The 72089-nt window shown below is 40.3% G+C and overlaps 1 protein-coding gene and 1 pseudogene across 1 annotated transcript; one reads left to right on the top strand and one right to left on the bottom strand.

The window, feature by feature from the left end:
* The first annotated feature begins 21364 nt into the window (after window positions 1-21364).
* On the top strand, window positions 21365-43434 carry LECT2 (leukocyte cell derived chemotaxin 2). The gene is made up of 5 exons (XM_028103574.2): window positions 21365-21428; window positions 35371-35475; window positions 36973-37069; window positions 38372-38517; window positions 43064-43434. Exons 2-5 carry the CDS (start codon window positions 35430-35432, stop codon window positions 43228-43230), a joined length of 456 nt encoding a protein of 151 aa, XP_027959375.1. The 5' UTR covers window positions 21365-21428; window positions 35371-35429; the 3' UTR covers window positions 43231-43434.
* A 4613-nt stretch (window positions 43435-48047) lies between these two features.
* On the bottom strand, window positions 48048-56108 carry LOC114209403 (F-box/LRR-repeat protein 21-like; annotated as a pseudogene).
* Between the last annotated feature and the right edge of the window lie 15981 nt (window positions 56109-72089).

The following is a 72089-nucleotide window of genomic DNA, read 5'->3' as shown; positions in this document are numbered from 1 at the left end:
CACATACTAACCCTCGGTCGTGGGATTGTCACTAGTTTTTGCTTCTTTCTCCTTTTCTGGGTTTTCTGCACTGAAGACAGACTGCAGTTACATGTTAAAACACACATACAATAAACACCGCTTTTGAAGGCGGTTACCAGGAGTCTTAAGGAAACAGCTGAAACCCATCTTTCTAGGAAGAAAAGAAAGAAGAAATGGCCAGATGAGGGGGAACCACCCTCACATTCTAGGAAACGAGCGCCGAGCCTCTGGGGCCATGGGGCGGAGGAGGGCCGCTCCCCAGCCTGCCAGGCAGCAGGCCCGGGGTCACCGCGGCGACGGAGCCGGGTGCACGTTGCACACTGGCCCTTTGTCTTTCCAGGGCTGCACCACGGGCAATGGGAAGCAGATGGTCCAGACGCCGCGCGCATGCTGTGCTTTCCCTCCCACACACCTCCAATGCAGGGCCTGCGTGGAGCCCCCGGCAAGGCAATCTGCTTTTCATTTTATAGGCAGAGAAAAGCTGCCGAGGAAGGAGGGCGGGAGGCCATAGTTTTCAAAGTGTCAGGGGAGTTGATGTAACAATAATTCAATTGTCTCCTATTCTGAAAGGCAAGGTTGTCCAACCTCGCTGGGCGCCTGCACCGGCCCAGCTGCAAACTCAAGGCCATCTCGCCCTACCTCAGGCGGAAGCAAGTCAACCCCTCAACCTGTGGCCTGGACCCTGAGGCTCCGAGCTCTTAGGACCAGCAGGGGTAAGAATCCAAACTGGGGCTTCTTCAGTTTGCATTGTGTAGAGGAGCCAGGAAGGAAAGTTGAGGGGCCGGGGAGCAGCAGGCCTCACCCCCTGCAGCCGAGGGAATCATTATCAACACTGGCAACCAGCAGGTAGCCATCCTGCCCGTGGGGCTCCTCCTTCCCCGGGCCTCCAGGCACTCTGCTTTCCTGGATAGGGGCCTGGGCTCTGGAACCAGCGGTCCTGTCCAGGATGTCATCTCAGCTCTCCCCTTACCTGCTGTGTTACCTTAGACCGGCTACATAAACTCTCTGAGCCTCTATTTCCTCACCAGACAGATGGGCATGGGACTTCTGTTATTTCAGAGAAGATAAGATGACTGCAGGAGACAATGCACAGGAGGGGCCCATGGAGTACTCGGCCTATAAGTGCCCGTGAGGGTCTGCTATTATCATTGTTATAATGGTCAGATTCTCTCTGTGTCTTATTTCCCTCCTCTTTACACCATGGCGTAATTTACACCCTGGCAGGCTTTGGGGCCTTCTATCTTCTCACAGCAACAACTGTATTCAGTCTTTGCTGGAGGGGGTGGTCCCTGCCTCTGTACCCCACGTGGGTCTCCACCTGCAGTCACCCATGATTTGCGTTGTCTTTGGGATGAGTCCAGATCATCATATGTGATCCCTGTGTAACCACCCAACACAGCCCCGGGTTTTCCCCCATCAGGCAGTTGTGTAGCAGGGACAATAGTCTTGAGAGCCAGAGAGTGGCTTGTAGGTAGTCCCAGTAGAAGGGTGTCCCCTGAAGCCCTAAAATATGGGAGAGCAGGAGAAGAAAGCCAGGATCAGAGGGTTGCAGAGGCAGGTCTAGGAAGAAAAGGGAGAAATGGTCCCCAGAGGAAGGGGAGCACACAGGAAGCATTTGGGAAGACAAATGCAATCTGAGAAGCCATCAGAGAAGGCACAGAGTTCCAAAACGTTTAGAAAGGAGAGACAGTTCAGTGGCCTTTTGGAGGTGGTGGCAGAAAAGAGAGACCTAAGAGAGAGACATCATCAATATGAAAGTCTGTAAAAAAAAAAAAGAATCGTAAAGATGCCAACATGATGGACAAACAAATCACAGGCACAGGCAAAGAAAAGAGCGAGGGTCTATGTAGATTGCATGGCAACTGAGACTTCCAGAAAGAGATGGCAAGTAAACTGCACTGAGCATGTCCGAATCAGGTGAGGGTGCGTCTGACTGGCAGCTTTCCCTGGGTGTGCTAATTACACTTATTTGTTCTCAAACAAAAATAACTTATTTGTCATGAGGGCTGAGGTCCCAGAGTGTGAGAGAGCATCTTCTTTCAGTGAGCAGGTGTGTAGTTCTGTTTGAATGATGGAAAAAAACCCACAATTATATAGTATTATAGTCACTTTCCATGCAGATTTTTGGGTTGGGTCCTACAGCTATACCTCACAGAAATAAATGGATCAGGGGCCTGGCTAAGATGAGAAGTCCCAGAGAAAATAACTTAAATGTCCATCGACAGATGAACGAATAAGGAAAATGTGGTATATCCAGATACAATGGACTATTACTCAGCCATAAAAAGGAATGATATTTGGAACAACATGGATGAACCCTGAGGGTACTACACAAAATGAAATGAGTCACGCAGAGAAAGACAAATACCATATGATTGCTCTTACCTGTGGAATCTTAAGAGAAACAAAAAAACAAAAACAAGTTCATAGATACACAAAACAGACTGGTGGTTGCCAGAGGCGAGGGGTGGGGGGCAGTGGGCAAAATGGGTAAAAGTGCATCAAAAGGTACAAACTCCCAGTTATAAAATAAATAAATCACGGGGATGTAATATACAGCATGGCAACTAGAGTTAACAATATCGCATTGCATATTTGAAAGTGGCTAAGAGAGTCGATCTTAAAAGTTCTTATCACAAGAAAAAAAGCTCTCATCACAAGAAAAAAATTGGTAACCATGTATGGCGACAAATGTTAAGTAGACTTACTGTGATCATAATTCTACAATATATGCAAATAGTGAATCATTATGTTGTAATGAAACTAATATAATATTGTATGTTAATTATGCTTCAATTAAAAAAGAGAGAAGGTGGCAGCAAGATTAAAAGTCAAACTGTCCTTTCTATCAGCCAGGGATAGGCTAGGTTATGCTGCAGTAACAAACAACCCCAACTCTCAGGGTGTGTTATTTTTTTTTAAGATTGATTGATTGATTGATTGATTGATTTGACAGAGAGAGACAGCACAAGCAGGGGGAGCAGCAGAGGGAGAGGGAGAAGCAGGCTCCCTGGGAGCCCAATGTGGGGCTTGATCCCAGGACCCTGAGATCATGACCTGAGCCGAAAGCAGACACTTAACCGACTGAGCCACCTAGGTGCCCCTCAGGGTCTTTAAACAACAAAGGTTTATTTTTCATTTATGCCACAGTCCAGTGTGGGGTGGCTGGGACTTTGCTCTGCATACCCTCACTTAGGGACCAAGGCTGATGGGGCAGCCACTATCTCAAATCGTGTTAGTCCCCATGGCAGAGGAAAAAAAGAATGAGACAAAACACACACACTGGCTCTTAGAGCTTCTGCTCAGAATGATATACGTCACAACTGCTCACATTCCATTGGCCAAAGTCAGTCACATGGCCACGGGGACTCCCAAAGGGGTTGGGAGGTACAGTCCTTCCATTTGCTGCTCAGAAGGAGAGGAAAGGGAGTATGTGTGGACAGCCCTAACAACTCCACCAACCACCCATTCCACGGCATACCCACAGTCAACTGGCTGTCCCTTCCTTCAGCACACACCCCTCTCGATGACTATCAGCCATCTTTGCCCAGCAGGTCACCACAGTCTTTAAGTCACATTTTGGAGGCCGTGATTGGTAACAATGCTTCCACCTTGACCCTATTATCATGCAATAAGGAAAAACACAGAGCAGAACCTCTGAGAGGACCTGGCCCAGAATTCCTCTCTTTAGAGGTGGGGAAACAGGCAGTCAAAGAGAAACCAAACCATGTGTGGTAGGTTGAATTCTAAGATGGCTCCAAGCTGCACACTCCCTGGTGTACATACTGTCTGATCTCCTCCCTTTGAGCATGAGTGGGACCTATAAATATGAGGAGATATCACTCCGATGATTATGTTACTTTATATGGCAAAAGGGATTCTGCAGATATAATTAAGGTCCCTGGAGTCAACTGAAAGGGAGGTTATCCTGGGTGGGCGTGACTTAATCTGGAGTGCCCTTAAAAGAGATGAAGCAGCAGCAGGCTCTCTCCTGCTGATCTGGAAGAAAGCAAACAGCCACGTTGTCATGACCTATGGAGGGAGCCCCATGGCTAGAACCAGAGCGCAGTCTCTAGGTCAGCAAAGAAATGGGGACCTCAGCCCTACAAGTGCAGGACTTGAATGGTGCCAACACCCTGAAGGAGCTTAGAAGAGGATCTTGAGCTGCAAATGAGGACACAGCCTCAGCCAACACTTTGATTTCATGGGTGAGCCCGTGAGCTGAGAACCCAACTAACATATGTCCCAACTCCGGACTCAAAAGAAACTGTGAGATTTTTTTAAAAATGTGTTGTCTGAATCTGAATCTGAAGTCATTGCCATGCAGCAACAGAAAACGAATCCACCATGACCGTGGTATGTTCTGCGACTTCCAGCCCCCATACATCTCTGCTCCACCCTATCACCAGGCATTCTTCTGCAGCTGGGGAAGCCACCTTTGAAGCTGGCAAGAAAACAAGCTCAAATAAACACCTACTGTTTGTTATCTCTTTCCTTGCTTTCTTTGCTCTATTCAAGCCAACTTGCACACCAATGATGGGAATCTTGCACAACACAGCATTTGCCCATGCTCTTTCCTGCTCAAATACTTACAACAACTCCATTGTTTGTTTGTTTGTTTGGGACATCAATTCTGAGCTTCTAATCCCAGTATCTAAGGCCTTCCCGCCGTTTCTCCCCTTCTCACTGGACACAAGTTCTCTATTCCAGGTCCGACGGTAACAGCATGGTCCTTCCCATCTGCCAGGATCACTCCCATCTGTATTCTGCTCCAGACTGCTTCCAGAGGCATGTCCCCCTGCCCCTGCCCCCGGGTCCCCTCTCATCAGACGGGGCTTTAACATGCCACCCCCCAATCAAAGAACCCCCTCATAGCGCCTCCTGCCCACTGTACTCTGGCACCCTCTAACTGTTCCATCACCCTGGGCACAACTGTTAAGCATTCCTGCAGTTGATTACAACCAATAATAAACCACCACGAGTATCACATCATTTAAACCTCTTCCCCACAGATTCCAAGCTCTCTCAGGGCAATAACCCTGGTCATTCCAGAATCAGAAGAGGCATTTGAAGTCATAATAGCCCCAAACTGGAAACACAGATGTTTTCCATCAGGTGAAGAGAACACACTGGGGGACTTCCATACAACAGAATACTGCTCAGCTAAAACAAGGATAAGTTACTAATAATACGTGACCACACGGGTGGACCTCAAAGACATTATCCCGAGCCTAAGACAGGAAACTGTAGATACTGTAAGATTTTTATATATAAAAATCTACAAAAAGCAAAAACTAATCTATGACAGGAAGTCGATAAGTGGTTGCGGGGGCTGGGGGCCAGGGGCATCACTGGCAAGGGGCACAAGGAATGATTTGGGGTGATGGAAATGTTCTGTATTTGATTGTGGTGCTGGCTACATGGAAGTATACATTTGTCAAAACTCATCAAATTGTCTAGTTAAAATGGATGCATTTTACGATATGTAAATCATGCCTCAAGGTTGACTTAAAATGAAAAATATCTTTGTATATTGAGTCAACTAAGACTTTGTCGGAAATGTCACAGGCCCTTCCTTTTTGAAAGTGAGATGTGCACAGGATTTGTAAAGGGTAGAGCCCAGGGAAAATGCGTGCAGACTCATGTTCGGGTGGCCAGCCCCTAGAACACCAGGACAGCATCTCTCCCAGACAGATGAGCTCCTGGGCTGAGACCAGAGACGTGGCTTACAAAGTGATTCAACAGAAGCCCAGAAAAAGGAGCGAGAGGAATGCAAAGATGGGCCATGTGTTCTGGAAGAGAGGTCCAAAAATGGTCTGGCCACCCACAAGCTCTTCCCGTGCTGTGCGGTGGGGTGGGGCTCCTGCGGAGGCTCAGCATGGCCCAGAGGAAGAGCATTCGGGCCACAGCATGTTGTTCTGAATCCACATGTCCCAGCCACCAGCCTGGTTATCACCTGAACAGGGGGCATGGGGCTTCCCACCAATGAAAGGCACCCTCATCTGGATCAAGCGCCAGAGGGCCATGGCCCAGGTCATGCTGCCTTGTGTGGCCTGCGGCTAGCCAGCCACTACCCCACTTCCCACCGTCACTCAGGACACTGCCCCCCCATGAGAGCAGGCTCAGCGAGGGCAGTGACTGGAAAGCAAGGAGAAAGCAGCAGGGTTCCAGGCATGGAAAAAGCCAGATAAAAAGAAAACATTCCCGTCTTTGCAAGAAAAGAGCTCATACCTGAGCAACTAGCACCCCTGACTGTAAAGAGGCAGCAACCAAGTCCTGAGGTTGGAAATGAAAGAGTATGCACGTGGGCCGGTGCCTTGTAAGAAGCAGGGAGCCTTGGGAGCTTGTGAGCCCTGGGGCAGGAAGAGGAAGGAGGAGGCCGGGTGCGCAGCTGTGGTTAGGAGCAGCAGAGACTAAAAGGGGAAGAGCGGGTGCTGATGAGGAAAGGCAAGTGGAGAGCAGCTCTGTGGTCTAGTGGGGACACAGGGCCTGTGTATACAAATGGCTGCCAGATGGCCCCTCCACCTGACCAAACCCAGAATGCTCCATGCTCCTCTTCTCCCCCTGAACTCCTGAACACGATCAATAGCACCACCTTGCATCGGGGTCCCCAGCCCCACACTTGTCAGCCTGGCCCTCACCCACCCGCCCCATAACCCAGCAGTCTGGACTCTGCCCACCCCGCCCGGGGGAGACTGCTGGGGCCACCCCACTTGCTGATCCGCACCAACAGGTGCTCAGTCACAGAGGGGAACCAACACATATGAAGAATTTAATATCCTAGACATTTTAATTACAATTCTCCTAACAACCCTGTGAGGAAAGCAGTCCTAGCTCCACTTTGCTGACAAAGAACCTGGGGCTCAGAGGGTTCGGTTAATTTGCCCAAATCTAAAAGCTGGTGAGGGCCCCCTGCCACGATTCAAACCTCTTCCCTCTCTTCTCGCCCACTCTGAGGTAGACATAAATACAAATCCATTAAGTTCATTTTCCTGATTGAAATCCTTTGGTGATTCCCCATTGCCTACTGCAGTTTTTCAGTATTTTCTGTGGTTAGAGACTGTTTTCTCCAAAAGCTGTTTACACAGAACACTAACCTATCACACGGACAGGAGCAGGTGCGAGACGGGGTGGGGCCCGAGCCCGGCCTGCTTTCCCAGTGGCCTCTACGCCTGAAGCCACAACCTCACGTCAGTCTGTTAAAGACTGAACTCTTGATCGGACCCCGGGCCTCTTCCTGAACTTCCCATCTTAATAAATGGTCAGACCATCCACTCAGGAACCTGAGCACCACCCTTCTCACTACCTTCTTGTTCCCTCACCTTCCGTACGTAATCAGTAAGTCCACTTGATTGGCCTTCCACGTCGCTCTAGAACTAGCCTCCTGCTCTTGGTTCATAGGGTGAACACCCAAGCCCCCGAGGCCAGGTCATTATGGTCCCTCACCTGGAGTAGTGGTACAGCCTCTCCATTTCCCCCTTGCACCCTGCAAGCACAGTCCACTCCCCACCCAGCAGCAAGAGGAAGTAACACAAAATTCCCAGCCAAAGGTGGGGGGGGCACTTTGACACAGGAACTTGCTGACATTTGAGGGGTACGGTCATTCCCCTTCATCAAATGTGGCCATCTATTTCATCTTACTTTTATTTAAAATACTTTTATAACCATGAGAGACTATCAACCAAAAAGTAAGCTGAGAGTCAAAAGAATGGGGTGCTGGTTACTTGATGTGTTGTGTGACCATCAAGTTTCACCAGCCATAGAGCAGAGTTGATAGAATCTGTTCCTTCTCTCGGCTGCCGTTGTCATGGAAATAACTTATGTAAAATATTCAGAATTAATTACAAGGAACATATACATCTACAGCCCTCTTACGTTCCCCTGACATGAAATGATAAATGTGGTTGACAATATGTTACAAGATATAAAACAAATTTGATGATGTAATTAAGTACCTATCTTTCCACTTTTACTCATGTTTAGAACAAGATCCCTCTCAGATTCTATCTATATTTATACATGGGTTTGGCCACATGGTCATATAAATCATGTGAAGATGAGGAGCAGATGTTATTGGGTAGCTGGAATTCTGTTAGGACTGCATTTTAATGGAAAAACGACACAGAGCAGACATCCTACATGCTTCACAGATAGAGTAATATAGCTACTTGAAAGGAATATTTATATTCTAGATAGGCCTAATTGTAATCAATGAACGTGATTGCTTATTGTCTGCTCTTGGATGAGTCAGACAGCGGAGTGTGTAGGCATTTCCAGGCAGAGGGGATGAGGGCCACTGGGGAGAAATCTTCCAGTATCTTCTCAGTTGGTGTGGTCTCATGCCCTTTCTCCTCTTGCTGGCTGACGGAATGCTCTCCCAGGGCATGGTCACGGCAGGCCTCCATGAGCTTGCAGCTTGAGAGGGAAGTGGTAAATGTAAGCTAAAGCCGAAACCCCACCAACGACAGAAAAGAGCTCTTTGGCTATGTGCATTTCAAAGATTTTTGAAATCATCTGTTTTGTGGGTGTTGACTCCTTTGAGCCTGTTTCATCTGGTCTTTGTTTGGAATGGTTCTCTAGAAATGATTTTCTAGGGAGGCAGAATGTCCTTCTGGAGACCGCTGTGCTTCTAAGACAAAGTAGGTGATGTTCTGCTTCATGTGGACCCTGGCTTTCCGTGTTTTTATTCCTCCCTTTCAAGTTACTGAGTGGAGCATCACAGAGCCATAATCCATATCATCATCATCTTCTTCTTCTCCTTCTTCTTTTTTCTCTCTCATAACATGGAAGATGAAGAAGTAAAGCTACAACATTCAACGTGGGAGGTCTGGTGGATAAATGGATTGGACAATGACTTAATCCAAACAATGACTCAGTTAGATTTTCTGAGAAAGAATAAGGTTGCTTAACTCTGCTGATCTCACCTTAGGTTAGGTGTTTGAATAACTTAGCGCACCATCGTCAGTTGGGTGGTTATCTGTGACTTCAGGGGAGAGTTGGGGTGGGTAGGCAAAAGAAGCAGGACTATACCAAGGGCTCCCTGAGTGCACGCTGGACTTGGTGGATGGGGGGATGCTGACATGCTTCCCTCCCTTCACTGAGCACCTGGATATAGAGGCCCCACAGTCAGTGTTCTTCCACGGGAAGACTCTGGGGTTGGAAAGGCAGCCCCAGCACCTGGCTTGTGTCATGCCAGAGTAGCCTGGGTTCAGTCTGGCAGACTGAATGACAGACAAAAAAGAATGACAAGAATGCCATAAATCTGAAAATCACTTTTCCGGCTGAGGTAATTACAAGGATCACCGAAAACAGAGTAGATGATATCAACCTGTTTTATAGAGAGAACTGTGCATGCCTATTAAAACTCAGTGCCAAAGCTAGACCACACTGCCCTTGTCATTTTATTGTTTCAAAAATGTACTGAATGCTTACTATGTATTAAGCCTTGTACAAAGCTCAGCAATCACGTGGCATCCCAACGAAACAGATTTCCAGGTTTTCATCAGCATAGGGTATTATTCATAATATATTGATAGTTTTAAAAAAAGTAGTTTGAATCACAAAAAGACACAGGCTGTAAGAACATATGACAAAATATTAGCTATGGCTCTTAGGGTAATTGGATAATGTTAATTTTTTTGGCTTATACAACATTTAAATATATATATATATGTATATATATATATATATATATATATATATATATATAAACTACCTAGGATACGTCTAACTCAGGCTACCAGGAAAAAGTCCTCTCAACAGTGACTCATCTACAATTAGCAAGGGTAGCATGATATTTGTTGTACACAAATTGTTCCTGACTGGTCACATACTGCATTTGCCAATGGAAGCTGGTTGATCTAAGTTTCTACTTCTTAGAAAGCCCCCAAATTTAGATCCTCTTAGGCCTTTGCATACCTTTGCAGTACATAGTTCCTTGGTGGATGAGTTTGATTCAAGTCCCAGAGAACCCCTAGACCAATGCCTAATTTGTTTTGGCATATTTTATGTGCAAGAAAACAGAATTTATGTCAATTTCAAAGCCAACACAAAAACCAGACCTTCCGTGTTCCTCCAGAAAACCACATCACGCTACTGCCTTTCATCTTTTCTCTTGGGCCAAGTTTAACCGACTGAGCCACCCAGGCGTCCCTTCTTGGGCCAAGTTTAGACAAGACATAAACTCTAGGTAATTCGGAATGCACTGAGGTACGCAGAGACACCTGCTGCCGGAACACGGAGGACTTCAATGAGTAGCCGTGGGGACACACGCACTGGTGAATAATGGCCAAGGATTTTACTCCTTATAAATACTGATTGCATTGAGTAAGCCTTTTTGGATTTCATGTAAATGTTTCTACCTCAACATACTTGCAGAATCTATAAGAAAACAAGAACAAAAATGAAATCTCTGGTGGAACAGAGATGACCAAAGAGCATGCTGCAGGGAAAAGGTATGTGGACTGGTCCTAAATGAAATTTGATGCTGTGGTGAGTCCTGGATACACCCCAAAGTCACATGACACTTTGACAATTATCCATAGTCAGAGAAAGCCTGCCTCACTATTGCTATAAATTTCAAGGCACAAACTGTATGAAAATTATTTTTGCTTTGTAGTCAACCAGTGGAAAATACCAGTTTTGAATCTGGACCTGCCAAAGCGTACCTCTAAGTTATGCTTTGATTCTCTCAGCACAAATTCTCTTAATATGTTTGCTAAACAGGGTAACATTGCCATGGATACTTTCCGCTGCCCTACAACTTCCCTTACACATTCTGGCACCTTCCCTCAAAGCTACCACATATGATACCAACTGAACACATTAGCATGTCATTTGTTCTCCCTGTGGATGGGAAATCCAGAGAAAAAGCTGCCTAGAAATATGACGAAGAGAGAGGAAACATAAAATGGAAGAGAATGAGTGGGGCAGAGATGGGCAATTTGACTCAGGACATGTATTGGGCTGACTTAACCCTTTCTGGGCTCATGCAGCCGCCATGTTTAGGCCAATGAAAACCCACTCCTGTGTGAAGGAACAGATGGAGCCAGCTGACAACAGGGGATGAGGGGGATGGGGCACTGTAGCCCACAGAGAAGATGGGAGAAAGCTTTCTCTCTCTACTGGCTGCAGTGGGAGCTAAGAACCAGCAGCCCCTAATTCCCCAGGGTGCCCCATGCAGAGGACCTGTGCCCACCTTTCAGCTTCACACACCTGAGCCATGTCCGATGGAAATGTCCTCGCTGCAGTCGCTCTGGACGGCATGTGGGGGAACTGACCCTTCTGAATGATGCGTTGGCTGAATCCAGGAGGCTGACGGTACCACAGATAGTCACCCGGGTGCTTTCTGCTGGGCAGTGACAGACACTGCAGTGAGCACAGCACAGCACGTGAGGGTTTCTGTTATTTTGTTGCCTCTGTTCCCTCCTGCGTGTCTCCAAACTCTGTCTGCTTCTCTCCACCTCCACTGCCAGTGAAGGCCCAGCCTCTAATACCACAATGTCCTCCCCAACACCCTTTCTCCGGCTCTCTCTTTTCTCCGATCCATTTCCCTCACTGCAGCCAGAGTCCTCTTCTCAAACACAAATTTAATCATGACTTTTACTCTGCTTAAACACCTTCAGGGGTTTCCGTTTTATTTTGAGACAGAATCCAAGGTGTCTCATGTGGTCTATGAAGTCTATGGGGTGCGCATCTCCACTCCTGCCCCCACCCCCCACCTACGGGCTCCTCCTTGTGAACCACAATGTGAACCACATTCCCCTCTGGCCCCCTTCAGGACACAGGTCATCTTCATGCTGGGCACTGGCATGAGCTATGCCCTGTGCCGGGGTGCCCTCCTCTTCCCTGCCTGTTGGCACTTCCCCAGCCCCAGCCCCCTCTCATCCCCTGCCCTTCATGCAGATCTTGGCTCAGGCCATTACTTCCTCAGAGAAGCCTTCCCTGAGCCTCAGGCTAGGCCAGGCTCCCTTATTATTCAGTCTACAAGAGCCATGTTCTTGTCCTTCATGGTACTTACTAAAGTTTGGAATGAGACATTAAACAAGATGTTGCAAGAGAGGGAAGTGCATACATCCCAAAGGCTGGCTCCTTCTCTGTGGCTTTCCCTGACTTGGCTGCCTGAAGGGCTTGCACCCAACGGAAAGATCGTGGCCTTCTCTTTGTTTCCGCAGCTGAATCACAGCATTTTTCATACTGTCTCATGTTTGTCCATGGGTCAGTCTGTCCATCAGTCTGTGCTCCTGCAGGTTGAGAACCGTATGCACTTCTCACCTCAGACGGAGCCTATGCAGAGTGCGTGCTCAGCAGTGACTGGCTAAGCTGAATAAATAAATCAGCTCCAGACTTCGCTAAGGAGCTGAGAGGACAACATTCCTAGGAAGACAAGGTGTGCCTGTCCACCCAACCAGCCTGTGTGCATTCAGTTTCTGTAACTGATTCATATTTACTGAGCATCTACTATGTGCCAGGTAGATCCCGAGGATATAGCAGTGAACAAGACAAATAAGATTCCTGCCCACAAGGGGTTTAACTATAACGAGGAGACAGATAATAAACAATCAACAAAACAAATCAAATAGCAGCAGTAGTTAAAGGAATGAAAATAGGATGACAGAGAGTGCTAGGGGTCAGGGAAGATCTGTGTCCTTTAAAGTAAGATCTGGGGTGCCTGGGTGGCTCAGTTGGTTAAGCGACTGCCTTCGGCTCAGGTCATGATCCTGGAGTCCCGGGATCGAGTCCCACATCGGGCTCCCTGCTCAGCGGGGAGTCTGCTTCTCCCTCTGACCCTCCCCCCTCTCATGTTCTCTCTCTCTCATTCTCTCTCTCAAATAAATAAATAAATAAAAATCTTTAAAAAAATAAAATAAAGTAAGATCTGAAGACAAAGAGAAGTAAGGCAGAGGAAAGAGCATTCCAGATGGATGAGACAGCTAGTGCAAAGGCCCTGAGGCAGAACTAAACTGGGCATGTTAAAGAAACAGGAAGAAGGGGTGCCTGGGTGGCTCAGTCGTTAAGCGTCTGCCTTCGGCTCAGGTCATGATCCCAGGGTCCTGGGATCGAGCCCCACATCAGGCTCCCTGCTCGGCGGGAAGCCTGCTTCTCCCTCTCCCACTCCTGCTGCTTGTGTTCCTGTTTTCCCTGTGTCTCTCTGTGAAATAAATAAATAAAATCTTAAAAAAAAAAAAGAAAGAAAGAAACAGGAAGAAGTCCAGATGGCTGAGGAGTGCAGTGTGGAAGTGGGGAGTGGGTGGCGTGGGATTAAAGAAATGAGTGGGCTGGGGCCAGATGGCACGGATCAGTCTGCATGCATTGTGAAGCCACTAGGTGCTTGGAGCTGGGAGGAGGAGGGTGGCACAAATCTGTTCATGGAGGTATTTTGAGAACACCTCGTGATAACACCTGCATCAAAACCATCCACAGTTTGTGGGAAACGCTGTGACTCAAAAACCTCTGGGGATGGGCCCCAGACATAAGCATGTTCAACAACCTCACCAAGGATTCTCGTGTGCACTGACATTTGAGAATCACATAACTGGACTTAATATTCTGCCTTGAAAGTTCACATCTTTTCCAATTTTATTCTTCAACCTGAATTTGGTGCTTTTTTAGGATAGGGAGAAAAATGGATTGTAGAATAAAGCCCATGGTTTTCTTGAATCTCCCATTTGAAGTCGCTGGTACTTGGGCCAAGTGAGGGACTTCCACATTATGAAGACTTGAGAGAGAAGGAGTATATTGCTAACATCACAGGAATTATTTTGAATGAGAGAAAGGCATTCTTCTCAATGGCCTCTGGTTGAAGTGATGCAACTCTACTTAGCCGTAGAGTCTAAACAAATTTTATGTAGCCTAGGGGATCAAGCAGTGGAATCCAGGACCTGTCAACTAGAGGATGACAGAAGTCACCCCCCTTGCTTTGGGCCAAGACACTCATGAGCTGCGCCTGAGCGAGCAGGAGGGAAAAGAGGAAGGAGGCCTTGGCAGGGACAATATAGTTCATCTCAATCTTGGAGTTCTTTTGAGCTGATCCTGGCTTCTTGGGATGCTTCGGGATCTGGCAAAAGCAAACATAATTCTTTTCTAGAATTACAACATCATCTCAGTCCTCTATTTCTACAAAAAGTTTTTGTAAATACAGTGTTTAACACAGGATAAAAAATAACCAGAGCCACTCCAAGACATGACAGCATGAGAGAAAAATAAGAAAAACAATGGTGAGAAGAAAACAAACCCACATGGGCTTCAGATGTTAGAGTTACAACACAGACTTTAAAGCAACTATGCTATTTACATTTGAAGAGGTAAGAGTTAAGCTTGAGAATTTTTGTCAGAGAACAAAAAGTTATAAAAAGAATCAAAGTAAGTTTTGGAAATTAAAAATACAATAGCTGAAATTAAGAACTCAAAAGATGTGTTTAACAGTAGATCAGATACAACAGAAGAGAAAATTGGTAAGACAGACTAGAATATTATACTTAAAGTATGATTTGTGGACCAGCACTGACACAACCTGGGAGTGTTTTTTTAAAGTAGATTTTTAAATTTTAAAACAGTTTCAGATTTCAGAAAAGTTGCAAATACAGTACTGGAAGTTCTCATATAACTCACACCCAATTCCTACAGTCAGTAATACCTTACATCGATATGGTATATTTGTCACAATTAGTGAACCAATACTCATATGTTGTTATTAATGAAACCCCAGACTTTCTTCATACCTCCTGAGTTTTTATTTAATGTTCTCTTTATGTCTGGGAGCGTTTTAGAAATGCAGCATCTTGGGCCCCAGTATAAGCCTAGTATGAATCAGAATCTATATTTTAATGAGATCCCTAGGTGATTTTAAAGACATTAACATTTGAGAAATGTTAGTCAGAAAAAGGAAATTTCTCAGAGTGAAACATGGGGGGAAAAAACAATGAAAAACACAGAAGGGAGTGTAAGGGGCAGAGTGAAGACAATGAGACCCCTGTCTTACAGAAGTCTAACTGCAACCTCCAAACAAGATTACAGAGACTGGACCCGAGGCAGTATTTTAAGAGACAGTGGCTGAGAGCTTTCCAATACTGACACAAGACATCAAGTCACAGATTCTAAATACTCTAGGAACCCTACACAAGACAAAAAGGAGATCCATACTAGGACCATCGCAAAAATCTGTTGAAAACCACAGACAAAATAAGCAAACAAAAACAACTGTAAAAGCAGCCCAAATAAACACACAAAAACAGGTTACCTGGAAAGGAGTAACTACCGGACATAGTGCAGCCTTCTAAACAGAAATAATGGGAGCCAAGAGGCACTGGAATATCTCCAGAGCACTGAAAAAAATGTAAAAGTTAACTAGAATTCTATATCCACAAAAATTTTTCAGAGATGGTGAGATGTTAAAATGCAGACAAAGGAAAAATGAGAGAATTTTTCTCCAGCAGGCCTGCACAGAAGTAAATACTAAAAAGTATCTTTTAGGGCACCCGGGTGGTTCAGTCAGTTAAGTGTTTGCCTTCAGCTCAGGTCATGGGGTCCCGGGGTCCTGGGATCAAGCCCCGCATCGGGCTCCCTGCTCAGCAGGGAGTCTCCTTCTCCCTCTCCCTTGACCCTCTCCCCTGCTCATGCTCTCTCTCTCGCTTGCTCTAAGTCAATAAATAAAATCTTTAAAAAATAGAAAAAAATAAAAAGTATCTTTTGGGTAGAAGAAAAAATGATCCCAGACAGAAGTCTGGAGATGCAGAACAAAACAAAGAACAATGGAAGTGGAAAATATGTGGGTAAATCTAAATGACGTTCAACTGTGTAAAATAATAATAATGCATTATGGGCTTAAAAGATATAAAAATTAAAATACAACCAATAGCAGAAAGTTAAAGCATTAAATAAAATCACTGCATTGTCCAGAAAGAAATAGAAACATCAGTATTGGATTTTGATAAGTCATAACACATGCTATAATCTCTTGAATAAATATTAAAGGAAGGACTAATAATCTACAGGTTCAGTGCAATCTCTATCAAAATACCAATAGTATTTTTCACAGAACTAGAACAAACGATTCTAAAATTTGTACCATAAAAGACCCTGACCAACCAAAGCAATCTTGAGATAGAAGAAAAAAACTGGAGGTATGACAATCCCAGGCTTGAAGATATACCACAAAGCTGCAGTAATCAAAACAGTATGGAACTGGCACGAAGATCAACAGAACAAAACAGAGAGCCCAGAAATAAACCCACGATTATATGGCCAATTAATCTGCAACAAAGGAGGCAAGAATACGCAATGGCGAAAAGACAGTCCCCTCAACAAATGGTGTTGGGAAAACTGGACAGCTACCTGCAAAAGAATAAAACTGAACCATTTTCTATCATACACAAAAATAAACTCAAAATGGATTAAAGACCTAAGTGTTAAGGCCTGACACCATAAAACTCCTAAAAGAAAACACAGACAGTAATTCCTTGAACATCGGCCTCAGCAACATTTTTCTGGATATGTCTCCTGAGGCAAGGGAAACAGAAGGAAAAATAAACTATTGGGACTTCATCAAAATAAAAAGCTTCTACACAGTGAAGGAAACCATCAGCAAAATGAAAAGACAACATACCGAATGGGAGAAGATATCTGCAAATGATATATCCAATAAGGAGTTAATATCCAAAATATACAAAGAACTCATGCAATTCAACAGCAAGAAACCTCAAATAATCCAATAAAAATGGGCGGGGGGGTCACCTGGGTGGTGCAGTCAGTTAAGCATTCGACTCTTGGTTTTGGCTCAGATTGTGTTCTCAGGGTCATGAGACTGAGCCCCATGCCAGGCTCTGTGCTTAAACTTCTCTCTCTCTCTCCCTGTGCTCCTCCCCACCCCCAAGTAAATAATCTTTAAAGAAAATGGGAAGAGGATCAAATAGACATTTTCCAAAGAAGACATATAGTCAACAGACACATGAAAAGATGGTCAACAACACTAACGATTAGGGAAACGCAAATCAAAACCACAATGAGAGATATCACCGTACTCCTGTCAAAATGGCTAAAATAAAAAACACAAGAAACAAGTGTTGACGAGGATGTGGAGAAAAAGGGAACCCTTGTGCACTGTTGGTGGGAATGCAAGCTGGTGCAGCCACTGTGGAAAACAGGATAGAGGGTCCTCAAAAAATTCAAAGTGGAAATACTACCAGTAATTCCACTACTGGGTATTCACCCAAAGAAAACAAAAACACCAATTTGAAAAGATATATGCACCCATATGTTTATTGCAGCATTATTTACAATAGCCAAGCTATGGAAGCAATCTGAGCGTCCATCAGTGGATGAATGAATAAAGAAGATGTGGTGTACATATGCAATGGAATACTATTCAGCCATTTTTAAAAAGGATGAAATCTTGCAATTAGCGAAATGGATGGACCTAGGGTGCACTATGCTTAGTGAAATAAGTCAGGCAAAGAAAAACAAATACCATGTGATTTCACTTACATGTGGAGTCTAAAACACAAAACAAATGAACAAACAGATGCCGATTCATGAATACAGAGAACAAACTGGTGGTTGCCAGAGGGGAGACAGGTGGGGGGATGGGCAAAATATGGGAAGGGAATTAAGAGGTACAAACTTTCAGTTATAAAATAAAGTCATGGAGATGAAAAATATCACATTGGATATTACTGACTGGAATATAATCAATAATATCATAATAATGTACGGTGGCAGAGGGTGTGGTAAGCCCTGCATTACGTATAGAATTGTCAAATCACCGTATTGTACATCTGAAACTAATACAAAATTGTATGTCACCTATACTTCAATAAAAAAGAAAAAAAAAGAATGACTAAAAATCATATAAAATGCTCGAGTTAACAGAGGGATTAATGTAAATATAAAAATAGGCAAGAGTGGAGAGAAAAGGTAATATAGAACAGGCAAGAAAAACAGAAAGTAACTGAGTAAGATGATAGATTTAAATAAAAGTATCAGTTTTTACATTCAATGCATTGGTCTAGGTAATAAAGAGCATCTGCCTCCATTTTTGGACACTTCACTGCTGAGGTTCTTAAGCCTTACCCTTCTGCCTTCACCCTCTGCCTCACATCCAGGAAAAGTGAGAAGCTGGTGCTCCCTCCTTTGGCACCAGGAGGAAAATCAAATCACACAAGCCCCCAACCCAATCCCCTAACCATAGTCTCCCTTCTTTGTTCTCCCTAAGCCATTTCAGGCCTGCTTGGGGAGCCTGACCTGTTTTCCCAGACAACTTCAATTATGTAAGTAATAGACCTTTCCCTATCCTCTGGCATGTATGCATGGTGTCATCAACCTCAACATCCAACACATTTTGGGTAGGGTCCTATTGTGTTTCTTCCATGTGGCTAAGGCGGTTTATGTGTTCTAATTAAAAGACCAAGATTATAAGATTGGATTTAAAAATACAAACCCCAATCATATACCATTTACAAGAGATGCGTCTAAAACACAGGGATCCAGAAAAGTTGAAAGTGAAGGATTGAAAGACAACTAACATGGAAGTCACTAAATACATTTGGTTTTGCTAGATTAACATCCAAAGACAAAAGGAGACTTTAAGGTAAAGTGCATTACCAGAGATAAACACTTTTTAAAAAATAAAGAGTTCTATTCAGAGGATGCTATAACTATTCTAACATTGTATGCATCTAATAAAATAGCATCAAAATATAAATGCCTGAATAAAGTGTCAAACACAATCATGGTGGGAGACTGCTGCATGCATGTTTGGATAACTGAGAGAGCAGGCAAACAGCCAGCAGGAACACAGTAAATGTAAACAACATGATTAGCAAACTGATGGGATTGGACACATCATCTTCACGCCAAGCCACATGAGATACTTTGTTTTCTCATGGCTATGTGGAATATTTATAAAAATTGACCAAGTGGTAGATACACGGAGCTTTCTTTTTTGATGAATCATTGAACTGCGTATTTTTATTTTATTCACATTACTGTTTTTATACTATTTTCCATAGTAATCTGGAAATTTTCTGTCTAGGATTATTAAGATCCTCCAGGGTGTCAAGAGACTGAGGCACTTCCTACTTTGTGCTTTCACTACATATACTTCCCATCTTCAAGGCCAACCCTGGTTCAAAATGGCTGCGGAAATTCCAGCAGTTGGACTCACATTCCAAACACAGGATGAAGAAGATAAGAAAGGGATTTCACAAGCTCATTTTAAGAAAAACACTTTCTAGAATTCGCAAGCACTCTTTCTGCTTCTATCTCATTGGCCAGAACTTGTTACTTTCACATCTAGCTTCACAAAAAGCTGGGAGTGGAGGCTTTATTTTGGTTGGCCATGTTACCAGAAAAAAAAAAAAAAAGGGAGTCATTGCTACATGGGGAAAACTAAAATGATATCCGATACTGAAATGGAAAGAGAGAAACGGAAGATTTCCATTTTGATCTTATCTTATTGAATGGACATTTTTTTTCCATCCTGTCACCACCACCACTACCCCAAAAAAAGGGCAAACTTTGCTCCCTAGGGTCTTCTTTGCCTTTATTTCTTTGGTGTGGGAATGGATGCACCAGGGAGGGACAAGCAAGCAAACAATTATAAAGTCCAATGAGCTTTGCATCCATACCCTAAACATAGTCGGTTTGACACATAGCTATGGAGGTCTTACTTTTCAATTTAAAATGAGTGAACTGCATGGAAACTGAAGTCATTAATAAATACAGCCTCTATTTTATGTAGGATGTCCAAGGCTAAATCAAATGCAACTGTGAAAAGGCCAGATGTTATTCCCATTGCTACATTTCAGTGTTTTCCTGGAAGTGATCTCACTCTGATGGCAATGCTGTTGTCCAACTGTGCATACTATTTATATCTAGAACCCTGGCTTTCAGGTTTATAATGCACCAAACTAAACACAGCTATTGCTTTGAATGCTGAGCCTGTCAAGAGAATTCAAGCAGAATCCCCGGTCTGGGATGCATTAACTCTGATAGCTGTCCAGAAGGCAGGAGCTTATGAAACTTGTAAACACGTGGGAATACTGGTATGGAGCTCTAATGTACGCTTCAGACGCCACCACCACAGGAACCAGTGTGAGGAATCAGTCTCCACTGTCCTTCACTGTCCCCTTCTGCGAAGAAAAAAGTGAACCACAATTATCTCCTACCGATTATAAAACCCCAAAGCCGAAAGGGACTTTCAGTCTGAGCCATAAACAGAGTGCCAATCCTTAAAAGAAATAAAGAGAGAGCGAGACTGTCAGGAAGAAATGTGAGGGTGAGGGTGACTTTGATGCGGAGTGTTTTCTTGTTTTTGTTTTGATCTCTTTAAATGTGAGGGTAAACTGGTTTTGAAGACTAGCACAGAGTTTTTAAATTTTTATTTATTTATTTATGTATTTATGTATTTATTTATTTATTTGGAGCATGCGAGCAGGGAGAGGGACGGAAGGAGAGAGAGAGAGCAGAGCCTGAGCTAAGCACAGAGCCAGGCATGGGGCTCGATCTCACAATCCTGAGATCATGACCTGAGCCAAAACCAAGAGTCACGCTTAACCGACTGAGCCCCACAGGTGCCCCATCACAGATTTTTTTTCCTTTTAGGATAATTATACCACTTTGGTTTTATTTATCCATTCATTTCACAGTAACATTATTTGTAGGTTGAAGGAGAAACAATACAGTTAACAGACTGATAGCTACATACACTTTGAATACTTCATTTACATGATAAATGCAAAAGAGAACATAGATAGTTCCTGTGTTGCATATCAGTATGAAGGACACCTAAGGACTAAGAATGATAGAAACAATAGCTAATATTTCTGGGGTGCCTCCCATGAGCCAGGTCCTCTGTTGAGTGGCTTCTATTCTTTATCTCACTGAATAGAAGGAGGTTTTGTATTCATCCCCATACTCAGCAGAGGAAAATGAGGCACAGGGAGGGCATTTCACTTGCCCCAATCCACATGGCCCTTGAGAAGTGGAGCTGGGACTTGAGCCCAGGTCGCAGGCTCCAGAGACCATCCTTCTGAGCCCAGATTGCAAGGCCTGGGATTAAATGAGCCATAACGCGTTTGGGGAGCTCAGCCTAGCACTTGGCATATAATGAGCTGCCAATAAAGGCAACATGAAGGATGTTTATACAAAACCAGACTAATGCAAACTGCAGCTCACACACCCTCCACATCACTGAAGGTGTCGTAAAGAGGAACCATGTAGTCGAAGGTCCCTTTTTGGTTCTACCTCTGCTTCACAATTATCCCCAGGTCCCAGCCCTGCCTCACTCCCTGAGGGGCTGGGTGGCTTCGGACCAATCACTTCTCCTCCCTGAACCTGACTTTCTTCTGTAAAGCAAGAGGATTTGACGAGAAGGACTCCTAAGCTTTCCCTCTGCTCTGAACCTCTACAGGGTAAGTCATCTTTAAGATTTTGCCTGTGAAATTTGGTCCAGGAGCCCAGGGATGTTGATGCCTGTCTTCAATATGTAGAAAGAGATTAACTGCTTATTAAGAGAAAGAGTCAGCATTTTCCAGAGGATGAACTGTTTCGATGTCAACAGGCTGTGGTGGCAAAACTGCAGGCTTCCAGTGTGGGCATGACTCAAAACCAGAGGGCCAGGGAAGACCTTCAAAATAGCTGATGGAATCGAATTATGCCAACGACTTTCATAATCCTGCGCCATTTCAGATCCAAATGCGTCAGTGAGGATGGGAAATGCTGCAGGCGGCTCTGGAGGGCTGAGGCAGAGGCAGAGGCTCTGAAGACTGCTCAATGGCGCCCACTAGTGGAAGACCACAATGTGGCCATGAAGACTAGCTGGTGGCAGGGGTTCCAAGAGCTCTGTACTGCTTGAGCCAAAAGTCCACTCATGCATCTCCTGGGTGGGGAAACTGAAGGAGAAAGAGGAAGTGTCTTGCCCAAGGTCACCAGTTAATTAGAGGTAGGGCTGACCTGCTGGCAGCCATTCTGGATCATGCAGAAAAGTCATCTACACAATATACTAATCCTTCATCATACCCTATCATTTAATATTTATTTGTTACTAGATACTAGTCACCATGTTAAAAGAAAATGCAAAGCTGCTCTCTACTTAATCCAAGGAAATATAAAATATCTGGAGAGAGTCTTCTTTTGATTCTATCATAATTTAATAACTGTGAAAATAAAGTGCTTGGAATCCTCTCTCCCAGGCACATTTTATTGGAATCCAATGGTTCACAGAGATAAACAATACTGGAAATAAATTGACAGATATTCTGAATGTCTCATAAGTGACCAGGACAGCATATTTCAAATTCTCAAATAGAAAAAATCTGACAAAATCCACTGGTCTCCAAGTAAGTATATGCTAGTAATGCCATTTACTAGATAATCAACCAATACTTTTTTTAATTAAGCATAGTTGTATTCAAATAGCATTTTATCACGTTAGAAAAATAAAAGCAGCATATGACTCAGTTCTTACACCAGGACAGTTGCAAATCTTCGCAGAGAAATAAGATATATACAATGGATATAATATATGACTATAGTTCTGAGGTAATTTGTGTGTCCCACAAAAAAGTTCTGAGGGAGTTTTGAGAAAGGGTGCTGACAAATCTAGAAATAGCTAGGAGAACTTCATGGAGCAGATAGGACCTGACCTGAACCTTAAGGAAGAGAAAGACATTCAAGTAGAAGGGAAGCAAGAAAAAGTGTTCAGAGAAGGCAAACTCACAAGGATTCATGGTGGTGCTTGATGCAGGAAGGAGCTCCATGGACAGAGTATTCCGACTAGTCCTGCCAGGGCTCATCTCATGACTTTAGCTCCTCAAACCTCTTCCACGTTTCCAGCTGGACTCTTTCTTGTCTCTTGAGCTGAGAACTCATGGTCAGCACTTCCACTCAAGCTTGTCAACCCTGGGCTTTAGCTACCTTTCGACTTCCCTCTGCTCATCGCATCCTCTGCCTCCACTCCTGGGTAGTCACTACTGGAGAGTCCCAGCGCCTGGCTTTCTGGGGCCCAGCTGCTTGGCAATCCTTTTCTTTATGTCTCATTTCTCAGCAACAGTGGCCAGTTCCAACCATGCATCATCTCAAGCTCATGGTCATTTCTTCACCATCTTCATATTGTCTATTTACCCCATCTCAGAAGACTGTGAAGCTATTCTACAGGAACTCTCTAACATACCCTGTCACCACTGTAAAATGTTTCTTTATTGTCATGTATTCTCCATCCATGTTCCAGACCACCCCCTCACTTTCCCACATCACCGCCTCAGGTAACATTCAATAATTAGGTCCCCCGACTCTTACATTTTCAGCCTCCTACAGAAGAGAGCACTGTCTTTGCTTTTGGGTACTTTGGGCTTTAGGTGAATGTGAGATATACAAGGGAAAATCTCTATCCTGCATATTCAGACCTGGAGCTCTCATGGTTCTAAGAAACCGGGAATTAACAGTCATCCCAGAGAGACCATCTTTAGAGGACAATGGATGCAGAAGAGAACTTCCCAGGAGTCAAGGTCAGAGTCATCATGTAACTCATCTGAGTCTCAGTTTTGGCACAAACCAGGAGCAGGGACAAAAGAGGTAGTAAATGCAAAAAAAAAAAAAAAATGTGCTTTGTTCTTTTTTAGAAGAAACACACCAAGGAATGAAGTCCTCTAAACTGTTCAATGGAGGATTTTTGCATAACCCTTCTAATTTTGGCAAAGCAACTTTTTCTCTTTTCTCTGCTTTTCTTACAACAAGATTTGGGGAAGATAGGGGCAAACTGTAATTTCTGATGATGAAAAGGTATTTCAAAATGTTTAATAATGATCAACAAATGCACTAAGTCATGCAGTAGGTGACTTTTGTTTCAAAAACCCTGGCTAGAAATCCCCCTTCCAACTAACATTGCTCTTCAATGATGAGTTGGAACAGCCTGTGCTATTTGCTCTTGAAAATGTGGGGGCCTCAGGCTAACCTGAATGCATGCTCCCTTGTGGGATCCTCTGTTTGTTCCAGGACACCACCCACTCTCTGCTCTTCCCCGATAGCCTTTCTGTTTCTGTATGGTTTGGCACTGGTAAAACACAAAGGGATGTGCAGAGTGCTCACAAAATGCAAAACACGCTAATGAAATGTGGGAATTAGGGAGGTTTCCCTGGCTCAATCATTTTCATTATGTCTTACTTCTCCTCTAACTCCTCATCAAAAGTCTTAAATTGGACAGACCATAAGGAAAGTTTTCGGTGACAACGTAATTAGACATAAAGCTTCCATAAATGAAAGCAACAAAATGAAATTTCCTCAAGTCCCATGAAGGCTCCCACAGCCACAGGCTCCCACAGCATGCCAAGTTTGGTCTCTGTTCTAGGTCAACTCTTGAAGTCGAAGTACATAGTTAAATTCTTATTTCTGAAGCAAAGGTGCTGGGATGGTTAATTTTAGGAATCAGCTTAGCGAGGCCATGGTACAGATATTGGTCAAACACCAGTTTAAATGTCTCTGTGAAGGCATTTTTTTAGATTAACATTTAAATCAGTAGAGTAAAGCAAATTACTCTCCACAATGTGGGTGAGCCTCATTCAATCAGTTAAAATCTTAAGAGAAAAAAGATGGAGGTCGCCCGAGGAAGAGGGAATTCTGCCTCCAGTCTGCCTTCACACTCCAAGCTCCAACATCAACTCTTCCCTGGGTCTTCCTCCTGCCTGCCTGCAGATTTTGGACTTGCCAGCATTTAAAATTACGTGAGCCAATTTCTTAAAATAACTCTTCTTGCATTTTTTCTCTCTCTCTTTAGTATATAGAGGGTGATTTTTGAATACATAGAATATATATATTACTATAGAATATACATACAAAAATAATAGTGTTATTTTGTACACACACACACATACATACACACACACACACACACACACACTATTGGTTCTGTTTCTGGGGAGAACCCTGATTAATACAAACGGATACTCTTTTGTTAAGTGCAAAAGGAAAAACATCTCTAGCAGAAAGAAATTACAGTTGACCCTGGAACAATATCAGGGTTAGGGGCGCTGATGCCCTAGGCAGGCATGTATAATTTTTGATTCCCTCAAGACTTAACTATGAACAGCCTATTGATCAAAAGCCTTACTTATAAACAGTCAAATAACACATATTTTGTATCCTTCATGTATATTGCATTCTTTAATAAAGTAAGCTAGAGAAAAGAAAATGTTATTAGGAAAGTCAAGGAAGAGAAAACACATTTATAGTATTGTACCATATTGATAAAAAAAAAAAAAAAACACCCAAATCTGCATGTAAGTGGACCTGCAGAGTTCAAATCCCTATTGTTCAAGGGACAACCCTATCTGAATTTGGAATTATGAAAGATATTTCCAGCCAAGAACTATTATATTTTCCCCGAAAACTTCTGTTTACCCTGCTGGCTGGCTAAGGTTCAGTTTAGGTGGGGTGATATACTCTGAAGGTCACATTCTATCTTTTATGTCCAAAATGTCCAACTGCGTTTCTTTTCTTGATAGCTTCTATTGAGCCACCATAAAAAAATGTTTTATATCTCTGACATAACTTCTCATAAAACAATTTAAAAATAAACTTTGAAGACAGAAAGAAACACAAATGTACCTTGTCCTTGTACAAATGTATTCATGTATCCAAAAATTACTTCCCTATCCTCTTTCATAGCATCCAACACAAATATTCCTGGAGCAGTTCCAGATCTCCCTGGAGTCAAATGAAATTCAAAAATTCCATCTCTACTATTGGAACTAAGCAAACAGTGGGATTAGGGTTGATTTATAAGGCCCTCTGCAATCCTTCATGGACTCAGGCAGCTACGGGACAATCAACACTCCCTTTACCTGTTTCACTCATCCTGGCCCATTCTCACCCTCATTTCCATGCCCAGGGTCGGCCCCTCCCAGGTTGTCAATTTTTGCAGACTTGCTTGCCTCCAGCCTCATCTTCCATTCTCACATTGCTGCATTCGGTGCCCTGCACACACTGCCCACCGAATGTGGGATGGCGTGTGTCGTGGAACAGTGAAGTAGTATTGTGACTCTGAAAGTCATTCATCCAGACAGTTTCTTTTTTAGGGGGTATCAGTAGCTAGAGAGACATTTTTTCTTCCATTGTTATAATTAATCATTCAGCTTAAGATGTTCAGCTGGACTGAGTCAATCAGAACAATGGTGCCAAGAATGTGTGTGTTGTAACCTCTGGCAATGCTCGGACCATGTCTGTGTGTGGTGCAATTTCAGGGTTCAAAGCACACTGAGCCAATTACATCTGTTTACCATGATTTGAGGTAATCTAAGTCTGTGTTTCCCTAGGTGGCCCTGGGCTGTTTGCTCTCTGTTGGTCAAAGTACTAGCAGATGGTGAAAGTGGGTGAGGAAATATGCCCACTGTAGGTCTGCAAGTATCTGATAGAGTGAGGGTTGTCTATTGACTGGGGCTTAGTGCATTCTGGAATCTTATAATCAAACGGTCAGTTGTAAGACAAAATTCTCAAGCAGGATTTTAAAACCAAGAGACTCTCATTTGAAGAAAAAAAAGGTGGATTTAAATAAAGAGTGTAGAGTCTTTCTTGATTGTAAATTTGTACCCAGTGGTACAAAAAGTAAACTTTTTTGGGAAAAGTTCAGGTATAATTTAAATATCACAGGCTAGAGTGATTTTATTTTATGTAGATGACCACCAATGTCTTCTAGCCATAAAGGTTTCTCAGAGATGGAGAGTCAATCAGCTCACAAGAGTTCCTGAGAGCAACCTCAGGTAAAATATTAGTGGCTATAAGCTGTGAAAGCAGACAATGTAATTTGATGAGTTGTAAGGAGTAACCTCCTCATTTTGGGTCCTCTGTCCTTAGCGCACAGTTGAAAGAAAGAGAGAGGACATTTACATTCTCTATAGGTACAAGCACTTCCCATGGGGTCACAGCTCTGATGGCTACATAAAGCCACACAACTTTATGTGAGGACTCAGCACAGAAAGCAGCCAATAGATGCTGTCATTAGGAAAAACAGACGTTACACAGGCTAAGCAAAGATTATAAATCAACTACTTTAAATATGTCCAAAGAACTAAAAGAAATCACGTGTAAAGGACTGAAGGAAAGTATGAAAACAAAGTCTCACCAAATAGAGAATTTCAATAAGGAGACAGAAAATATATATATATCAAGTAAGAATGCTAGGGTTGGAAAACACAATAACTGATATAAAAAAAAAATTCTCTACAAAGGTTCAACATCAGACTTAAGCAGAGAGAAGAAAGAATCAGCAAACTTGAAGATATGTTGATTAAGATTATCTAGTCTTAGGAACAGGAAAAAAAAAATGAAGAAAAATTAACAGGCTCAGAGACCAGTGGGGCACCCTCAAGAACACCAATATATGCATAACAGAGTCCCAGAAGGACAGAAGAGAGAGAAAAAGGCAGAAAGAATATTTAAAGAGGGGTGCCTGGGCGGCTCAGACAGTTAAGCATACAAGTCTTGATTTCAGCTCAGGTCATGACCTCAGGGTCATGAGATCAAGCCCCGTGTTGGGCTCCAGACTGGGTGTGGAGCTTGCTTTAGATTTTCTCTCTCCCTCTCACTTTGCCCCTCCCTGCCCCAATTCGTGCTCTCTCTCAAAAAAAAAAAAAATTTTTTTTTAAATATGTAAAGAAAACTTCTCAAATTTGATGAAAAACATTAATCTACATAACTGAGAAGCTCAACAAAATCCAGGTAAACTCAAAAACTCAAGACTAGACACATCATAACCAAACTACCAAAAGACAGAGGCAAAAAAAGAATCCTGAAAGCAACCAGAGAGAAAATACTCATACAGACAAGGAATTCTCAGTAAGGTTAATGGTTGATTTATCACCAGAAACTGTGGAGGCCAAAAGGCAGTGGGATGACACAGTACAGAAAAACAAAACAAAACCAAAACTGAACGTACCGAAAGAAAAACACCTGCCAAATAAGAATTCTACATCTGGCAAAATGATCCTTCAAAAATGAAGAAGTTAAGCTATTCCCAGACAATCAAAGCTGAGAGAATGTGTTGCTAACACATATGCTCTACGGGAAATGCTAAGAAAGCCCTGCAGGCTAAAATGAAAGGACACTAGATAATAACTTGAACCCATACAAAAAAATAAAAAGCATCAGTAAAGGTAAATACATAGGTAAATAAAGCAATAATTATAAATCTGGGTGTTGATGAGCACACAATATATACCTGCATAACTTGTATGACAAAGTAGAGAAGAGCAGTGACAGAATGGAGCTATATAGGGGGAAACTTTTTGTATATTGTCGCAATTACGTTGGCATTAAATTGAACTAGATTGTTATAACTTAAGTTATAATCAGTCTAACCATTAAGAAAATAACTGAAAAATATATAGTAAAAGAAATGACTAGGACATAAAAGGTACACTAGAAAATATCTATTGAATCCAAAAGAAGGCAGTAATAGAGGAACAGAGGAATAAAAAAGCCTATTTGCAGATGATATGAGCATGTATATAAAAATTATAATGAAGCCATCAAAAATTGAAAACTCTTAAAGCAAATAAATGGATTTGGAAAGACTGTAGGATATAGGATATATATACAAAAAGCAGTTGTATTTCTATACACCAGGAAAGAACAATATGAAAATGCAATTAAGAAAGCAATTCCATTTATAACCGCATCAAAAACAATAAAATACTTAGTAACACATTTAACAAATGAAGTGCAAGATGTGTACCTTGAAAACTACCAAACTTACTGAAATAAGTTAAAAAGGATCTAAATAAATGAAAAGGCATTCCACGTTCAATATCATTAAATGGAGTTAACATCATTATAATAGCAATACTCCCCAGACGGATCTAAAGATTCAATTCAATCTCTATCAGAATTGCAGCGGCCTTTCAGTTTTTCCGGAAACTGACAAGCTGATCCTAAAATTCATATGAAAGTGCAAAGAATCCAGAATAACCAAAACAATTTTGAAAAAGAAGAAAGAGTTGGAAGACTCACCTTCCTGATTTTGAAATTTACTAGAAAGCTATAGGAAATCAAGTCTGTGTGGTAGTGACATAGGACAGACATATAAATCAATGAAACAGAATCAACAGTACAGAATTCCAACAAAGGTGCCAAAAAAATTAAATGAGGGAAATGATAAGTCTTTTTAACAAATGGTCCTGGGAAAACTGGATATCTACATACAAAAAAGATAAATTTGGACCCCCTGCTTCACACCATATACAACAATTAACTCAAAATGTATCAAAGTCCTAAATGCAAAATTCTAAGACTCTTAAAATAAAACAAAGGCATAAACCTTCATGACCTTCCATCAAAGATTTTTCGGATATGACACCTAAAACACAAGACCCAAAGGGAGAAAATACAGTAAACTTCACTAAGATTAAAAGCTTCTGTGCTTCAAAGAACACCACCAAGAAAGTGAAAAGACAACACATGTGGTGGGACAAAATATTTGCAAATCATGTATCTGACAAAGACTAGTATCTAAAATATGAAAAGAACACTTATAACTCAACAATAAAAGGATAAGTAACTCAATCAAAAATTGGGCAAAACATTTAATTAGACATTTCTCCAAGGAAGATACACAAGTGCGCAACAAGCACATGCAAAGATGTTCAGCCTCATTGCTTATGAGAGAAATTCAAATCAAAACCACAATGAGATACCACTTCACGTCCCCTCAGATACTTAAAATTAAAAGGAAAAATAATAACAAGTGTTGGTAAGGATGTGGAGAAAATGGAACTTTCATGCATTGCTGGTGCAAATGTAAACTGATGTAGCTGCTTTGAAAAACAGTTTAACAGTTCCTCAGAAAAGTTAAACACACAGTAATTCCATTCCGACAGATGGACCCAAGGGAACTGAACATATATGTCCACGCAAAAACTTGTACCTGAATGTGCATAACAGCCATATTCATAAAAGCCAAAAGCAAAGAGCATCTAAAAGTCCACCAACAGGGGCCTGGGAGGCTCAGTTGGTTAAGCGACTGCCTTCGGCTCAGGTCATGATCCTGGAGTCCCGGGATCGAGTCCCGCATCGGGCTCCCTGCTCGGCAGGGAGTCTGCTTCTCCCTCTGACCCTCTTCCCTCTCATGCTCTCTATCTCTCATTCTCTCTCTCTCAAATAAATAAAATCTTTAAAAATAAATAAATAAATAAATGAAAGTCCACCAACTATAAAATGTAGCATATTCATGCAAAGGACTATTTATTATCCAATTGTAAAAAGGAATAAAGTAGTGACAGATGTTACAACATGGATGAACCTTGAAAACATTATGCTAAGTGAAAGAAACCAGACAGAAAAGGCCACATATTGTACGATTTCATTTATATGAAATGTTCAGAATAGGCAAATCCATAAAGAGGAAAAGTAGATTAATACGTGCTGGGAGCTGGAGATGATAGGAATGGGGAGTGATTACTAACGTGTAAGGTTTTGCATTTTGCAGTGATAAAAGTATTCTGGAATTAGACAGGGGTAATGACCACATGATTTTGTAAATATACTGAAACCAGTGAATTACTTTAAAAGGGTAAATTTTATAATATGTAAATTAAATATTAACTTTAAGAAGATTTAATATGTTCTCAGATATAAAAAAATACATATACACATTTACTACATAGTTATTCCTCTTCCTCTTGGCCCATTCCCAAATCCTGAAAAAACACTGATATCAGGTGTCACCACTTCTTTTTTTTTTAATTTTTTATTGTTATGTTAATCACCATATATTACATCATTTGTTTTGGTGTAGTGTTCCATGATTCATTGTTTGTTCATAACACCCAGTGCTCCACGCAGAATGTGCCCTCTTTAATACCCATCACCAGGCTAACCCATCCCCCCACCCTCCTCCCCTCTAGAACCCTCAGTTTGTTTTTCAGAGTCCATCGTCTCTCATGGTTCGTCTCCCCCTCTGACTTACTCCCCTTCATTCTTCCTCTCCTGCTATCTTCTTCTTTTTCTTTTTTCTTAAAATATGTTGCGTTATTTGTTTCAGAAGTACAGATCTGTGATTCAACAGTCTTGCACAATTCACAGCGTTCACCGTAGCACATACCCTCCCCAATGTCTATCACCCAGCCACCCCATCCCTCCCACCCCCAACCACTCCAGCAACCCTCAGTTTGTTTCCTGAGATTAAGAATTCCTCATATCAGTGAGGTCCTATGATACATGTCTTTCTCTGATTGACTTATTTCACTCAGCATACAGGTGTCACCACTTCTGTGTTACCTGGCCTACCTCCAGGTACTCCCAGTTGAAAAGCATGGGCCTTGGGTGCCAGAAAGGGAATGGAGGAGACAGAGGTTCATGGGCCCATTTGGTGTCACCCAAGAAGGAAACATTTTCTAATCCATTTTATCAAGAGGAAAAAAAAAAGATTTCACATGGTTGGAAAAGCCCTTAAAATTCTTTATCTTATTGCTCTCATTCTATATTCATCAACCACTTTCCCAAAGGTTCTAACATGAAGAAGGGAGCATATCCCATCAGTAGAGAGGAATCACCTCCACTGAAAATCCTACCTAATCTATCTATCTACCTACCTACCTTTGTGCTCATTTATTTAACCTCCAGTAACCTGATGAATCTGAATCACTTGTCTTGCATCAGACTCTGGGATACTGAATAAAAACTAAGAGCCAGACTCTGGATGAAGGTAAATTCACCTCAATCAAGAAGGACAAGTAGATTTTAGTGCAGATGCTAATTTTAACATATTTACAGTTGGGAAAGACTCCGCAATGAGCAAGATCATGAGGACATGTCTGAGTAGTTTGACAGACGATCATGCTTGATACGGAGTGTCCGCCTTGAACACAGGCAGGAAAGTCATGCTAACTGTACCACATGGCTCGCACTCTGAGATACGGTGTTCCCTCAGGGGCCTCTAGCCAGAAAACCTCCTGGCCACATCCCTCTAACCTTGAAGTGCTGTGTCTACATTTCATAAAGAGAGCTTTCTGCTTTCAGTACTATAGAACTTAATTTAAAACACAAAAAATCGGGATGCCTGGGTGGCTCAGTCTGTTAAGCGTCTGCCTTCGGCTCAGGTCATGGGATCGAGCCCCACATTAGGCTCCCTGCTCAGCAGGCAGGCTGCTTCTCCTTCTGCCTGCCACTCCCCCTGCCTGTGCTCTCTCTCTCTCTGATTTCAAAATAAATAAATAAATAAGATACTTAAGACAAAAAATTGAATGCTCCATTGCAAGGACAGCAACCTATCCCTTCCATTATTCCATCAATGAAAAAGTAAATGGCTTATTAGAAAATGCTTCTTTAAGTTTCTGTTTTCTAGGGTAAGTCAAGCACCCCATACATTAGAAAACTTAGGAACAATTCTCCACGTTAAAATTATTTTTGTAATCAAGTCCCACCCCCTTGCTAATTTCACCTCCCAAAGCTGTGGTGACTAATGTCTCATACTTGAAATCGTTACTATTCCCTGTCTACACAGAGGATTTGTGAAGGATGGCGGGAAAGGGGGGGCGGGGGTTGAAGAAGGTAGAATGGATTTAAATGTTCACTCAGCATTCTTGAATCAGAGATGGAAGATGCCAGATGGGGCCTCATCATGAGGTTAAGGCTTCTACTAGCCAAAACATGTATTTAATGCCTTCTTTATTCTAATCATGGTTTTAGGGCTGACTTTAGTAGAGCAGTTCTGGACTTATTTCAGGTTTCTGAATGCATTTGTTTAATAAATCAGTAGCTTAACACAGCATGCTGTTTCTAGGCAGGTTTGTTCCAGTGAAACACAGGAGGAGAGAGTCCATGTGTTTGGTCAGGTCACCCAGGCCAACAACCCTTTGCAAAGCACATTGGCCTCCTCCCTTTCACAAAGGCCTCCAAACTGCAGATCGAATCAAAGATCAAAGCTACTGAGAAACTGTATCCTTGCCCTCTCATCCACTATTCCCACAGCTAAGGAAAACCAAAAAGGTTTCATGTAAATTTTCACAAGTGGAAGCACTCAAACATACCCAAAACGTCAACTCTTCTGTTATTTAGTGTTCTATTAAAATCCGTAGTCTTCTCTTGCATTTAGCTTTTAGTGCTACCTCAGCTGAAGAGAGTATTTAATAAGACAGGGATATTTTCCTAAACAAGAGAGACTAGGTCAAAATTAAAAGAGAAACACATATACCCAAAAATGTTAGTGGGGAATGTTCATACTCCTTTGAAATGTGGGAGGTAATTTATGCCATAAGAATGTATTACTGGGGTGTCTGGGTGTCTCAGTTGTTTAAGTGCCCAATTCTTGATTTCAGCTCAGGTCTTGATCCCAGGGTCATGAGATCAAGAACTGCATTGGGCTCTATGTTGCGTGTGGGTTGTGGGATCAGGTCCCGTGCGGGGCTCTGAGCTCAGCATGGCATCTGCTTGGGGTTCTCTGCCTTTCCCCCAACTCCCTCTCCCTCTCCCTTTCTCTCTCTCTAAAATAAATAAATAAAATCTTTTAAAAAAGAATACATTACTGATATAATCAGAACAATAAACATAGCTACTTAGTAAAAATAAATTATTAACAAAAGGATAGAATTAGCCCTAAAATAAGAAAATCAAGTGCTTTCTTTGGCTAATCAGAACAAAGTATAGGATTCAGTGGTTTTTATCAGAACCAACTGGTTCATCAACTCGAGTTGAATCCAACCAGTCCCTTCCCTCTGGCATTTCCGGGCGAGCTTACTACCTCAGAGGAAGCAGGAGACGGAGTTACAGAGAAGCAGGGACAAGACAGGAGGAAACAATCAAGCCTTGCAAGTACATGAGCTCTCAAGTTATTTTATTTCAAACCTTTCTAACAGGAGAGGAGAACGATGTGGTGAAAGAGGTAAGTCACCTCTAGTTTAGTCTCAATACAGGAAGCCGTTTTTAATACCCCTGCCCTCAAACTGGAATTATAGCCAGTTTTAATTTGTCTTCCTCCTGACCCATCTACCTTTGGTGAAAGTGCTAATAAAAATAAAATGGTCCAGGCATGAGGCATGGGGGAGACATGAGAGGTCAACTTAATGCTGATAGTTGACCTTATCTTGCAAACGTTAAACGTCCTTCGGTAACCGTAACCCAACAAGTAACCAGACATCCACATACATTTCCTTGTGAGGATGTACAGCTCAGAGAAGATAAAGGTCTCATTCAAAGCTGTCTATTAACAGGTCAGCGTTTCTAATCAAAAGATCTCCACCATGTGGCCATCACCTCAACATTCCTCACAATCCCTGATAATACACAAGAAAACAGCGAGTGCCTTCAGGCCCTGGGATGCCAGTTCAAAACGGATATTAGTCAGCCTCTTCCAGAACACGGGTTCAGTTAGCTAGCTTATATTTGCTTTAACTCTCGTAATATTTCCTTAATGCTCCATAATTCTGAGAGCTGATGGTTTTCTAATGTAAATGAGGGGGTGTGCCAGGCTGGCTGCAGTTGGGGTGGCCTGGCTAGGGTGGGTTTGTTCCGTGTGACTTTCACTCTCTTCCAGGGGCCAGCAGGTTAGTCTGGGAAGGCTGTCCGCACAGTGAAGGCAGAACACAAGGTCAGAGACACAATTCCCTGTAGGGCTCAGGCTCTACTCGTGAACTATCACTTGTGTCTCATTTGATTGGTCAAAGCAGGTCATAGAGCTGAGACACACAGCAAAGGTTGGGAAAACACCTCTGCCTCTAAAGAGACATGGTAAGAGTGTGGATGCAGGGAAGGGCCACAACCTCAGTCTCCCACAGCCCCCGACAAATTATTTACATGGGGATGTTTCCACAGGAAATCCCAGGGCCTCATATAATATTAAGCATAACAAGAAGGAGGTGTTAACACATGTTGGAAATATACAGAAAATCGCATATATTAATATAACCAATAGCCTTGTATCTACCTCTGATAATTAACAAATTAATACTTTTACCTATTTGCTTCTCGTATTTTTTACAAAATATCTTAGAGTTTAAGCACTCTGTATACCCCTCCATAATTCTATTTCCCTCCCTCTTCAGGGGTGCCTATTATACTAAAGTTAATCTGTGCATATTTTTATACTTTTCTTATGTACACAGCCATTCATGAAGCCAGCCATGGCCCAGAAGACAGTCACCTAGGCTTATCATTTTCTGTTAATATTTAGTCAGCATTTCCAATAAAATTACCTTCTTCAGATCAAACACTTTTACATAGGTCCTACATGTGAACCAAATAGCTACCCAGGGAATATTCAACTTTGACTTGCTTCATTCTTGTATTTTTTGTGTGTACCTCACACTAAATTAAAGAAATGAGAGATGCAACATTCTGAGGCTAAATAATTCAACCGGCTGTTCTTTAAAGAGCGTGGGGGCAATTCACATTACCAGAGGAAGAAACGTCATAAGGAAAGCAAAAGCCAAATGTTTTCCACAGGAGTCCTCGTTTTTGCTGTCTTGATGTCAACTGGTAAGTCAAAAAACAATTTTAGAATCTTGGCTAATTTAAAAAAAATTTTAATAAAAGATTTAGAAGTCATTAATATCACAATCACAACAGAAACTTACGTAGTTGATGACTGAAAATGGACTAGGAAGAATACGTGGCTGGGGATAGGGGACCCTCCATGATTTCCACCTGAATATTGTGATTCTTTAACAAGGGAAACAGAAAAGTGGAATGGAGGACTTAAAAGAAAAGTCTGTCAATCTTGGTCTAGGATTTAACTGGAACATCATTAGAAAATAAAGAGTCTGTGTAAGAATGGAATTTGGAGGATTCCTGATAACAGCAACTGGTGTGGATTAGGACAAGGGGAATGCTCCCTTAAGAGTCAGGAGAGAAAAATGAGTCAGTTAATAAATTGTCTAATATCTGCCTCAATTCCCAGGGATAAATATTTGTTGCCAAAGTGATGGTATTATATCTCGATCAAGATGTTGACTTGAAGCTTGGCTCAAAGGTGTAAGACATTTGAAACCCATCTTCTAAAAAGTATATTAAAGAACATACTTTAATGGCCATATTCTGTAGCTCCTCTCATAGCACGTATATTAATGAATAGTAAAGTATCTTTAAATAAAATCAACAGTCAAATTAGCTGGTTCTTGCTTTTGCTTCTATTTTGTTAGTTTATTTCAAAATAAAAGGATGAGTTTGCTAACTGCATCTCTCTGTGAATGTTAACACTGGAAATCCAGGAAATTTAATTCAATTGAGTATTTATCTACTGCTTACTAAAGAGAAGCTCTACCTAAAACAAGTGTGTACAAAATACACCGAGACAGCCAGCCCCTCCTCCATGCTTTACTGCTATACAATTTTTCATATAATTATTTCTGGTAATATTTCTACTCCCTTCTTTCCCTTGTGTTTTCCCTCCACTCTAGGCTAAATTGGTCTGACAGGTTCTTATTTCTAAGAATCTCTCTCTTCCATGTTTGTGGATATGAAAGAGATTTATTTAGTGCTAAATAAACTTTGCTAGTTCAGAGTCTGTTTCTTCTCTAATTCAAACATTTTCTTGGATTTGATTATTAGGACTGGCAATAAAGGAACATTTCAAAGTTACTTTAGAATTTCTAGAATTATTTCTTTGAGCCATGCTGTTCATTTTTGCTTCACCTAAACATAATGGTCCCAAGTAATAAGCAAAGAAAGTTTGAAAAGCACAATCTATGCCACTCATGAGTCAATAATCTGAAACAAACTGTAATGATGGAGATTAATGCTTATAAATACACAGTTATAAATACTCTGTATGTAATAAAACAGAATTTTATGGCCAGGGAAAAAGCTAATTTTCCATCTGAATCCAGAGTTAAAAGGCAGACCTGCCCAGAACCTACAGAAAGAGAAAAACTAGTGAAAACAGAACTTTTGAATCCACTGGGAGACATGTAAGATAAACAGAGACTGGAAATATGTGAAGTCAGAAAATCTACTTCTCATGTTTCTCTTTCTTAGCACTGGCTGGACCATGGGCTAGTATCTGCGCCGGCAAGTCTTCCAATGAGATCAGGACGTGTGACGGTCACGGCTGTGGCCAGTACACTGCTCAAAGGTATTCTTTTTTTTTTTTTTTTTAAGATTTTCCTTATTTATTTGATAGAGAGGATGAGAGAGCGAGAGAGTATGAGAGGGGGGAGGGTCAGAGGGAGAAGCAGACTCTCCGCTGAGCAGAGAGCCCGATGCGGGACTCGATCCCAGGACTCCAGGATCATGACCTGAGCTGAAGGCAGTTACTTAACCGACTGAGCCACCCAGGAGCCCTGCTCAAAGGTATTCTTAATGGTTCTTAACCTCTCTGCTTAGTGTCCTTGCCTCAAGCGCTCACAGTCATCTCTCTCTGACAGCAGGATTCAGAGATGAAAGCAGCTGTACTAGTATCTTTAGAGTAGCTTCCAAGAACTCTGCTTCAAGTATGGGCTCTGAATTGGGAACACAGCATGTAATAAAGAAAGAGGGAGGGGAACAAACATATAACAATCGTCATCAATCTGACTTTTCAGGTACTAGCCTGCTCGGCTGGAGAAGAGGTTGGTAAGAGTGAGCATAAAGACAACAGTGAGGCTTGTCAGAGACAACTTAAAGAACACTCACAAGCTGGGATCATTTCATGTTTGTGCTACATTCACTCTAATAAATTCAGGAGTTATCACTCACTGTATTAAAATATCATATACAGTAAATGATGTTTTAAAAAGATTTACTTGAGAGAGAGAGAGGGGGAGAGAGCATGCACACAGCAGGGAGGGGCAGAGGGAGAGAGAGAGAGAATCCCAAGCAGACTCCACACTGAGAGGAGAGCCCAACTCGGGGCTCCATCCCAGGACCCCGAGATCATGACCTGAGCCGAAACCAAGAGTTGGACACTTCACTGCTGGAGCCACCCAGATGCCCCAACAGTAAATGATGTTTATAATGACTTCTGGATTACTGAGACAAAAATCAGATGAGGGTAATGTGATTCTTTTATGACAGGTCCCCATAAAAAGACAACTCTTTTGTAAGTGGCCTTGAAGAGGTTAAGATTCATATATCTATAAAATTAACTTACATAGATAGCTGTCTCATTTCCCCCAAAATGCCATATAGTAATCAAAGTTCATAAATTCTTAAAGGCTCTCTAAATACCAAATACTATCTTAAATGCTTTAATCTTTACAATATGATTATTACTATCTGCAGGTAGGGAGGTTAAAATTGAGATAAAGAAGAGTAAGGAAACCTTGGACATCCCAACATGTTCTCCAGTTTCAGGGTTTGATATCCTAGTCTGGGAACAGTGAGTGAATGCCACATTTCTGGGCAATAAAGTTCCCAGGGCATTTTCTCAGTCTGTTCATTCTTATTTACATTCTAGAAATCACAAGTCTCACCCAGGTGTGGATGTCTTGTGCTCTGATGGATCTACCGTGTATGCACCTTTCACCGGAATGATTGTGGGCCAGGAGAAGCCTTATAAAAGCAAAAATGCCATTAATAACGGTGTTCGGATATCTGGAAGAGGTAAGAGGTGTTGTATACACCTGGGACACATCCTGGAAATGTTTGATGGTTATTTATTTAATGCATCTGCCATAGACCAAAGTTTCATACTTCCTTCAAAATGATGACATCTACAATAGAAAGGACATAGGGCACCAAACGAAAACAGCTCTTCCCCTGATACCATCTTTACGCACACACTCTACCTAACCCCATAGCTGACTGAAGGACTTTCTTCTTGTGGCCCATGTGGTTTTGTCCAACAGTCTACAAACAAAATCACTTTCAAGAGTATTCACTTTAATAAGTAGATACTTTCATTTACCAAAATCCCACACTTCAAAGATGTTAGCATTCCTGCAAAAGTTGACTGGGAAATATTTTCCAAGGCCTCTTTGTTCTAGGTAAAGTTGGGTCACCTAGTACTCCAGGTATGGGCCTATTCTTTATGTTTTGTTGTTTTTTTTTTTTAATCCACTGAGGTATAACACTCACACAGAAGAGTGCACAAAGCATAAGCACACAGCTCCTAAACTTTCACAAAGTAACACTATATAACCATCACCCAAACAAGAAAAAAAATTCAGCAACATCCGAGAGACCCCCCTGGGCTATCTATATTCATTCTTCCCAGCAAGGATAATCACTATGCCACCATATGCTAGTTTTGCCTGTCTTGGGAAATGATATAAACAGAACGAAACAGTATGCAGTCTTCTTTGTGGGGCTTCTTTCATTCCACATCATGTCTGCAAGATTTGCTTTGCATGTGATTTCATTCTCAATGATGTAGGCTGTTCCATTACATGCATACATCTTCATCTATGTAATTATCCTTCTCTAAATGGACATTTCGGTAGCATCCAGTTTTAGGTGACTACGAAAATGCTATGAACTTTCCTGCATGCATCTTGTAATGAACATAAATATGCATTCCTGTTGGAAGTGAGCCCTGAAGACACTGCCCTCACCCCAGCCCTGAGAAAGAAACACTCCGTGAGGGACCGCAGGTTCTTGAGAAGCTGTCCTCTATATGCCCAAAATGACAAGAGAAACTGCTGCCACCGGAAAGGGTCCACTTAGTAGGCAAGGCCAAGGTTGGCATGGTTACCCAACAGGCAACAGACCTGAAGCGGTAATCAGATTCATCTGAAGCACAGAGATCTGTGGCATTGTCTAGCTAATCACGGTGACCCAAGAGCTGAACACATGGGCAGCCTGCTAGAGCCTTATTTGATTTGTATAAATGGGAAGACTCTGATGAACAAAACTGTGACTTTACTCATCACAAGAGTGGGTCACAAAACCTGCCCCCACCCTCCACCAACTCCCAGACTTGACCCAGTTCACAATCCCAGAGCCCCTTGAAAGAAACCGGGGCTGAGTCTCTTTGAGGAAGGGCTCTGTGACACGGCTGAAAATTTATACCAATGAACCTTACTTCTAGCTATCCTCAAAGGGACCTGCAGTTATTTAGCAGGATGGCTGTACATTGGGGAAGAAGAAATAACTAGGCTTCTTAGAGATTACTGGACACTCACTCAAAGATGACACTAATCCTGGACGTCCAAAAGGCCACTGTGGTCAACGAGTCAGACTGGAGGCTTCCAAGGTCAGGTGATCAATGTAGTTTTTCATCAGGGTCCATCTGACAGTGGTCCCAGTGTGTCCACAAATCCACTCTGTGGCCATTTCCCCAGTTCCTGAATGCATAATTGGCATCAACACAGTGAGGGCAGAATGCTGTAGGAGTGGGCGTGCTGGGTCACTTGGGCTATGTTCACCTTCTGCGTTAGCAGCCACTGTCAGTTTCCTAGAGTAGTTCTTCCATTTTACACACCGACCAGGAGTGGATAAAAGTTCCAGTTGCTCCATATACAATACTTGGCACTATCTACCTTTTTCATTTCATCCATTCTGATTAAGTATGTAGTGGTACCTCATTGGCTTTAATGTGCATTTCCCTGATGGCTAGTGCAACTAAGCACCTTTTCATATTTATTGATAACATGGATATTATCTTTTGAGAGGTGCCTATTCCAGTACTTTGCCCTGTATTTTCTGCCTTTTTCTTATTGGTATGTAGGAGTTTTTGGTGTATTGTAGATATGAGTCCTCTGTCAGATCTGTGTGTTGTAAATATCTTCTCCCACTTCATGAATTACCTTTCACTTTCACTTTTTTTAAGATTGTATTTATTTGATATAGAGAGAGAGAGGGATCACAAGTAGGCAGAGAAACAGGCAGAGGGAGAGGGAGAAGCAGGTTCCCTGCTGAGCAAGGAACCCAACGTGGGGCTCCATCTAAGGACCCTGAGATCATGACCTGAGTCGAAGGCAGATGCTTAACCGACTAAGCCACCCAGGTGCCTCTACATTTCACTTTCTTTATGCTGTCTTTTAATAAACAAAATTCTTATTTTTCATGCAGTCCAATTTAATATTTTCCTTTATTGTTAGCACACTTTTTACCTGTTTAAGACCCATTTGTCATCCTAAAGTCATAAAAATACTGTTTTCATCTATAAACTTTGTTTCATCTTTCACATTTAAATGTACAATCCATTTGGGATTGGGTTTTATGTAAGGAATATGGTAGGGATCAAGATCTTTTTTTCTCATATTGGTATCTGACTCAGTACCATTAACTTGACAAGACTGTTTTCTCCTCTACTGTTACTGCAGTATAGTATTTTTTGTCATAAATGATGGTCTGAATATACACAGGTCTGTTTCTGGTCTTTCTATTGTGTTTCATTGGTCACTGTGTCAATCTTGCACAAATACCATACTGTCTTCATTACTGTAGCTTTAAAATACATCTTGATATCTGATAGTATAAATCTTTCAATTTTTGTCCTTCTTTCAGATTGCCTTCACAATTCTTGGTCACTGGCATTTCCAGATACACTATAGAATCAGTTTATCAATTCCCACCAAAAATTCTGCTGGGACTTTGACTGGGTTTGCACTGATTATATAGATCAAGAAAAATTGATATCTTAAAAGTAGTGAATCTTCCAATGAATAGACATGTTATATCCTCCATTTATTTAGGTCTTCCTGCACTGTAATATTAGTTGTCATATTGGTTTCCAGTGTTGAGGACATACTCTGTTTCACATGTACCTAAGACATACTGTATTGATTTTGTTTAGATTTTCTATAGCAGTACTGTCCAATAGAATAAAAGTCATGTATATAATTCAAAATTTTCTAGTAGTTGCATTAAGGAAGTTAAAAAACAGGGAAAATAATTTTAATAATATATTTTAACTCCGTATCTTTAAAATATTATCATTTCAAAACGCAACAAAAAATTACTAATATTTTACTTTTTTTGTACTGTCTCCAAAATCCATCAGGCATCTTATACTTAAAAGTACATCTGTGATTAGCTACACTTCAAGTGCAGACTAGCCACGTGTAGCTAGTGGCTACCATGGAGGACAGCACAACTCTAAGGCGTTTCTTATGTTTTCTGTTCACTTGCCTGTTTTCACTGATATGTGTGTTAAAATCTATTACTGGTATGTTTCTATTTCTCCCTGTATCTCAGATAGTCTCTGCTTTCTATACATGGTTTCTGTGTTATCTGGCATATGGACAGTTGCAACTGCTGTATCTTCATTGTATTTCGCAGTATAAATTGTCCTCCTTTGTCTTGTTTCTGTGATTTTCGGCTTGAGTTATACTCTCTGATAATAGAATCATAACCCTTGCTAGTCTTATTATTTCCATCTGCTTGACAAATCTTGATCCAGCCCTTAATTCTTTGCCTTTTTCTTTTATTTAAAGATTCTATTTATTTATTTGAGGAGTAACAAAGAGACAGAGGGAGCACAAGCAGGGGGAGGGGCAGAAGGAGAGGGAGAAGCAGACTCCCCACTGAGCAGGGAGCCCGATGCGGGACTCGATCCCAGGACTCTGGGATCATGACCTGAGCCGAAGACAGATGCTTAACGCACTGAGCCACCCAGGTGCCCCTTGCATTGTGTTTTATTGGATACAGCATAGAGTTGGGTTTTGGTTTTCAAGCCAGTAGGAATTTTCTTTTTTAACAGATGAGTTAACATTTATAGATATACCTCATGTATGTGGTCCCAACATCGTGATATTACATTATAATTACAGTATTAACTCTACTTCTCCATTTGGTGGGTCTTTGTTTTTAAATTTTTTTTCTTTCAATGTTTAGAAAGATTTGCATTCTTGTGCCAATTATGTCCATTTTTCTTTGTCTTTCAAGTCTAATCACTTTATTAGAATAGGTCTTGGAGTTGAAATTATCCTGGGTGAGAACAAGAAAATATGTTAAAAGTCTCAATTTTCTCAGCAACCTAGTGTTTTTCTGCTATTTCTCAATGTCTTCATTAAATCCTCATTTGAATCTATTCTCCCTTGGGCATCTAGTCTTCATTTCTGATAGAATTTTGTCACCTTCCTCTGTTCCCTCACTGAGTTCAATCAAGTCTCATTTCTTTTTGTCTTCTCTTGTTATTTTTTGAATTTCTGATTCAAGGCTACTGAAACCCAGATAATAACTAATTTAACTTCTTTTCTTTTAGGTTTCTGTGTTAAAATGTTCTACATTAAGCCAGTTAAATATAAAGGTTCTATCAAGAAGGGAGAAAAACTGGGAACTCTACTGCCCTTGCAGAAAGTCTATCCTGGCATACAATCCCACATACATATTGAAAACTGTGACTTGAGTGATCCTACCATGTACCTCTAAGTAGAAGACACATGACCAGGTCTACTAAATATAAAACCATCTCCTTAAAAACCTGGATGCATCCCCTACTCTTCAAGAAATTTGTGTCCAAACAACATGATGCATGCAACAAAGAAAACAGCCTGTTTCAATTCATTGCCACTTGAATGTTTGATTGTCAACTAATTTCTGAGAGTTCGCTGATTTTTCTGTCAACTGTGGGATCTGAGGGGTTTTTACCTGTTTGTTTTTTAAAGTTTCTCAGTCCTGAACACACAGAATAAATAAACATACGAGTTCCAGTCTCTCCAGACTGCATTTCTGACACTTCTAAGACTAGCTACCTTTTCTGCCTAAAAATAAGAAAAAGCCTGAAGCTGTTTTCCTGGCACAAGAATAGAGTGTTGCAAAATGCCAGACACACACACATACTTCATAAATATTAAGTGAACAAACTGGAGTTAAACTCTGAGTAAAGGTAGGGAAGCATTTCAGCAATATCCTCAGGTTTGTCAAAGTGGTCAAAGGGTAAGCTGTATGCATGGGTAAGATGGAATTGGCTGGTCTTCATATCCACACTTCCCCACACTATATGAGCAGAACACTTTCTAAATCATAAATTATGGCAGTCCAAGAAAATACATCAGTATTCTCGATTTCAGTAAGACTGAATTACGGGAGGTACTAGGATGAGAAAGAGGTCTATTTTAACCTGAACTTAGCTCATGAAACCAAGTACCTCATGGAAACTCAGCCTCATCTAGCCAAATGCCTACCATAGCTACTTATGTCTACACATCATTTTTAACCTAGATTATTCTTTCTTAGTTATGTTGACAACAGGTAGGAAGGGGAAATAAGACCATACGAATGCTCCAAGGACCAGAAATAACTGGCTCCCTAGATTTTAGTTAGTGAGAAATGAGTAAGTTCAATTTATCATTCTGGAAATTTTTCATGAATTTTTTGCTTAAATCCTTTTGGAATGTAGAAAACTCCAGCAGAAAGATTCCATTCTTAGTACAGATGTGCTAGAGGAAAATATAATTAATTATATTATTGGAGCTTTATTATCGGAGAGTAGCTGCATTTGTATGCTAGGACATACGTATAAGAATGTCCATGATGTCACTATTTGTCATGGCAAACCCTGGAACAACTCAAATGCTTATCTACAGTTGATATGAACAAATGAACTGTGATTTAGTCACAGAATGAAACAGTGTACAGTGGTCACAATAAATGAGCCTCAGCTAAACGTAACAAAATGGATGAGTCATAGCAATATCATTCTGAGTTTAAACAAAAGGCCTAAGATTATATATAGTAGGATACTCTTTATAAAGTCAAAACAATTAAAACCAAAATGTAATTTTTAGGAACACATATATATGTGATAAAAGTATATGAAAAGGAAGTCAAGCAAATGATGAACACAACACTAGTTACCTCAGGACTAAGTAAGGGAAGCCACGCAGAAAAATTAAAGTTATTGTCATGTCAATGTTGCCATTTTACAGCTGGGAGGTGATTTCATGAGTATTTATTATGATAACATGTTATAGTAAGTAACAAGACTTGCCAGTGGGTGGTCAGAAAGAAGAAAGAGTTAATGATGACTCTCACTTCAGTTTCTACAACACAACTGGTATAGTCTCATATCCAATTACATATTATTCTCTACCATTTCATAACATCTCATGTAAAGCTAACAAATTAAGAATTTAATTTTTAGTTTTTTTAAGAAAAAAACTATAACCAACACTGTCTGGTTTGACCATCTACCTTATTAATCTCCGTAGTGCCAAATCACTTTAGGTTGTTTCCAGAAATTAAATTTGCTTTCAAAGGACAAAGGCTGTGTTCCCATTCAGAACACAAAATAGGAATTAGCACAGAGACAATTTTTAAAGGAGCTCTAAAATGTTTGAACAATAAATAATTAACCTTCTTAAGTGACTGTTTTAAAAACCAGACTCGTTACCTGGAACGGAGAGCTTCCGCAAGGTAAAACAAGAACGGTCCCTTCTGCCTAGCACTCCATAAGCACTCTCATACCTGTTCAATGGAAATGCAAACTTCAGTCTAAAGGACTGTTCTCTCAGGAAGAACCAGAATACGGCGCCCTCTGGTGTGCTTCATCAGAGGGTTTTTTTGTCTTTTTTTTTAATTTCCTTTTCTTTTTAAATCTGGGTGTCAAAATGTTCAGTTTAAAGTATTGTTAAGGTTCAAATGACAGAGAAGTGATGGTACTGAATAACATATTTTTCCTTACTGAAAATGACCATAAAATACACTTTGAAAACCGTGACCCAGATACTAGGTTTGATGACTGTAAATTAATAATGCAAACACAATTAATTTTTACTTATAAAATGTTTTGAGTTTTCTGCAGAAAGGTAATTTAATGGAAGAACAAGGTAAGTGGCCGTTTTAATCTAGAATCCTCTAATCTTAAGTAAACAGTACTTTTCATAGACTTCCAAAGTAAATGGAGACATTTTCATTATATAAAGCATAAAAATACTCTCTACTTTCTTGTCTTGATTCGGCTATCCTAAAAATGTTTGCTATTGAAGTTATAAACCCAGTATGTTAGGCCAACCAGGGTCATGAAAATGAGCTGATCAATTCTATTGAGTTTTCCTTTAAGAGTTCTTATAGTGCTTAGTTTACTAGGTCCGACTACTAAAAACCACTAATAAAAACCACTACTAAAGACCACCGTTTAGAGTGGCAACTTCTCATCAATGTACAAGAGGCCACGGGTACTCATTATTGTTCTGTGCTAGCAGGCAACAGGGAGAAACTCCACCTTGATCTCCCTTTGTCAGTCCCTCTCTGTTTTACTCTTTAGTGAAACCAACACTGGCATCCTACCACCCACTATACAGGTATATATACTCCCACCCTACTCCTCCACTGCACATCACGTTAGCCAGTGAGACCAGAGTTCACCTCTCCAGTATTTCCATCATTGCTCTGACCTCCAACCAGCCTGACCCTCCAACTCAGGTTTGCCATTTCCTTTATGTCTGTCCTGTTATCCTAACCAGACCTTGAGTGCCCTACAATATGTTGCTTCTGTACTCTCCCGAAATCTTAAGGTACAAATCACATGATCTGCAATAGTAACAACTGTCTTTAAGAATCTGATTCTTTAAACAGTATTTCAGCTCCACTCACATTTATTGAGGGTATACGAATGTGCCACACAGCAATCTGAGAGTCTCAAACACAAAGGTGAAGGAGGGAAGATGCCCGTTCTTACAGAGCTCACCGTGAGAAAGGACGTGGTACAGTGTGGAGAATGGTTGCACAAGTAACTCTCTAAAAATAAAGAGACATAAAATATGCTCTTTTTAAAAATTACCACTTACAAACCACAAGGTATGCTAATTCTAATTTAACAAGTAAGAATATTTAAAATTTTTCCTAATTAAAAAATGTGCAAAGCTGGAAAATAAACATTTTTTTTAAGTTTAATTGCTTTCTTAGAAAGAAAATGAAGATGTTGGAGAAAGACATAAGGGAACAACTCTGGAAATGAAAGTACCTAAGTAAAATTTACTGAGTGTCTACTATTTGCTAAATATTATGCTAGATGCTAGGGATACAACAGTGAGCAAAACCTGACAGTGTTCTTGCACTGATAAAGCTCACAGTGCAGTAGAATTAGCAGAGAATAACCATACAAGGAAATGGCAAATTACAATGGTGGTAAGTGCCACAAATGGAAGTCACAGAGTACTGAGAGTCAGAGGCTCTCCTGAGGAAATGACATCTAAAGGAAAGATCTGAGGGAGCAAAGAGAGCGACGTAAGTAGAAAGAGACTATATCCTCATGCACTCTGACTACAGGGCCCATGGCAGTCTTAAGGACCTTCAAGAGAATGGAGCAGAAAAGCAAGGGGAAGCTCCGTGAGCCATGAGGGCAAAGAAGCAGGGAGATGACAGACCATATAGGGTCTTGTAGATCATTTTAAGGATATATCTTTACCCTAACGGCAATCCATAACTACTAAAGAGTTTTAGCTGGGTTACTAATTAAATTATAAGATCCCTTCTGCAAAGGATCTCTAGCACGGTTCCAGACAGAGTAGTAGGTCAGTACATGCAGATTCCCTCCCAAAGACACTCCGCAAAATGTACGTTTTTCACTTAATCTTAGCCAAAAGGCCGAGAAGCGATCTCAGTAGCATATTTAACCAATTAATAATCACGGTATCTTTACAAAATGATCAGTATTAATTTTAATCTCATGCCCATCTTCTCCTGAGTTAATGTAATAAAGTAGAATTCAAAGTGTGTTAGAAATTAGAAATTGTTTGAGTTATAATACGATCTTATATAGTGCTAAAAATTAAGTACAATTAAGTCAGCCTCTGTGTCTATATTTTTATTTTACTTAGATTTTAAAACTACATATCTTGTAAAATATATTCATACCAAGATGAAAGAGAAGCAATTAAAGCAGTATAAAGTTATATATGTCATAATTTAGGGATCCAAAGCTCAATATTATAAATTTATTTAGCAAGCTAAAATGTGCCTTCAACAAAGTCTGAGGAACTCATCTACAAACCACGTGTAGTTTTTAGCCTACCACCTACCTAATCCACAATACAGGGTCTATGTCCTATTTATGGAAATTTCTGGCTAAACATTTCTCATAATTTTTCACATGTTTCTGCTGCAATCCATTAAGACAGTTTGCAAATGATAAGATATTTTACCTAAAATAGTTAGCAATGTATCTTAAAATTTATATTTGCATAGAAAGGAAGAAGCTAATCTTAATGGTTTAAAAAAAAAAATTAAGAATCTTTGGTAGCCAATTACCAGACAGGTAGGACATCAGGGAACCATATTCTTCCCAGGTGTTTGGAGCCTTCAGTGTGAACTTAATCTAGGCTATACTCATCATCAGGGACCAAAACGTCTTCCATTACAGAGAGCTGGGTTAGTCTTTTCCCACACAGTCTTACAAATTCGACGAATGTACTGCAGCTAACTTCACATCCACTGAGGCCCAAGGCTGTTAAGTTTTTACAGTGTTCAGCAATACAAATAAGTTCAGTATCAAGAGTCTGAAGACCATGAGCATCTACCACTAACTCAATTAGTCATGGACAGTTAAGGCCTATTCGTCCTAGAACTGCTTTGCTTACTGAGCGACCAAAGTAAAGGTAACAGGGGTTTCTTCTTTGAAGAATGCCTCAAATTCTTCTTCATATAAAAAGAAATACATAAAAACATCCACTCCAGGGGAGTGTTTAATAAGTGCATCCCAACTTTGTTTTTTAATAGAATGAAACTCAATTTGTCCAGGATTTTCACTCACAGCATCAATTCGAAGATGCTCTAGGTTAACATGAGTTTCACTTGAAAGTGCTAGGAGACGTTCATCACTTAGGATGTAATAGTTCAACGCCAGTTCTTTAAGCCCTTGACAGCGATCAGCTACACAAAGGATTCCTGCAGGAAATGGGGAAAAATCCTTAAGAACCAAGAATCACACTGACACTAATATAACATCTTATAAACTTAAATTTGACATCAGTTATTCATTATTTGCTAAAATAGACATCAAACGAGGTGCTGGTCGACTTGGTCCGTTAAGTGGCCGCGTCTTGATTCAGGCTCAGGTCATGATCTCAGGGTCCTGGGATGGAGCCCCGCATTGGGCTCTGTGCTCAGCAGGGAGTCTGCTTGAGGATTCTCTCTCCCTCTCCTTCTGCCCTCCCTCCCCCCACTAGATCTCTCTTTGGCTCTCTCTCTCTCATGATGTCAAGATATAGATAGATAGATAGATATACATATATATTACACATATATCTACAAATATGTAATAATAAAAAACATGTATAATAAAATATACATATGACGAAAATTATACTTTTAGAAGCAATTTAAACTATGTCTACCTTATAGATTAAGACTTCTTTTCGAAAAAAGATTACTTTTTTCAATTACGTTTCATAAGCATGTAGTTTTCAATATGCACATAAAGTATAATATATATAGTACAGTATATATACATATATACTATATACTATAATATATATTATATACTATACTAACAGTATAATAGTATATTATATATTATATGTATTACATATAATATATTACATATTATTATATGTATGTATAATATATAATAGTATATATTATATGTATTACATATAATATATTACATATTATTATATGTATGTATAATATATAATAGTATATATTATATGTATTACATATAATATATTACATATTATTATATGTATGTATAATATATAATAGTATATATTATATGTATTACATATAATATATTACATACTATTATATGTATGTATAATATATAATAGTATATATTATATGTATTACATATAATATATATTATACTGTTAGTATATGAAAAACATCATCCAAGCTTAAAAGGATATAACCTACCATCAGAGGAAACAGGACAGCTACTCATTTTTAGGAGTCTTAGAGTACCACTGTTGTTGGCCACTAGAATTTTCAATGAAGGATCATCCCCTGGTGTGTCTTCAATTTTGATCGATGATAATGATTTTGAGTTGACAAAGACAACTGTTAAGTGCTGACACAAAATGGGACTTGCACGGCAATAAGAAAAGAATTATGAAAATGTTATTTAAAAATCTACAGCTTCAATCAAATAGTTCACTGAAACTATATCCACAGATACTAACAATAACATAATAAAAGCAGTCAACATATTAGCATTTTTCGTGACACCATTAGCCAGTCAAAAACACTTCTCAAAGATTTCATAACACACCTTCCAATTATTTCAATCCTAAGGATTTGATTTTCAATATTAAAAGGATATAATTGTATTTATTTCCTAGAATAGGGGTTGGCAAATTACGACCTGTGGGCCAAATCCAGCCTAGTCTGTTACTGTCTAGCTCTTGAGTCAAAAATGGTTTTCATATTTGTAAACAGTTGAAAAACATTTTGTCCAGAATAATATTTTGTGACATGTGAAAATTACAAGAAACTTACAGTGTCCACAAAGTCTGACTGGCATGCAGTCATGCTCCTTCATTTACACACTATGTCTGCTTTCACACTACGAGACTGGAGTGGAGGAGCTCCAGTATTACAGTCTGTGAAGCCCATACTTACCGTCTGACCCTTTCAATCCCTGCCATAGAACAAACAAAATTTTCAGGTTTTATTCACCCCTATATTTCCAGCAGCTAAAATAATATCTGGCACACTGTAGGAGATCAATAAATATTTGTTGATGAATAAATAAGCGATCTTATTCTTCAGTGATATGCTTTTTGCTAGTAAGTTATCTAAATAAACATAAGATTTTTTAAGATCTTTTTTTTTTCTTTTAAGATTTTTAGAGACAGAGCACAAGCCGGGGGAGCAGCAGAGGGAGAAGGAGAAGCAGGGCTCCCTGCTGAGCAGGGAGCCTGACGTGGGGCTTGATCCCAGGACCATGGGATCATGACCTGAGTGGAAGGCAGATGCTTAACCGACTGAGCCACCCAGGCGCCCCTAATTTTTAAGATTTTTATTTATTTGAGAGAGAGAAAGGGAGAGAGAGAGCATGAGCAGGGGGAAGGAGCAGAGAGAAAGGGAGAAGCAGAATCCCCACTGAGCAGGGAGCCCGAAATGGGGCTCGATGCCAGGACCCTGAAATCACGACTTGAGCCGAAGGCATATGCTCAACCGACTGAGTCACCCAGGTGTCCCAATAAAGATACATTTTAAAAACTTTCTATGTTTTGAAGATTGACAAACAAAAGCTTATTTATAGTTTGACTCCAAAATGGGTATAATTTCACAAGTTTTCAGATCCACTATTTTTTGACAGATAGAAAATCTGAAAACCAAATCCAGGCATGATCATTTTTCCTTTTTCAAAGTCAATTTGGATTCTACTAAAGGTTCTTTTATTCCTATGACAATAACCAAATTGGTTATAACTCTCAGTTCATTTTTTAAAAAACATGATGGTTTATATTAATTGTAATTTAATTAATATAAATTTTTAAATGGTGGATGGCTAGATCTCTTTACTGAATTTTATTGTGCCAAAAATTATTAGAGAAATACATCACTTTTTCCTTAAGAAATATAAGGTTTATTTTTTCCCTTTAATCAACTCTCACCGGACGCTTAGTCTTGAAGGCTGTATTCCAGCATTAGAGGACCTGCCTCATGATGGTATCCATCCACATACTCCTTTAGCACTCTTTACGCCTAGCAAAATACTGCACTTTTATCCTATCTTTCCTCAGTTGACAAGTGAAAAAACTTGACACTCAGAGAGATGCATGACTTTGCCAGAAGCCACTCGACTCATTTTACTGTAAAGGCAGAGTTTGCAAGGAAGGGAGTCTGCTAATCACCGTCGCCTCGCGCTGGTGATTACACCAGCTAGCCCAGAACTGAAGCTGCTGTGCAGCATTTGAGGCAGCAGAGACTCTAAGAATTTCGGGTTAAGCTGACTCCATCATTCATACACAAGGAAATAACTACTGAGACGTAGTAAGTTTTCATCTGATTGTTCATATTACTCTAATCCCCAAATGACCCATTTTCCCCTGACTATCTCTTGAAGAGATAAACAGCCTAGTGAAATGCTTGAGAGCCATGACCCAGTTTATGAGAGAGAAGATGCTACTATTCCTCTACCCTCTTCCACAGGAAGGTTTTCATCAGCCAGTTTTACTGACAACCATAACTTAGTGCTTATTATATATCAGGCACTACACTCTAACTCCGGGTTTCTAATGGTAAATAAGCAAAACAGAATCCACTGCCTTCAAAGAGTGTGTGTTTTGTTCTAGGGGATGAGAACAGACATGTTAAATAATGACGGTAATTTCAAGTACTCATGAATGATGTAAAGAAAATACGTATTCGCACCGCAGAGTGTTAACTGGAAGAAGGGCCACTGCTTTAGCCAAAGTGGTCTAGGAAGGCTGCCCGAGGAGATGGAATCCAAGCTGAAGCCTGAGTGAAGACAGTTAGTTTATGCGGCAGGGACGGCTGGTGGTTTCCTAACACCCATTCATCCTTTCTTTCTTTGGTAATTGGGTCTCAATTTTGAGCTGGGCACATTACCAGTCCGCTAAAAAACGTTTTACCTTCATCTCCCAGAAACCTGGTTCCGGCCACACAGTTAAGTGCTGGCCAATGAGACCGCAACAGAAACATTATGTGGTACTCATGGCTAGCGTTCCTTGAAAAGCAGGGGGCATACCCTTCTTTCCCCATTTCCTCCGCCCTCCTGCCTAGAACAGGACGTGATGGCTGGAGCTCAGAAAGTCATCTGAAATGCCTACAAGAACATGGGATGCCTGGAAGGAGCTCGGGGTCCTAACAACTTCATACCAGCTGTGTTCATGCATGGATTTCTTTAATGTAAGAGAAAGAAACTCCAGCCGTGCTGTTTAAGCTTCTATTGTTTCGGAGTTCCTATTTTACAGAATCCAACATCATCCTAACTGGTATAGTTCACTTAGTACTATATTGTTCTAACCTCCAATGGAGAGGATACAGAATGACAAGAAAAACATCCACTGTTGGCCATACACACTCTATATTCAAAGAAACTAACTGGCACTTGAAAATCCTAAGTATAACATCTAAATTTTATATTAATGATAGCTCCCGTAGAAACAATGATTAAAATTACAAAATATATCCAAAGGATGAAACCATGCATAAACTATTTCAGCAAAAGTAAGCGTTAGTCAGTAGAAAACTGCTTTAAGTAATTCTTTGAACATAAGGAGGACGTGGTATGTTTTTAGGAAAAAAATCCTTTTGGCCTAGATTGAAATATTTGAGAATTTTTGTGTCTCTCACAAAAAAGCCTGGTATCTTTACCTTTGACACATCCATAAAACTTGGCTTGGCCATTGAAATCAAGCCCAAGGTCTGGATAGAACAATTTGCCAGCTGAGAAAGTATATCGCAGGCAGCTTCCGCTGATTCAGTACTACTATCCACCTATACAAACAATTTTAAATTTTTATTTCCTGAAGGTGAGTTATCAGAAATTTATTGGAACTATAACTATGTAACAGAATTCAATTGCAAAATTGTATGTATCCTGTCAAGCTACAAACAAATTAGTATTTCTTCTTTATACAAAAGGTCTCAGACAAAAAGTGAGAAATAGAACTGATGACAAAGTAAACTTCTAAGTGCTCCAGACTTTCAAATCCTTTACAATGACCTGAATTTTAGTAATACCATCCAAATGAAGGAAACTGAGGTTTAAGTTACAGCTCAAGTTCTACACCTCAATCTATGCAAATAATTACAGAAGAGCAGGACAGAGCTTGGGGTAAAAATTCTGTGAAATTCACTGACTGCTTCCACATAAGGATCTAGATACAGAAAAATGACATTAATGAAACGTAACTAGTTTCTCTTTAATGCTTATTTTTCTTACCTTAAAGCTGACATACTGGAGATGGATAGCATGCCTTTTACTGATCTGCTGAATGAGATCGGGATGGGTGGACTTAAAATACGAAGTCACTGATTGGTTCAGTTCAAATTCAAACTTTCTCCAAAGGTCAGGAGTATGAAAAACTTCATTCCATTTCCTACATACCGAAGACGCCCGGGCCCGATTAAAGGAAGATACTGAAAAATGCGTAATGCTACATAGTGAGGCAAACTCCCCCAGTCTATAAGGACAGTGTGCATATGGGTGTGGTTGAGAGAAGAGTAGAACCCAACTTTTGGTTGGTTCACGGCTGGTGAAGACTGGACAATTTTATTCACAACAGATAAATTGTTCCTCTTCATTCTGTAAACATTTAAAGATTTTGTGATCATATTTTCCACCTATCCATCAGACAGATGTACTCTAATTGCACAGAGTAACATTAGAAAATGAAAAACAGTTACACAAATTTTAATAGTAATCTTCCACTGCATTGCATTGATAGGAAGTGCCACGTGCTAGGGATACAGAGGTAATAGGGAGCTTGCTCTCCAAGGGCTACGGACAAATGGTGAAATACCATGATAAATGCCATCCCTGACATGGGGACAAGTTGCACTGGAAGAATAAAGCAATGACATGTGATTGAGTTCATGTATGGGAGGGAATGGTTGGGGAGGCTTCCAAAAGGGAACGTCCACGGAAGCAGTGTGTCTCGCAGGTTTATTCCTGGTCAGTTACTGTATTCTATCTCCTACAGAGAAGAAAGCATCACAATGCAATTGTGCTAACAACTCCTGGGGTCCTGAAAGATAGTAAAACGTTATCAAAAGCAGAGGCCTGGAAAAGCCCCAGCTCGGCCATTTACTAACCATGTGATCCCTTTTTGAATAAATTAAGCCTCAGCCTCCTCATCTGAAAAGCAGGGAAAACAGCAGTACCTAATCTCATAAGGCAGTTGTGAGGATTAAAGTACTTAAGTACCAGAACAAATAGTAAAGGCTTAATAAATGTTGCAGTCATTCTTGTTGTCTTAAATTATCTAATGCATTTCCCTGAACTAATTTCATTACTTAATTTGAAGCACGATTTTCAGGTGAAACCCAGGACACAGCAACACACCTGACCCTCAGGAGCAAATGTAAAACAGCAAAGGGATGAGCATTCTTCCCCAACAAAAAGGCAAGATGAATCTCCACGTAGGAGCCAGCGTGAGACACAACTAAGTTACAACAAATTTCAGGTCCAGATATATAGTATCTGGAACCTGTATATAGGGTTATCTTGTACATATATTCTACATAAGAATCCAAAGTGTTTTAAGTATTCAATTATTTGAGAGACAAAATAATGGAAAAAGTGGTTCTCCACTTTATTTAACTTTGGTTGACTACTTAACCCACTTTTCATCCTTGAATGTTAGAAATGTATATATCTCTGTCTGATGTGAAACACTTCTTAGCCATAACAGAGTTGGATCCCAAAGCATGGCTGACCTATAAAGTTGCTGAACAAAATGAAGGGTCATCTTTAGGGTTTGGAAAACTAAAATGGAAAACAAAAATAGATGCAAAGCTGTATCTCAAGCATTAGGCAAAAGAGCTATCACGTACATTTAGTATGACTTAACCAGTTATATAGAATATATCAAACTGGTGACACCAATAATTCAAAGTATATTCAAAATATTCTTATTTTGGCTCTTTTTTCAAAATATGCTTATTTTGAAAGGGCTGCCCTACTCAATTTTAATTCCCTAAATTGAAATATGTTGGCCCAGGTAAGGTAAAAGAATGAACAATGGATCCTAAATTCTGATATGGAGCACATTTATGGACATTTTGCTTGTACATGTTTCATTTGGTAAACTTAGAGAATGGAATGTTAAAATTTCACTAAATGACCACAAAAAGAGTTATCCCTAATATAATCCTTCACTGGAAAGGCATCACAGCCAAAAGTAAAATAAGATTTCAACCAAGTGTCAGGTTAGCAAACTACCTTGAGTTGTAAACAAAAGGACTGTGCTGTACATTAAAGTGACTTTGTGTAACATGGATGGATTGTTTTGTTTATTCAGTAAAATATTAAATTGCCAATTCACTGAGAATCACCATAAACAACAGACATTAAATGAATACCAGTCATCCCATTAAAAATAACATTTTAATTTTTTTTCTTTGTGTACATTCATTTTCAGAGTCTAAGACTCATCCACAAATCATAAATTTTATGTAAGTCAGTAGCAATGAGCATGAGTTAAATATATTTTAGAATGCAAGGCAAATTGATCTTTACTAGCTTGAAAACCTTTATATAAAAACTCCAACCTAAACATACACGATCATTTAAAAAAACTGACGATTGCTTTTTCAAACTGTCAACTTTCTTACCTAACGAAGGCTTCCAAGTTATAGTTCACTCTGAACGAACGACCTGCTGCCATGGGGTACTCACCAACATCCATTGGATTTCACTTCCTAGCTTGGTAAAATACCACAAAAACACATTCATCAGAATGTGTATAAGTAAAAATCCAGTAACTTTTATGCTTAGGATATTTACCTATCATTGCATTATGTTGAAGGATTTTGTTAGGAAATTACTGATTCGAAAACAACTGTTTTCTACTTGGGGGGAAAAAGCCGGTCCATAAAAACAACTAGCCCGGCTAGTGGGAATATGTAAACCCCTGCCAGGAATCAGGGTAGAAGATCTACTAAGAAAGCTGTGGATCAGTCAAAAGGCTCTGAAAATTTCTATTTTAATGAACATGTATGGAGAGATATTACAAAAAGTTTAAGTAGCCCAAGATTATACTTATTTGTAGGCTGTGTAAATCTTTCAGTTCCAGTTCTTAGGAGCACATAATGCCACTAGTTATAATAATTAAATAAAAATACATATAAATTTTATTGAATATTGTTTGACTAATCTATTAATTGTAGATTTTTTTTAAGTTTTTCACTTATATTGACAGATATAACTGATTCATTCATACTCAATTGATTCATTCATACTGTCTTTGAGGTCTGACCAATTTTAGGCAAAGTAACTTGCCAGAGTTGTGAGCAGTCTATGGACATGGAAGAAAATAGTAATGGGTCTACACCAGGATAAAACTCACTGCCTTGGCATCATGAATAAATGTTGTAAAGTCAAAGTAAATAAATAAATGCATTCTACTACCTGCATAAGCCAAATTCAACGGTACAGAGGAGGGGAAGGAGACAACCCATTAATCCACTAGAAACTTCTTTTAACTGCTGTGTACTACTTGCCAGGTCTCAATTTCTCTCTGAAACCTGCTTCTAACATAGAGCTTTGGAGAACAGATAGGGAGAATGTATTTGAGCTCAACATCCACAATTTAATTTCCCCCTCCACTACCTGATATTCCACTACTATCCAACCCACTATTTACAAGGTAACGTCAGGGTTGGTTCTCCCACTTTATATTCCACTCCAGACGTAGACAGAAAGGAGCTACTGGCACATTTTCAAAGGAACATCACAAATAAGGGAAGGAACAAGTCAAGTGACTTGTATTCCCCTCATCAGATGTTACACAGTGTTTTATTTACTGCAGAAATCATATCGAGACAGCTGAGTTATCGAGACAGCTAACTCTGTGTCTGCAGGCCTTCCTGTATGCTGGAGAATAGAGCAGCAATCTAGTAAGGGTACATAAACAGTGAATCACTAGACCCCTAAGAAGATGGCAAGCAAGTACCTATCTCAGATCAAGTCACTGGAGCCTTCAGGATCAGATGAACCATTTCCCTGGGTACTGAAGAAACCTGATTGCTGTTTCAGAGTCACTATCCGGAATTCTGAGTGACAGGAGAACATAAAACCAGAATACGGGACCCCATCAAGTGATAAGCCAAACTTACAAAAAAAGGAAAGCCTGGCACTGATCTTCAGTGCAAAACTAGTCCACCTTTGAGCATTTGGGAAAGAATGTAACAAAGTGGCTTCACTAACCACCCTAACCCAGTTTCCTTTTTTGTTATGTTTACTAATTTGGTGGAACAGGTGACCATGTGAATTGGATCCTCTGAGTATTTAAGAAACCTCCAACAGTATTCTTGAGAAGAACATTTTCAAAGACAGATTAAATGAAAGACTGAACATCTAAAGCCAACCTGGTACCAGTAGTAGAAACAGCTATCTTTTGCAGCATCACCAGATTCTTCCAGATTGGTTAAATTAAAACAAAGGAAGTACTCTGAAAAGTTTCAAGTTTTCAATCGTCACAATGCTAGAAATGTTGTGTAAATATTACAGACAACAGAATAAAGATTCAAAACTACCTAAAAGGCTAGACAAATTTGTTGGAAGCACCAAGATGAAAATGAACAGAAATAACTACCAAATGAAATCTTATTGCTGCTACCACGAATCGGAAGGTGTGGCCTGGACAGGAGAGCTGGAGATCTGCTTCAAAATACAGCTTTCAAACACATAGCTTTCTAATAAAAGAGCCAATTATGCTAAGGGCCAACACTTCTTCCCAATAAATATCACCCAAGCACAGAACAAATGATAATTTTTTTAGAGATGTTGGGAAAAAAACATTTAATTCTTTGCAGCCCACATGACCTTAGTTGCCTTCTAAATCTAAAAACTGCAATTTTTAAAAATACAGAAGTCAAATTACAGTATCACCAAGGGTTCAACAAGACAAATAGAGTAAGTATTATGTCAAATTAATCTTTCCTAAAGCACTGATTTCCAGCATTTTGGTGTTCTCACATTTCACCACTGTTGTAGCAATTTTCTATACGGTCTCCTAAGTCTTTCTGTGGTATTAAGATATACTCATTTAAAAAAATAAAAAGAAAACTTTGAATTTTAAAATGGGCATATTTCCTTTTAATGACTCATAGGGAAACTGAAGTTTTCAAAATGTATATAGATTCAAAACACCTTGTGATAGGCAAGGAGAGGGTTCCAGAGAATCTGAACCAGGCAATCTGTGAGAATCCCTGAATTAGTGATGGGAGGCTGTTAGGCAGCTTTTCCCTCTCCTGTCCCCCCCTCTGCTCCTTCTCCCACCCCCATCTCGCCAGCCAGACTCTGAAAAAGAAAAGGCAGTGAGGACACCAAGCCAGGTCCTCTACAGGGCAGCCTTCGGAACTGGGGAGGGTCCCATCCTAGGGTTGGGCACATGAAGGGATCTAACAATCAATACAAGGGATTCAAGAAAGTATTTCGCAACATTTTTCTGAGAACATAATCAATTCATTCAGCTTCACATTTTGGGAAGTTTCTGGGCACAGGTGACAAGGCAAAACCAGTCCACCTTTGAGGGCTGGCTCTCCCAAGCCACGGGAAAGGTTGGAGTCTACCTCTCTCTTGGCCATTTCTTTGTAGCAGACATAAACTCTCGCCCGCTACCCTCCTGTTACCTAAAACCCTCCCAGCCGTCGTGCAAAAGTGACCACGTCTATCAGTGGCCACTGCTCATTTTCCCCAACTCCCCTTATTCAAAATATCCCCGAGAGCGCGTTTGAGGGCCGCGTCAGGACGAAGACAATCCTCGCAAACTTACCCTCCAAAGACGAAGAAAATGACTGAATTCGGGAATGCGGGTCCCGCGCAGGCCCCTGGGGAAAAACGCACACGGTGAGAAGCGAACCACGCGAGGCAGTAACCGGCCAGACGACAACCCTCCCTCCCCCCTCTCCCCCCCGCCTCGCCCGGGAAATCAAATGCCGGGGGTCTGGGACGGGGTCGCTCCTCAGGGCGGGGAGGCCACGTCCTCGTGCCCCGAGTAGGCGCAGTGACCACCGGCGCCTCTCCTCCCCACATGGCCACCCGCCTGAGCCGGCACCCAGGCTCCGGCCCGGGGCTCCCTCAGTCTGCAGAGGTGCAGCCCTCGAAGACCACCACGTCCCCCACAAGGACCTGCTACCTTCAAACCTGTAACCGCGGGGGATTCCGCGCGCGCATCCCTGCCTCCGCGGGCCGGGCTGCTCAGCAGTACCCGCCCATCCCGACGGTGCCCCAGTGGCTGCTCCGGAGCTGAAGGCGCGGGGACGCACACCCAGATCCCTGCGCCAGCGGGCATCCCTCGGCCTGGCCTCCCCTCCGCCCCGCCCCGGCCCGGCCCCACCCGGCACGCAGCCTTCCGCCCCTTACGCGGGAAGTCCACGCGCATGCGTGCACACCTGCTCCGAGGTCCCAGGTTGCGGGGGGGGGCGCCTCCTTAGGTGGTGAGGGGGAGGTCCTCTGCCTGCTGGTCTTCAACTACACGTCTGTGACCACCTGAGTCGTAAAATCGACGGCCAGCCAAATGACAGTGAACTTAGAAGTTCCAGTTTCTAGAAATAAGCCTCCCCGGGGAAAGGGCACCCTTTATTAATATGCAATTAGTTGGAATTTAAAATATGAAAAGTGGTAACAGGTCAGTGTTAAGTATGTATATATTACCTCTCTGTCCTGTGCCACATCTCTTTCCCTGGGGCTAACCACTGCAACAGTCTATTGTGTAAACTACCAGACCTTCAATACATACACGCAAAAGTACACAGAGGTAGGGATTTTATTACTTTTTCTTAATCATTAGTTCTCTTAAAATCTGAGGTCAAACTATACGTAATGTTCTGGAACTTCTGTTTTTGCTTATCATGGACATCATTCCATGTCGACACAGATAATTCCCCCCAGACTTTTTTTTTTTTCCAAATGGCTTTATTAAGGTATAATGAACAAACTGCACACACTTAAAGCATAGAATTTGGTAAGTTTTGACCCCCTTGAAACAGTCACTACAATCAAGATAATGAATATATGCACATCTTCCAAAAGTTTCTTTACACCCTTCTGTAATCCCTCCTTCAATTTCTCCTGCATCAGCTTTCTGACACTACATTAGTTGGCATTTTCTCAAATTGTATGTAAACTGAATCACAGAGCAGTACTCTTTTATCTGGCTATTTGCACTCAGCATAATTGTATTGAGATATGATACAGCCAGGTTACTGGATGTAATACTTCATTTCTTTTTATTGCCGAGTAGTATTCCATTGTATGGATATACCACAGTTTGTGTATCCAATCACCTGAAGATGGACACTAAGGTTATTTCTAGTTTGGGGCTATTGCAAAATAAAGGTGCTGTGAGCATTATTGTACACATCATTATATGCAATTATGCTTTCATTTCTCTTGGTTAAATACCAAGGAGTGCAATAGCTACATTGCATACAAGGCATAGGTTTATCTTCTAAAGAAGACTGCCAATGTGTTTCCAAGGAGGCTATTTTTTATTGCTGCTAGCAGTTTACTACAGATCCATTTCTTCCACATCCTCACCCACACTTTTTAATCTAATAGGTGTCTAGGGGTATCACAGTGCAGTTTTAATTTACATTTCCCTAATGAATAATGATGTTGAGCATTTTTTTCATTTTTTTCATCTTCTTTAGTGAAGAGTCTAGATCTTTTGCCTAATTTTATTTGGTTGGTTTTTCTCATTATTGCATTTGGAAAATTCTTTATATATTCTAGATACAATTCTTCTATCAGATATATGACTGTTAGAAGGTGGTGGAGGGACTAGAAAGTATCCCCCAAATCAAGAAGGCACTCTGAGACTGAAAAACAAAGCAGGCCACTCCATACAGTTTTAACAGAGTTACTTTCAGGGTAACTTATTGACAAGGAAGATCTGGTGGGTGACAATCCAGCTGTGCAATTATTCTCCATAAAGTCTGGACTTTAGTCTATAGATTTTATAGTGCAAGAGGACTGGCAGAAGGGCAGTGTAGTGAGATAGAAGGGTTCACGTGCACCTACTTGACATCAAACATTCCATTGTATCTTGTGGCACCACCTGTGCTAGGAAGGAGAGAGCTGATGTTATCTTTAACAAATTTACAGAGGGCCAAATCAAGCCTCCCCACATCCTGGCCTTGGCTGGCATTTCTAAGGGATGTATATTAGTCTCCATGGGGTTCCAGAAGCCTGGCAGTGTTGCTGGTGGGAGGAGGGGTGTTAGCCATCAGACTTGAAGGAATAGAGGGCTAAAGATGAAGAGATGGAGTCAGTGATGTTGGCTTTCCTACATATGACTTGTAACTATTTTTCTTCCCAGTCTTTGGCTTGTGTTTCTACTCTTCTTTTGAAAAGCATAAGTTTTCATTTTGATAAAGTTCAGTTTATCAATTTGTTCTTTTATGTATCATGATGTCAAATCTAAGAAATCCTTCCCTAAGCCAAGTTCACAAAGATTTTCTCCCATACAGTTTATAATTTCACATTTTACATTTAGGCATATGATTCATTTGAGTTAATATTTGTACGTGGTGCAAGGTGTGAACCAAAGTTCACTTTTTTTTGTATATGCATATCCAATTATTCCATCTCCAGCTTTTGAAGAGACTTTTTTCTCCACATAATTGCCCTTGCACCTTTGTGGAAAATCCATTGTTCATGTATGTGTGGATCTATTTTTAGACTATTCTGTTTGATATATTTGCCTATCTTTATTCTATTATCACACTGCCTTGATTTCTTTAACTTTATATTAATTTTTGAAATCAGGTAGTTTTCGCCCTCCAAGTTGTTCTTTTTTCAAAGTTGTTTTGGCTACACTATATTCATTCCATATGGATGTAAGAATCATCTTGTCAGTATCCACAAAAAATCTTGCTGGGATTTTGCTAGAGATGGCCTGGAATCTAGAGATCTATATGAGGAGAACTGACTTTAAAATATTGAGTCTTCAAACCCAGAACATAATGTATCTATTTATTTAGGTCTTTAATTTCTCTCAGCAGTGTCTGTAGTTTCCATACAGGTCTTGCCAATTTTATCAGAGATCTCTCCAGGTACTGCATAGTTTTTTTTTAATGTAAATAGTATTACTTTTAAAATTTTAATTTCTAGTTGTTTGTTGCCAGTATGCAGAAATACAGTTGATTTTTCTATATTGATCTTGTATATTGCAACCTTGCTAAAATCACTTATTAATTCTAGGAACTTCCATTGGAATCTAGTACATTCCACTGGATTTTCCACATAGACAATCATGTTGTCTGTGAATAAAAAGTTTAACTTCCTCCTTTCCAATATAAATGCTTTTTATTTCTTTTCCTTGCCTGATTGCACTGTACTTGCAGTTCAGTGCTGAATAGTGGTGAGAGCAGATCCTTGACTTGATTCTGATCTTAGGGGGATAGCATTCACTCTTTAACCAGTAAGAATGTGGTTACCTATAGGCTTTTCATAGATGCCCTTCATCAGGTTGAGGAGATTTCCTTCTATTCCTACTTTGCTGAGAGCTTTTTTTGGTTAATGAATAGTGGATGTTAGGTTTTTGTCAAATGCTTTTTCCCGTAACTATTGAGATGGTCTTATGATTTTATTTTTTCATTTGTTAAAATGGAGTTACACTGATTGCTTTTCAAATGTTTTTTTTTTAAAGATTTTATTTATTTATTTGACAGAGACAGAGATAACAAGAGCAGGAACACAAGCACGGGGAGTGGGAGAGGGAGAAGCAGACTCCCCGCTGAGCAGGGAGCCCAATGTGTGACTCGATCCCAGGATCCTGGGATCATGACCTGAGCCGAAGGCAGACGCTTAACCGACTGAGCCACCCAGGCGCCCTGCTTTTCAAATGTTAATCCAACCTTGCTTTCCTGGGATAAACCTCATTCAGTCATAACTCATTATCTTTTTACCAATTATTAAATTCAGTTTGCTAAAATTAGAATTTCTGCATCTGTGTCCATGGTGCAGGGGGGATACTGGTTAGTAATTTCCTTTTCTTATAATATCCTTGGCAGAGTTTGATATCAAGTAATGCTGGTTCCATAGAACAAGTTAGAAAGTACTTCTTCGTCTCCAGTATTCTGGAAGAGTGTGTAAAAATGGTATTATTTATTCATTAAATGCTTGGTAGAACTAGCTAACGAAGCCATCTGCGACTGGAGTTTCTTTTGCAGGACAGTTTTGATCTACAAATTCAGTTATCTACTTTAGTAGATATACTCAGGTTATCTATTCCTTCTTTTTTATTTTTTTTTTTAATCTATTCCTTCTTGAATGAGCTTTGAAGTTTGTGTCTTTGTAAGAAATTTCTCCACTTCATCTATGTGGTTAAACTGATTGGCATAACCTTGTTCACAATATTACCCTATTACCCTTTTGTGTCTATAGTTCTGTGAGGATGTCAGCTCTCTCATTCCTGATATTGGTATACTCTACTCAGCAGTCTGGTTAAAGGATTATCAATTTTTATTGATATTCTCTAGGAACCAGTTTTGGTTCACTGATTTCTGGAATTGTTTTTCTCTGTTTTATATTTCACTGATTTCAGTTCTGACCTTTATTTCTTCTCTTTTGTTCACTTTGGATTTAATTTGATATTCTCTTTCTCATTTCTTAAGGTAGAAAAAAAGTACATTGATTTAAGATATTTTCTTCTATTCTAAATGGGCTTTAGTGCTTTAAGTATTCCCCTAAATACTCTCTTAGTGGCTTATCACTGATACCTAAATTCAGGGAGTCTACTAACTGAGTCTGGGTTCCTTCTCTCTTCCTAGATAGCAGCCTAAAACTCTCTCAAGGCAGTAAAATGGGGGCACTTGTAAGGCTTCAGAATGCTTGTGTCTTGAAAGTTCCTATTTCATATATTGTGTACTTCTGGGGGCGGGTATTTTCACAGAGGGTAAATCTAGTCCCTGTTTCTCTATCTTGGTTGGAATGAGAGGTTGCCTCATACTTTGTAATGGTTGAATGAGAAGTTCCCCTTATATGGAAACATCACAAATCCTGTAACTATTGCTGGACATTTAGTTTTTGCTGCTATGAAGATGATATATCTTGCATTTATGTGAATATTAATGAAGAACATTTATAGAAATGGAATTGCTGGTTAAAATATTTTAGATTTTGATAGATATGGCAATATCTAAAATAGTGCTGGTCTGATAATTGTGCTATACTTCCTTTCAAACTAAGGAGCACAGAATTATGCCAGTAATAATTTTTAAAAAACAGCATCTTTTTATAGTCATTTTGTCATGCTTTGAACAAATAGTGATTCTGGTTGGTTGAATCAGGATAGTCTAAATTATGCTGCAGGAACAAACAACTGCAAATCACAGTGATTTAATACAACAAAGGTTTATTTCTCAATCATACTACATTTCTCTCCAAAGTCAGCTAAAAGCTCTGGTCCCTGTTATCTTCTTTCCAGGACCAAGGATGATAGAGTAGTTACTAGCTAGAAAGGTGTCAGTTTGTCACAGAGGGAAAGAGAAAGTGGGAGGAATACACTGCAACTTCTGCTTCTAACCACATGTTAATTCCCTTCTCCTTGGCCAAAACCTAGTCAGAATGGCCACACCTCCCTTTAAGTGGGTGAGAAAATGTAATCCTACCACATGCCTGAAAGGAGAAACCTGGAATGTTTGAGAACACCCATCATGACTGTCACAATAGTAAAAGTGTGCAACAAAAATTTCACCAAAACATTCTCAAGCATAAAATGGTATCTCACTTGGCAGGGGTGGGTAGTTATATATAGTTTGGGGAGAGGCAGTCCCTCAGACTGCAGACACTCCTAACAGCAACAGCAGATACCAGGGATCTCCAAGACCCCCCTCAAATTGATAATTCACTGAAAGGACTCACAGAACTCAGTGAAAACTGTTATACCCACCGTTATGATTTATTACAATGAAAGGATACAGATTAAAGTCAGCGAAGGAAAGAGAAGCATGGGGTAGAGTCCAAGAGAGTTTCAGATGTGAGCTACCAGTTGTCATCTCCCAGTGGAGTCATGGACAGTACTAAATATCGCTGGCAACAATGTATGACCGTATGCATGGAGTATTGCCAAGCAGGGAGGCTCGCCCGAGCCTTGGTGTCCAGAGATTTTACTGGGGCTTGGTCACATAGACATGGTTGACTGCCTGCCTATGTAGCTGACTTTCAGTCTCCAGACCCTCCAGAATTTGAGATGATACCTCCTGGCCCAAAGCCCTCACCATAAATCATATTGATAGACTATTTGGTGTGACCCAAAGCCCTAGATAAACAGATATTTTTATCAGGCAGAATATTCCAAGAACTTAGATCATAACACAGGAGCTGAGGGTAAAGATCAGACCTCTCTTTGGGTAAGGATAATTTCTGACTACACAGAGTTAAATCATATTTGATTCAACATGATTTCAGAACTCTACAATGAAACTGCCTGTGTATCCTATTGGAAAGAAACATGCCTTTTAATTGTATCAGTAATATTTACTACCTAATATAAAGTCTTTATTTTTGACAGTGTGACAGAAAAAAAAATGCCATATGTGCCTTAATATATTAACTATCCACTTGGCAGAGAAAAATTCAGGTACATTTCCCACTTTTTTCCTCTTGCACATTGCCAAACACAATACCTACATAAAAAGATACTCTAAGATTTGCTTTGTTAGAGTTTGTCCCAGTTGACCTCTACAATACAATAATATAAATATGCTCTGAAGATCTATCCTGGCTTTCTTTTAAGAAATTGGTTTTTAATATTTAAAAAGATATATAGCCTATTTTCTAAATATTCTCAGTATTTTCTGAAGATTCAGCTTTTACTTCATATTCTTTTAGAGTAAGTTCCCCAAAGGAAAGAAGGGGGCATTTAACTTTACAGAAATCTTAAGGCAGTTCATTTTAAATCACGAATGCCAGCTAGTGTGTCTCTAAACGTGGATGAACTTGCCTCTGTTTGCACTGTATTCAAACACAGTAGGAAGCCCCTGTAAATAGGGGAAATTATGAAATAAGCATTTCTAAATGGGTCAGGATTAGTCATCACTGACAACATTGACCCTGTTTCCAAGAGTGAATAAAATCAAGAGGATTGCATAGATCCCAAGATTTCATTAACATCATGTTCTATCCGGTGTGAAGTACCTTTTCTTATACTCTTTCACAGGTCTGAACTTTTCAGTTCTTAAAGAAAAGAAGAAAAATTATTTTTAACCTGTTGCTTTTCACTAATGCTTTTCTAATCAAGCCTTTACCATGCAAAGTCTTTAAAATGAAATGTAACATTGTTTTCCAATTTTGTAGATTACTTAGTTTTAGAAGCTGTAACTCAAGTAAAAAATTCTGCAAATACATTTTGTTTTTTTAAAAAAAAAAAGCAAATGGGAGCACCTGGGTGGCTCAGTCAGTTAAGCATCCGACCCTTGATCTCAGCTCAGGTCTTGATCTTAGAATCATGAGTTCAAGCCCTGCATTGGAGTCCACACTGGGCATGGAGCCTACTTAAAAAAAAAAAAAAAAAAGCGAATGCATTTATTTTCTTGTCTAACTAAACATTTCATGTAAATACTTTGTCAATCTAGATATAATTCTTTTGCAGTTGTTTTATTTACGAAAGGCAAAAGCTATATTAATTTGATTGTCAGCACAAATCTAGGATCACTGAGAAACAGGGACAGTCATTCCAGATCAATTAATACAAGTAGGTTAGTAGGTCATGTTCTACAGCTGTTGCGGTGATCAGCCATTTCTGAGGGCATTTCAAAAAAGAGTCATTAACAAAAATGAAAATATCTTGAAAGTTTTTTGAACAAAAGGAACATTTTAATACTGAGCTATTTTTCTTATAAAAAAACAGTAAACTCTTTCAAGATACAGATTTAAATTTCCTTGTTTATGGCAAGTTTTCCTGTGTTACTTCAAAATCTTTGAAAAATGACGTATCTTAAAATTGAAAAGTACATAGCTATTTAATTTGACTTATTGTCTTTAGAAAGAAAATGCTCCAGTGTTTTTTTTATGATGATTATTCATTAACATAAGGAATATACTATATTGCCAGTCAGTTACAATGAGATCATAAAGCAGAACTGTCAGAGGAAATAGAAAACAATACTATATTTAATAGAAGTAATATTTAAAATGACACAGGATAGCAATAAACTGCCTGCAAACACACTAATCAAGTACCCAAACAGAAATAGGGCAGCTCTTTGTTACCGAGTTATTAAGGAGACACTGAAAAACAGGCTCACAAACACAAACATGGCTTGCCAATCAACCAGGATGGTAACCAACCTAGGACAGAGAACAGTGCAAGAGAACAAAGTGAGTCACATGGTCATCTGTGCAACATAGCCAAGTGCTTACAACCATACAGGAAACTCACGTGGCCGCTGAACACACACACATACACACACACATACACACACACACACACACACACACACCCCTACTTGAGGCTGCTTGACAGTGGTGGTAATAACATTTATTACAATAGGTAGAAATTAAAACAGGAGCACAGCAAGTCTGATTTTTCCATTTCCCTGTATAGACTCCCTACACTGAATAAAAGTATAAAGCTCAACATTCACAGGGAGAATTACATCTTCAAATCTTTCATATGAGTATTCTTATTCGAGCCTTCCAAAAATAGGATGAAGTATGCAAAACATGTACAGATAAAAATCTAAGTAAAACCACTTTCTTGACCACATGTCTTTCTAGTACTTAGGGTGGTGTGGGATCTAAGATGGGCTTTGGGGAAAAGCCCAGTCTTTTGAGAATACACAAAGCTCTAGGTTTGGGAGAATGACTTTCCTCCCAAAGGAGGGAGCAGATCTCATGTGTGAGAGTTGGAGCTATTTTCTTCCCACAATGATGATTCACAGCATATATATCCCTTTGGGTTGAATCAGAGTAAGAGTGTATTTAGATCCCCAAATCCTTATTAAGCATCTTTGCCCTGATGTTCATAAAAGAGATTTTCTCTTCAGAGAAAATTTTGTTACTCATTTTCCTTTATCAACATCAATCACACCTTCTTACCTTTAGGGAACTTTTCAAATCTTTGAGAGGAAATCACGACATTGTCCACTATTGAATGAAGTGTGTTTCATTAAGAGCAAACTGCTGTTGAGTCATATCCTGAAAGTGAGTCGTCACTTTTAGAGGATAATTATACAAGTGCTTCAGAAGAGAATCCAGTCAAACTCTTATTAGATTGATGTATTTCCCTTGGGAACAGAGTTTTCATTTTCAGTCCAGAAAAATTCACAAATACTAAACTTGCATATATGGGTTGCTTTTTATATATGACATATATGGGTTGCTTTTTAACAAGGGGTGGTGCTGATATGTATCTACTTCATTGACTTCCAAATTTAATTTAGATGCATTTCCTTAAATTAACTACAGAAATAACCTTGGAGAGAGTAGAGGTTCAGTTCTGGACCACAGTGATAAAACAAATACCACAATAAATGGAGTCAAATGAATTTTTTGGTTTCCCAGCGCAAATTATTGAGGAGGACACTGAAAAAATGGCGCTCACGAAACTGAACATAAAGCTTTGCCATCAATGATGATGGTCCCCAATACAGGACAGAGAAGAGTACAAAAGAACAAACCGTGAGCCACACAAGCATCTGTGCAAAGAGCTAGGTGCTCACAACAATAATGTTCACTACTGTTCAGTGTTTAGAAGTTATGTTTACACTATACTGTAGTCTGCTCAGTGTGTAACAGCCTTAAGTCCAAAAAATGTACATGCCTTAATTTAAAAATACTTTATTGCTAAAAAATGCCAACCATCATTTGAGCTTTCCATGACTTGTCATCTTTTTGCTGGTGAAGGGTCTTGTCTCAATGCTGGATGGCGGCTGACTTGTCAGGGCTATGGTTGCTGAAGGTCTAGGGGGTGGCTGTGGCAATTTCTTACAATAACAGTGATGTTTGCCACACTGATGGACTCCTCTTTTCACGAACAATTTCTCTGTAGCATCCCAGGCTGTATTTTGATAGCATTTAACCTACAGTAGAACTTCTTTTAAAAGTGGAGTCAATCCTCTCAAACCCTTCCACTGCTTTATCCACTGGGTTTATGTAGTATTCTAAATCCTTCAGGTCATTTCAACAATCTTCACAGCATCTTCACCAGGAATAGATTCTATCTCAAGAAACCACTTTCTTTGCTCATCCATGAGAAGCAACTTTTCACTCATTTAAGTTTTATCATCATATTGCAACAATTCAGTCATATCTTCAGGCTCCACTCCTAATTCTGTTCTCTTGCTATTTCTACCACATCTGCAGCTACTTCTTCCACTGAAGACTTGAGCCGCTCAATGTCATCCATAAGGGCTGGAATCAACTTCTTCCAAACTCCTGTACGTGTCGATAGTTTAACCTCTTCCCAAGAATCACCAGTGTTCTTAATGGAATCTAGAATAGTGAATACTTTCCAGAAGGTTTTAAATTTGCTTTGCCTAGATCCATCAGAGGAATCACTATCTACGGCGGCTATAGTCTTACGAAATGTATTTCTTTTTTTTTTTTAAAGATTTTATTTATTTATTTGAGGGGGAGAGAGAGAGAGAGCACACAAGTTGGGGGGAGGGGCAGAGGGAGAGAGAGAAGACAACTCCCCACTGAGCAGGGAGCCTGATGTGGAGCTTGATCCCAGGACCCCAGGATCATGACCTGAGCCAAAGGCAGATGCTTAACTGACTGAGCCACCCAGGTGCCCCACGAAATGTATTTCTTAAAGAATAAGACTTCAAAGTCAAAATGACTCCTTGATCCATGGGCTACAGAATGGATATTGTGTTAGCAGGTATGAAAACAACATTAATCTCACACATCTCCTTCAGAGCTCTTGCATGCCCAGGTGCATTGTCAATGATTGGTAATATTTTGAAAGGAATCTTTCTTTTCTGAGCAGTATATCTCAAGAGGGGGTTTAAAATATTCAGTGAACCATGTGGTAGACAGACATGCTGTCATCCAGGTTTTGTTGTTCCATTTAGAGATCACAGGTGGAGTACATTTAGCATCTTTCTTGAGGGCCCTAGGATTTTTGGAGTGGTAAATGAGCATTAGCTTCAACTTAAAGTCATCCGCTGCATTAGCCCCTAACAGATAATCAGCCTATCCTTTGAAGCCAGGCATTGACTTCCCCTCTCTAGTTATGAAAGTCCCAGATGGCATCTTTTTCCAACAGAAGGCTATTTTGTCTACATTGAAAACCTGTTGTTTGGTGAATTATCGTAGCTGGATCTTCTGGATAACTTGCTGCAGCTTCTCCATCAGCACTTGCTGCTTCACGTTGCACTTTTATGTTCTGGAAGTGGCTTCTTTAGCCTCGTGAACCAACCTGTGCTAGCTTCAAACTTGTCTTCTGCAGTTTCCTCACCTCTCTCAGCCTTCAAAGAATTGAAGAGAGCGAGGGCCTTGCTCTGGAGGAAGCTTTGACTTAAGGGAATGCTCTGGCTGGTTTGATTTTCTATCCAGGCCAATAAAGCTTTCTCCATATCATCAGTAAAACTGCTCTGCTTTCGTATCATTTGTTTATGCAGTGGAGTAGCACTTTTAATTTCCTTCAGGAACTTTTCCTTTGCATTCATAATTTGGCTAAGTGACGCAAGAGGTATAGTTTTGGGCCTCTCTGAGCTTTCAATATGCTTTCATCACTAAGCTTAATCATTTCTGGCATATGATTTAAAGTAAGAGATAATAATGGGAAGGCACCCCCGGTAGATTTCTCTGACCTGATTATATCATATTATCCTGTTCTTAGAGCTTTAGTTTGTCTGACTCCCAGCCCAAATCCAACATTTTTCTAGAAAGAGGACAAGAATGTAAGATGAACTTTTGAGTGCACTGTTTAATTATGTCCTGTCCAATGGTGAAAGACTGTGGATGCAATCTCTAGTCTTTCCCCAGTTGCTCTGGCCACTTCACTCCTTGGCTGGTGTCCCATCATCTCCTCAATCTCTCAATGTTAGAGTGCCCCCAGCTCAGTTCAGGAGCGCTTCTCTCTGCCTGTGCTGATTCTCTGGCTGATGTCATCCTTCTTGTGGCTTTAACCTCAGTCTATATGTTACTGACTCCTAAGTGTGTATCTCCATTCCTGACCTCTCTCTTGAACTCCAGACTTTTATATCCAATTCTCTATTTGACTTTCCTTGCATTTCCAAAAGCCATCTCAAACATATCCAAAGCAACTTCCAGCTCTCCTCCTTCAAAACCTGCTTCTTTTGTGGTTTTCCTATCTCAATAAATAGCAACGCTATGTTTTCAGTTGCTAAGGCACACTTTGCAATCGTCTTTGACGCCCATATTTCCTTTCATATTCTCTGTACAATCTGACAGCAGATCCTCTCAGTTTGACCTTCAAAGCGTGTCCAGAATCTGAACACTGCTCACCACCCCTACTACCACCATTCTGGTCCAAGCCACTATCATCTCTCACCTGGAGGGTGCACTGGCCTCCTAACTGGCCTGCTTGCCTCCTCTCTCACTCCTGTAATATAATCTTCATGCACTAGCCAGAGCCATCCTGTTCAAATGTTAGCTCATGTCATTCCTTTGCTCAGAAACATCCAATGGCATCCTTGCCCTCAAAGTAAAAGGCAATCCTTACAGCACCTGC

This window comes from Eumetopias jubatus, unplaced genomic scaffold, assembly GCF_037043125.1.
Source record: "Eumetopias jubatus isolate StellerSeaLion01/CBP00866 unplaced genomic scaffold, mEumJub1_p1.0 scaffold_5, whole genome shotgun sequence".
Lineage (NCBI taxonomy): Eukaryota > Metazoa > Chordata > Mammalia > Carnivora > Otariidae > Eumetopias > Eumetopias jubatus.
The sequence above is the reverse complement of the archived record's forward strand: the minus strand, read 5'-3'. Positions and strand labels throughout refer to the sequence as shown.

Coding starts and splice junctions, on each gene's coding strand:
- LECT2 (XM_028103574.2), top strand. CDS start 35,430: ATGTTTTCCACAGGAGTCCTCGTTTTTGCTGTCTTGATGTCAACTG. Junction 35,476..36,972: donor TGCTGTCTTGATGTCAACTG/GTAAGTCAAAAA, acceptor TCTCTTTCTTAG/CACTGGCTGGACCATGGGCT. Junction 37,070..38,371: donor GGCCAGTACACTGCTCAAAG/GTATTCTTTTTT, acceptor TTTACATTCTAG/AAATCACAAGTCTCACCCAG.